The sequence below is a fragment of the Schistocerca americana genome, chromosome 3 (genome assembly GCF_021461395.2).
Source record: "Schistocerca americana isolate TAMUIC-IGC-003095 chromosome 3, iqSchAmer2.1, whole genome shotgun sequence".
NCBI classification, from domain to species: Eukaryota; Metazoa; Arthropoda; class Insecta; order Orthoptera; family Acrididae; genus Schistocerca; species Schistocerca americana.
Genome location: NC_060121.1, coordinates 671,130,706 through 671,202,794, shown reverse-complemented (window position 1 = coordinate 671,202,794; position 72,089 = coordinate 671,130,706). Strand labels below are relative to the sequence as shown.

The 72,089-nt window shown below is 42.2% G+C and overlaps 1 protein-coding gene across 1 annotated transcript; it reads right to left on the bottom strand.

Annotated features, from left to right (window-relative positions):
- Nucleotides 1-17,873: 17,873 nt before the first annotated feature.
- On the bottom strand, nucleotides 17,874-52,326 carry LOC124606306 (organic cation transporter 1-like). Its single transcript, XM_047138288.1, has 3 exons — nucleotides 52,062-52,326; nucleotides 35,024-35,211; nucleotides 17,874-18,086 (listed from the first exon to the last, which is right to left on the bottom strand). The coding sequence occupies exons 1-3, from the start codon at nucleotides 52,324-52,326 to the stop codon at nucleotides 17,874-17,876; spliced, it is 666 nt and encodes a 221-aa protein (XP_046994244.1).
- Nucleotides 52,327-72,089: the final 19,763 nt, after the last annotated feature.

Genomic DNA, 72,089 nt, shown 5'->3' with positions numbered 1-72,089 from the left:
AGTTGACCATGTGAAAAATACTGAATAACCAACGAGAAGACAAAGTTCTACAAGTCCTGGCGTAGGATGTAAAGAGTTTGAACGTGGTAGAGAAGCTAGGAATTCTGAAAAGGAAAATGGTAAGGCTCAATTTAGATATAGCTTGTGTCAGTGACGTGAAATGGAAGGAGGACAGGGATTTCTATTCAGATGAACGCAGAGTGACATCAACAGCAGTAGAAAATAATATAACAGGTGTACAATTTAGAATAGGCAGGTAGGACACAGTGAATCACTCGAACAGATCAGAGGTAGGGATGTTCTCATCAGAATCGACAGCAAAGCAACACCGATAACAATAGTTCAAGTATATATGCCGACGTCGCAAGAAGAAGATGAAGAAATAGAGAAAGTACGTGAGGATATTGAATGGGAGATTCAGTATGTAAAGGGAGAGGAAAATCTAATCGTCGTTGGGGATTGGGTTAGAAGAAAGAGTTAAATTTCAGATGATAATGGCGAATGTTCTGTTCAAGAATAACAAGACCAGGAGATCAGTTAGATTAAATCATGGTCCAGCTAGATTCCTAAATCAGATATTAGCTCTAAAAAGGACAATCACAGAAGTTGAAAAGAGAAACATAGGTATGAGGAAGGTAACTGCGAGGAAACCATGATTAAAAGAAGAAAGTTGGTCGACGAAAGAAGAAATTACAAAAAATGTTCAGGGAAATTCAGGAATACTGAAATGCAGGTCACTTAGGAATCAAATAAATAGGAAGTGCAGGGAAGCTAGACAAATGGTTACATGGGAAATTTGGAGAAATCGAAGAAGGAAGTGGTTGTCGGAAGGACTGACTCAGCGTACAGAAAAGTCCGAAAAGCTTTCGTTGAAATTAAAAGGAAGGGCAGTAACATTTAAAGTGAAATGGGAATTCGAATGTTAGCTGGAAAGGAGAGAGGAGATAGCTGGAAAGAGTAAACTCGGTGCCTCTATGTGTGGAAGGATTATCTGATAACTTGACAGAAGAAAAAACAGAAGTCGATAGGAAAGAGATAGGGGATCCAGCATTAGAATCAGAATTTGGAATACCTTAGAAAGATTTAAAATCAAATAAGGCAGAATTTCTAAAATCACTGGAAGAAGTGGCAACAAAATTTTCGGAGAAATATGATAGACAGAATTCCCAAGATTGCAATAGCCGGCAAGTGCAAGAATTACAACACAACAACTCACGCATTCAAGCTACTGACAAGAATATACAGAAGAATAGAAAACTAAATTGAAGATGGGTTAGATGACGATCAGTTTGGCTTTAGGAAAACTAAATTCACCAGAGAGGCAGTTCTGATGTTGCGGTCGATAATGGAAGCAAGACTCGTTCATGGGATTTGTCGGCTTATAAAAAGCGTTCCGGAATGTAAATGTACAAGATGTTCCAAATCCTAAGAATAACAAGGGTGAGCTGTAGGGGAAGACGACAGATATAAAATATGTACAAGAACTAAGAGAACAATAAGGGTGGAAGATCAAGCCCGAAGTGCACGGATTAAAAGTATGTAAGGCACTGGTGTAATCTTTCATGCTGCTGTTCAGTGCGTAGGTCGAAGTAGCAATGACGGAAGGTTCAAGAGTTGGATTAAAATTCAAGGTGTAAGGATATCAGTGCTTAGATCCGCTGATGATGGCTATCCTGAGAGAAAGTGAAGAAGAATTAAAGAATGTGTTGAATGATATCAACATTGTAATCAGTTCACAATATCGAGTAAGAGTAAACCGAAGAAAGATGAAAGTAACGAGAAGTAGCATAAATGAGAACAATGAGGAACTGAAAACCACAGTTGGTGATCACGAAGTAGTTGAAGTTAAGAAATTCTACTATCTAGCTCGCAAGAAGCCTGTGATGGACAGAGCAAGGAGGACATGTAAAGCAGACTAGCACTGGCAAAAAGGGCATTCTTGGCCAAGACAAGTCTAATAGTATTAAACAACGCTCTTAATTTAAAGATGAAATTTCTGAGAACGTACGTTTGGAGCACAGCAGTGTATGACAGTCAGACATAGACTGTGGGAAAACCGGAACAGAAGTACTGCTGATGTGGTGCTACAGGAAAATGTTGGAAACTAGGAGGACTGATAACGTAAGGAAAGAGGTTCTTCTCAGACTCAGCGAGAAAAGTAATACATCGAAAACACTGTCAAGGAGAAGGGACAGGATGATAGAACATCTGTTGAGACATCAGGGAATAGCAGCATTGGTACTTGAGGGAGCTGTAGAGGGTAGAAACTGTAGAGGAAGACAGAGATTTGAATACATTCAACAAATAATTGAGTAGTTGGTGTCATAGGCTGAAAGTGGTGCTCTGAGATGAAAAGGCGGGCACTGTGGCACAAGAGAAGAATTCGACGCGGGCCGCATGATGACTAAAAAAAAAAAAGAAAGGCTAGATACCTTCTCCACTACGTCAGATTCATTATACACCGTAATATACCTGCAAGTGAGTAACTGGAGCCAGCTTTACATGATTGTTTGTTGCTGACCTGCTAAGCAGTCACTTCAGTTTATATAATACGCTAGATGGCTATAAGACTACTGGGAACTTCTAATTAGGTTAGTTTTGTAGGCCAAAGAGAGAGAGAATTGTTGGACGTTAAAAATAAAATTACATTTCAAAATCCATAAGACGGCTCTTGGAGACGAAAATACTACATCACAGACTTTGGTTTCAATGGGGATTTGTTAAGGGCGAGAATATGAGAAAAAGCGATATCATCCGCGAAGAAGCGGCCAACAAAACACGTTCGTCAACAGATCACAGCATCTTACACTTGTAAAATGACGACAACAACAGGAAATTGTGGAGGTTTACGGCAGATATTCTTTCCATGTACCATTCATGAATAGTATGAGGACAGAACGTGCTAAAAGCTGAGGAAAACCACCTGACAGTTTTTTGGAGTGTCGCTGCGAGAGCTAAATTTAAAGGCAATGTGATCCATATGTCATAATTTATACGTTCGACGATGACCGTTCTGTCGAAATGAGGGAGAAATAGCAGAATTTGCAAACCGCAATCAGACGTGATTTTCGTAAACATTTTAGCTCACGTACCTCTGAAGACCTGTAAGGGTTTGTGTCACATAGAACTGATGTTGTATTTAATGTAAATGGTGCAACTTCACGCTATTAAGGAGCTAGCATGAATTGAGCCTATATTAACGTTTCTGTGGGTTCGCATGTAGATATTAAACAATTGATATCGAATATATGCTCCGCTAATATGAAACCATAGGATGGCGTGTGGTAGGTCCCTGTCGTATCTGTTTTTTAATATGAATTGGAAATTAAGTATGTTGAGGATTATATAAGGAAATGTCCAAACCCAACATTATTCATTTAGGCGACAGGCACACAATGATCTCTCTCAGCGTCGCTGCATCAACGGATAGTCAATTTGCCATCTCACTAGTCTCCTACTGGGCGACTGGCAGGAGATGGGTGGGGTGAGAAACTTTGCTTCTGGTCTAGGAAGTTCGAGGCCTATGCTCTTAATGCGTTTATCCATGCATGGTGAAAGCACCATACGTCTACATGCGCGGAGTGGCTAGCTGGCCCTCATTCGATTGTCGTAGCTGGTGGAGCTGGGTTAAGTACAGCACGCGATGTGAGCGGTAGACACTTCTCGCATTAATGTATCTGTATACATTTAATCAGACTGCACGTCACTGAAATGGAAGCGAATCCTCGAGTAAATTTTTACTCTGACTACACTGTGGTTTTACCTGCCCACTCTATCCAACCCACCGGCATGGACACATATGTGAATGTGGGAAGCATGGAGGATCAATGCTGCAGCCATCGCTTCCTTAGGTTCATACGCCGGTGGAGGGGAGGCTCTCAATTTGCTTATTTCACGTGTTGGTGTTGGCTGAAGCGTTGTGATATCCACATACATAAATCTGACTGTCCATACACATGACAGAGACCGTAAAGAGCACATCAGGCAGCATATTTTTGCATGTTAGATGGTGTTTCATCTAAGCGTAGATGATGCAATCAATAGTATGCTATCCCAGAAGTGGTGGAAGTTTCCATCCCCCAAGTGCTACGCAATAGCAGTTGCAAGCAGCGGCAGTGGCGGTTGGGGGCTGGAATGTGTGCGGGATGGCTACACAGAGGGCATGCAGGCATGGAAGCTGCCTGTTAATCAACACGACGCAATGCGGACGGTTGGAGAGATCTCATCCATAATTTAGCTCTTTTTAAATCAAGGGTTTCCGATTGTCCGTGGTGCTTTAAAATGGTTCAAACGGCTCTAAGCACTTTGGGACTTAACATCTGAGGTTATCCGTCCCCTAGACTTAGAACTAATTAAACCTAACTAATCTGCCGGCCGCAGTGGCCGAGCGGTTCTAGGCGCTTCAGTCTGGAACCGCGCGACTGCTACGGTTGCAGATTCGAATCCTGCCTCGGGCATGGATGTGTGTCATGTCCTTAGGTTAGTTAGGTTTAAGCAGCTCTAAGTTCTAGGGGACTGATGACCTCAGATAGTGCTCAGAGCCATTTGAACCATTTGAACCTAATAACCTAAGGACATCACACACATCCATGCCCGAGGCAGGATTCGAACCTGCGACCGTAGCAGCAGCGAGGTTCCGAAGTGAAGCGCCTAGAACCGATTGGCCACAGCGGCCGGCCGTTGAGCTTTCAGCAGTAGCTCAATTGCGGGTGCAATATTTATTTATTGTTGTCCTGTATGTGTATGCATCTTCTTGAAAAGTGTGAGAAAACCTGTAGAATAGCTACGAAACTGGAAAAAGTGTCATACGTTGGTGTGGTTGCAGGGCATGAACAGTGGTGGTATTTTTTGTTAAACATTTAAAGTCCCTTATTTGAATTTTTCTTGTGGCCAGTTCAAGTGGTAAAGACAGAGCTCACCGACTGCGATATCGTCGACAAAACCGTGAATGTTTCGTACAGAGCCGAATGGAGGGTCTCAATCAAAGACTCAGGCGGTTCTGCGACCGTATAGGCTGCGGTTTCCTCGATTTGCACCACAGAGTGGTGGATTTCCGTGTGCCGCTTAATAGGTCAGGGGTCCACTAGACACAGGAAGCGATTACACGGGTAGCGGAGTCTGTGTGGAGGAGACTGGGCGGTTTTTTAGGTTAGAAGGTTACGGGAAACCACAGAACGACCGTCAGTTTAAAATGGTGCAGGGCAAACACAGGAAGGTAGACCATGAGTAATCGGTTTTGTAGCTGTGAATTGTTGTAGCTGTGTTGGAAAAGAATCTGAGCTCCAGACGTGAATAGAGAACACTGACGCTCAAATCATTAAAGATACAGAAAGCTGTCTAAAGACAGAAATAATTTCAGCCGAAATTTTGCAAATGACCAAAACGTGTTGAGGAAGGATGGATTAAATATTGTTGGTGATGACGCGCTCATTGATGACAGAAGTATTTTACCTTCTAGTGAAATGGAAATGGATAGTTCCTGTGAGTTAGTACGGATAGAGGTTATACTTGATAGCTGAAATATTTGGTACGTTTTACCGACCCCCGACTCAGATGATTTATGATAATTCTCGTTTATTGTTCCAACTCAGTTGCACTGTGTTATGATATTACATGTTTCGAGCCTTCTGGATCATCTTCAGAGCTAACAGTTGCGCCAGCAACCAGCCTTGTGTACTCAGAACCAGAGTACTGTGTTTAGTGACGGTACTCTGGTGTGTGATTGTGGTTCTGAGTAGACAAGGTTTACTGATGCAACTACAACATCTGACGATGATCCAGAGCGATCGAAACAACTAATTAAATAAAAATGTGCAACTGTGACGGAAAAATAAATGAAAATTATCGTAAATATCTCAACAGTTGCTGAATCTCTCAAAATGATTTTGTCAACTGTAGTCACATGATTTAGTTAGTGAACGAGTTAGAAGAAAACTTGAATCTCATTTCAAATAGGTTCCCCACTCATACAGTTGAAGTTGGTGGTGACTTCAATCTACCCTCCATACATTGCCGAAAATACACGTTATAAGTCGGCGTTAGGCATAAAACGTCTTCGGGAATCATTCTGAAAGCATTCTCAGAAAATTATTTCGAACAATTAGCTCAGAAACCTATCATTGTGTAAGTGGTTGCGAAAATTGACCTCTTTGCAACAAATAATCCCGAGCAAATAGGCATATCATGATGGATACAGGGATTAGTGAAAACACGCTTCTTGTAGCTAAACTAAATAGCATAACATCAAAAACCACGAAATATGTACGAAAAATAAGCTGACAAAATTCACTTGACTGCACTCCTAAAAGATAGTCTCCACTCCTTTCATTCTTACTATATATGCATAGACCAACTGTGGTTTAAATTCAAGAAATTGTACCGACAGCAACTAAGAGGTGTTTATCAAATAAACTAATAAGAGATGATAGAGATTCCCCGTGATACACAGAACAGATTAGAACACTGTTGCGAAGAAACGAAAAAAGGGTGCCAAATTTCAAACAAAACGAAAACCCCAAAATTGACGAAGTTTTACAGAAGCTCGAAATTTAGCGTGAACTTCAATGTGAGAAGATTTTAATAAGTTCCATAACGGAAGTCTGTCACGAAATCTGGTCTTATGAAAAGTATACCAGCAATAAGAAACAATCAATACCTTCACTGCGGGATAACGATGGTGATGTCACCGATGACAGTGCTACTACAGCAGACTTACTAAACATAGCTTTGCCAAATTCCTTCACCGAAGAAGACGAAGTAAATTTTCCAGACCTGTAATTTAGAACGACTGCCAACATTACTTACAAGTAGGTACCCGCGGCGTCATGAAAGAGTTTAAATAACTTAATAATGGCAAGGCTTTTGGTTCATACTGTGTACCAGTCAGGTTCCTTTCAGAGTGTGCTGATACAATAGCTCCAGATCTAACAATGACATACAACCGCTTGCTCATCGAAATATCTGTATCCAAAGACTGGAAAGTTGCACAAATCACACCAATACTCAAGAATGGAAACAGGAGTAATCTGTTGAATTATAGATCCATATCGCTAACATCGATCTGTACTAGGATTTTGGAACGTACTCTGTGTTCCAAAATTATGAGTTGCGTCTAAGACAATGGTTAACTGACAAACAGCCATCACGGATTTCGAAACGTGATGCTTGTAAAATACTACTAGTTCTTTATTCCGACGAAGTAATGAGACCTATCGACAGGGTACGTCAAGCTGATTCATATGTTCAGATTTCCAGAAGGCTTTTGACACCATTCCTCGCAAGCGACTTACAATCAAATTGCGTGCCTATAGTGTATTGTTTCAGTTGTATGACTGGATTCATGATTTCCTATCAGAGAGACTACGATACGTAATAATGAAGGCAAAATCATCGAGTAAAACAGAAGTGATACCCGGCGTTTTCCCAAATGTAGGCCATCTGCTCTTCCTGATCTACATAAACGACGCAGGAGACTAACTGAACAGTCATTTTAGATTATTTAGACATGGTATTGTCATTTACCATGTTATAAAGTCATCAGATGATCAAAACAAATTACAGAACGATTTAGACAAGACATATGTATTGTGGGAAAAGTGGCAATTGACTCTAAACAATGAACAGTGTGTAGTCATCCACACTACTAAAAGAAATCCGCTAAATTTCGGTTACGGCATAAAAGCTGTAAATTTAAGTTAATACTTAGAGATTACAGTTACGAATAACTTTAACTGGAACGATCACATAGACGGTGTCACAGGGAAAGCAAACCAAATGCTCCGATTTATTGGGACAACACTTAGAAGATGCAACAGGTCTCCTAAAGAGACTACTTACACTAGGGTTTTCCGCCCTCATCTAGAGTATTGCTGTACGACGTAGGATCCGCATCACATGGGATTGACGGAGGCCATCGAAAAATATGAAAGAGGGGCAGCTCGTTTTGTATTATAGTGAAATAGGGGAGAGAGTACCACGGATATGATATGTGCATTGGGGTGGCAATCATTAAAACAATGTAGTTTTTAGTTGCGTCAGGATCTTGTAATGAAATGTCGATCACCAACTTTCTCCTCAGAGTGCGCAAATATTTTCTAGGCGCCCACTCTCGTAGGAAGGAATGATCATGATAATGAAATTAAAAAAAACCAGATCCTGCAAGGAAAGATTTGTGTTCGCTTTTCCTGCGCTCTCTTTGAGAGTGTAACGTCAAAAAATGGCTCTGAGCACTATGCGACTTAACTTCTGAGGTCATCAGTCGCCTAGAACTTAGAACTAATTACACCTAACTAACCTAAGGACATCACACACATCCACGCCCGAGGCAGGATTCGAACCTGCGACCGTAGCGGTCGCTCGGCTCCAGACCGTAGCGCCTAGAACCGCAAGGCCACTCCGGCCGACTGTAACGTCAGAGAACTAGTTTGAAGGGGTTCGATGAACCATCTGCCAGGCACTTAACTGTGAATTAAAGAGTAGTCATGTAGATACAGATGTAGATGTATCTTCTTGAAAAGTGTGAGAAAATCGATAAAACAATAATGAATTACCCCAAAACCGTAAACAGTGTCATACGTTGGTGTAGTTGCAGGGCATGCACGTTGATAGTTGTCATTAGTTGCAGAGAATATCCTTGGGCGCTCTATTGTGCTGGAACCCCAAAATCGTGAACAGCAATAGCAGGCAGCGTGCTTGCAGATAATACTGTTCTGTGCGAAGTCCCATCTCTGGTTTCTACTTACCCAGAGTGTCATTATGGTCGGGGTACTGGTTGCAGAGGAGTAGAAACAGAATACAACGGTGGGGTTGGAGAAGCCGCCATTGTTTGGATCACAAAGTGTGGTCTTCAGTATTAAACATTAACCATGAGCATTAAAATGACGGTTACCTCATTTGGCTGACAGCACATGACAGTTAACACTTGTACAAACATGAGAGCAAGGGTACCCCAGGGTGGATACCCTGTATCATGAATTATGCTAGTTAAAATGATTGTTATGGGCTATTAATTGTGTTCTAAGTAAACAACACAAGAACCCAAGTGAGCGATTTGTTTACTTGAGAGTCATTAAATTAGACTAGGGCAATCTGACGGGTTATCTACATAAGAGAACAGCCCCCCTCCCCAACCCCATTGAGATCAAACTCTTATATCCCCAATACCTATGTACTCCACTAAAAGTCCTATTTTCGAATATAAACTCAATAAGCTACACTGGTCTATCAATACTCTATGGAAGATCATATCACAGATACAGTATAGTATACATTTTGTTACAGTTAGAAATAAATATTGTTTGAATGGAGCTGACTTTAGAATAAGACTAAACCTTTTACTTTGAAAGTTCCATAACATTTCGTCTATAACTATTGTGCCTACACACCCAAGGCTTAGCAGCTATAAGTGAAACATATTTTACTACTCACCATCACCAATTTATTGCAGTTAAAGTAAACTAGTAAACCCGACAATTCTTTGCAGTTCATAAATATGATAGAAATAGTACTTACATCCCAAATTCCTACCTCCTCGCCCCTCTCTCCGCCCATCTCTTCTCCCCTGGCCTCCCCAATCTCTCTGTCCATCTCCTCCTCCTCCCTATGTCTGTTTCCTTCCAACCTCTCTGCCTTCCTACCCCTACCCCTAAAATTGAGCCTTGTTTATTGTTATTGCAAAGTAAACCTTGATTCGGTGTGTAAGTCGGTTAAAATGAATAGGTAAATTGGCTGGGATCGTAAATTGGCTGGGATCATTGGTATATAAGATTTGAGAGAAACTCCTACAGCTGCTGAGTCTGTGAGAATAATACCTTCATATACTACTTTGCACATTCTTAATCTGCTAGCGGGCAGAATTACAAAGATTTGGAGGATTCAGATAACTATTCTAATCGTTATCTGACTAGCCAAAATATACCTTCCATGTTTTCTGTAAAACCGACAGTAAGATAGAAAACAAAGAGTCTCTGTGTTGTGAATACAATTTTTGTTCGAAATTATATACAAGGAGAAAGAAAATATACTTGAGAAACGATTTGTCTAATGGTTTACATGTTCTACTATTATAGTTGAAATCGATTGCAAGAAAGAAAACGAATCCAAATATTTTCACAACATAGTACAGCTTTCTCTTTCTCGCAGTCATTTTGACAGAAAACCGGTGTAAATTTGTTTAAAATTTTGTTATTACTTTCATTTGAGATTTTTGGAACTATTCTCTTTGAGTATTGCAAGTATATCTCTTGTATAACACATATTAACCAAATATTTTATCTATGTCTGTGTGAATCTCCGTGAGAGTGTTGTGTAAAAATTCAAAGAAACTGGTCCAGAAATTTTCGAGATTTTTGGTAACAACGTTTTCCCTTTATACATCACATCTGTTTATGTATCATGTATGTAAAAATATGTATTTATATAGACTGTGTTTGTCTGAATGTTGAGTGGAGTACCACAGAAAAGTTTGAAGTAAATCAGTCAAGAATTTTTCGAGACTTTGGTAACAGCATTTCCACTTTATGTAGTATATAAATATTTATATATTACAAATATTAAAACACATATAGTCTATGTCGATCCAAATATTCGTTAGAACATTGTGAAAAGAATTGAAGTAGATTGGTCTAGAACTTTTAGTGATATTTGTTAATAGCTTAAAATGAGGACTTGTCATCCTATAGTACCACAGTGCATTTTAACTGTTCCCATTTTTTCAGATAGACTAACATTTTATAGTTCATGTCTACAAATACAGGCAAGAGAGAGATGTAAAGCTGGAAAGTTTTGAAATGGTACTCTCGGTATAGTATTACAAGAGAAAAGTAAAAAGTGAATTCATTTGTGTGTCTTGAAATCTCATGGAAAGAGAAGTGGGCAGAAAACTCCAGAGTAAGTTCATACACTGTCAGGTAAGCGGATTATGGGTTGAAGAAAAGTAAATAATTATTGGCAATAGCAAACAGTTTGATTATTGTTTGATTTTCATGTATGAGGAGTAATGGATGTTACTGATTAATTGTTTCACTTTATACTTTAATCACGCCACGTTAATTTATCATATATGAATCATCTACCATATGAGCTTTTGTTTCCAGTTTCCACTCACTCATATCCGCTGCTGGGGATATTTCAGCTATTTTCTTTTCTTCTGTTTTCTTCCTACACCCACCTTTCTTCTGACAATGTTAGTATCTTTCAAGCACTGCTGAAGACCGGCACTTCTGTTTCACAATGTTAGCTTTGCCATCTTGAGAATATGATGCCATAACATCTGTAGTTCAGTCTTTGTTATTATCTACCAGCCGAGAAATTCGGCGTTGCCCTGGTATTTATTTATAAGTGTGGCTGACACTTCGTATGGGTCGAATTTATTTTTCACTTATAAGGTTTCTTTGTATACAGTAAAGTAGTATGGTTGGGGAATGAATGAAGAGCTTGTTTGCGTCACTAAAATTGGAGAGAGCCACACAGAGTTCACCATGCGAAATGCAACTGACACTAAAGTCCACGACTGCAAATGCAGCTTTTAGCATTATGCTTTCTTTGTGGTCATGGCATAACATAAACTCACTGAGAACTGTAGACATTCAAGGTGAATTGGTAAACTGTTAGCAATATGCAAGAACTGGGGTATGCGCCAATTCCTGTCAGAACTTCTGCTTCTATGATGGTACGTTCAAGAGAAGTTACTTTAAGACTCTGAGTGAAGGGTTCTTAGTAGCGAGAAAATGCATGACGCAGTCGATCAGAGTTACGTCTCGCCTTGTATTCAGAAGGAGTTACAACCTGTTCTTCTGGAGCCACAGAAAGTCTCGCCTCACGATCTTTCCATAACAGATGGACAATTACGGAGTACCAGCTTTCTGGATATCGAACCACAATGGCGGAATAAAACTGCATACAGCGAAAGATGTTTGTCAGAATTACAAAGCATGACTGCTGAATGAACTAGGCCGTAAACACCATGTGGGATATATTATAAGATTCTGTAGACACCACCAGCACAAAGCCAATTAAGTAAAACCAACTGTACTGCGAGCCTCCACGGGGTGCTTACATCACATCGGGTTCTTAGAGATACGGCGGAGGTATGCATATTACACGGGTTTTTCAGTTACACTTCATTGTTTTTATGCAGCTGGTGTCTACCAGATATTATAATACTATCCTACGGAGTTTTATCCGGCCCGATTCATTCAGCAGTCATGCTTTTTGGTGTACTCAATTTTATTATGACAACCCACATTTGTGATTGGACTTTTAACGTGTAAACTTCCCGAAACCTGGTACTCCATAATTGTCCATCTACATTATGGAAAAATAACCATTATAAACCTGAAGATGCGTCTGTGCTGACGTGAAACCGGCAGTTGTAAATGAAGCACTTTCATACAGCTTTGAGGCTTTTGGCAACACACCATCATTCTTGACCAGTTAAGGGTTACAATTTTTATGACATTTTGAATGGTTATTGACTGTTGAGTGCTTTTATAATTATTTATAATCTCTCTGACCTGTGGTTGCCCCCTCAGAAAGTTATTTGCAACGTAGTGGAAGACGACAAAGACTCTTCCTAGTGTAATGGGAACATCCAGAGAATGTGGCGGAATATACTACCACACACTCGCTACAAAAGAGTGGCAGTGAAACTAACTGATAAAAGTTAATTGCAGTACATGCATATGTAAGGAGGGCCATACGTGTGTGAAGCCTACTACGAGGTGCATTCAAGTTCTAAGGCCTCCGATTTTTTTTCTAATTAACTACTCACCCGAAATCGCTGAAACTGGCGTTACTTCTCGACGTAATCGCCCTGCAGACGTACACATTTTTCACAACGCTGACGCCATGATTCCATGGCAGCGGCGAAGGCTTCTTTAGGAGTCTGTTTTGACCACTGGAAAGTCGCTGAGGCGCGGCTGGTGAATGTGCGGCCACGGAGAGTGTCTATCATTGTTGGAGAAAGCCAAAAGTCACTAGGAGCCAGGTCAGGTGAGTAGGGAGCATGAGAAATCACTTCAAAGTGGTTATCACGAAGAAACTGTTGCGTAACGTTAGCTCGATGTGTGGGTGCGTTGTCTTGGTGAAACAGCACACGCGCAGCCCTTCCCGGACGTTTTTGTTGCAGTGCAGGAAGGAATTTGTTCTTCAAAACATTTTCGTAGGATGCACTTTCCACCCATGGTCAAAGATTTGGAAACGAAAATTCGACGAAACAAGAAACCGTGCTTACGTAAGTAAATACACATGATAATAACATAAAAACACATAAAAACCTTGCTTTCCACCTGCTCATTACAAGCTTAGATGCAGTATGACACTAAAATGAATTACTGTTTGTTTACGTTGTATTAGATTTGATGGAATATGTCTACTTAAGAAGATTATTATGACGTTTTCGCTTGGATTAGTAAGTCAGGATCACGACTATTAAAATTGCCAGATAAACACGACATATTTCATAATATGTACTGTATAACTGCAGCTCATCCTTTCTCAAACAGTTAAAAATTTACTAGTAATACTATAATAGATACTACTAAATGGCTAGGTCGACTCTTGGTCCGTGGTTAATGATGAACCGTTCCAGTTGCATGGTGCCATCTAAGTGCTTCCAGGAGCAATGAGACAATGAAATTCGCCACCTAACATCACTCTCTTCCCTGTGCAAATCGACTGTTGCATGTATTATCTCAGTGTCATGCTCGTATATACTTCTAAGATGATATTCCCTTATCTTAGTGCTCATAATAATTCTGAGTGACTCGAAATGCGGAACACTACAAACATTTCACATCTGTGGCATGTATTCACATAAAAAACCATCAGTGTAGACAATGGGATATGTGAAAGTAAGAAATCTTTGAGGAATGGTAATGTGAATCAAATACTGTAAAACCGTGTCTGTGTGTGGGTGCGTGTGAGGAGAGGAAAGGGATGCTCGAAATTATTGCACGGGGCTGTAAGATCTTCTCGAACCAGCATTGCACGTCGGCTCCATTCGGAACGCTTCAAGTCGACTATCTTCTGTCTTCGACTGCGACCTCCTTCAACGATCGCTACTGGCCATTCTTCTTCTACTTATTGTTTTGTTCATCAACCTTAATTTACCTTCACATTCTTCGCTACAAACGAGAACCATACTTGAACGTGATTGGTTCTACAATGGACATTTTCAATCTGTGTTGTTGACTGAAATTTATAACATAGCTATTGATCTGTAATGCGAGCCTATTAGTTGTCAGAGCTCAGCAACTAGCACCTAGTCATTTGGGCTTCTACTTTCTCTCCCCCTCTCCCTCCCCCCCCCCGCCACCCTCCCCCTCCCCCCCCCCCCCCCGCCTCTAGCTGCTTGGAGTGCATGTTGGGGATAAATCTACTTCTTACGTCTGTTTACATTTGATAACTCCATGATTAAAACCTTATAACATTGTTTCCTTTGTGTACGAGGGGGTTTTAATTTCTAGAATTATTCAAATTCATAATGTCGTCTTCAAAAAAAGAAAAAGAATTTCTGTCTGAAAGCTTTAGGCCCAAGTGCTTTAACGTGAATTTAAGAAGTTAGTAAGACACTTTATCGCTTACAAATCAACGTATTCGCCATACTGCGTATTCTAATGTATAATGCAGGCGTTCATACTCTAGGTATTATAAGGCTTTGTGAAACAGAAACAGTACAATATTTTCAAATAATTGTACCATGAAAATCACATGCAAAGTTTCAGATAAATAACTTTTATAGTTTTTGAGAAAATGGTACCTAAAGAGAAATAGATTTGTATATTCAATATTTATTAACTAATTATTTTTTATATTTTGAATTTCAAACTCGGGAACCACAAAATTTACACCAGTGTTTCTTTAGATATATACCATGTATAGTAAAATATTCATTAAAATGCACTGAGATAATTAAGTGGTATAACGGTTTTTTGTTAGGAACTGCAAATGCAAGCTTTTGTATCCCACCCGGTTGCCTTAAGGGTACAGCGTCATTTTAAAGTGTAAAAAATGCTCTGTTTGATTCTGAGAGCTAATTTCTCGCATTTGACTTGTTAAAAACTGTAATGGAATATAAAAAGAACTATCCAGTGCACACATACCTAACGAAGGAAGGTAATAGGTTTTACGTCCGGTCGACAGTTAAGCTCATTAGAAACGAAGTTTTTTTTATTGGAGTAGAAGGGAATGCCCGTAGTCATTTCATTGAATCGTCACAACATTTGTTTATAGTTGTAGAGAAACCATGGAAAGCCCAAATTTGACGGCTGGCTGGGGGATTGGACCCAGGTCCCTCAAATGCGAGTCTTGCCCATTTGCCACTATATCAAGCTTGGTCGGTCACGCATTTGTGGAAGACTGCGGACATTTTCTTTGTCTTTCTTAAAACACTCTCTAGTAGTACATCTAACTCTTAAGATTGCTTAAGATTAGGAGAGAGTCCTTTGCACAAAGTGGTATTGGCCAGTCGTGTTAATTCACTTCAGAGCTATTATTATTAAAGTGGATTGCTAAGGAAGGTAGAGTTGTGTCTATTTTCAGTAAGAGAAAGACATATAACACATGGTTACATTGGCATTGTCAGCTCCTCGTCATGGTAAGGAAATTTAAAAACTCACTTCTATTAAACTATGTTAGTTACGCTTTCTTGCTGAACTTGGACAGTTCACATATGCAGCTTTTTGTGTTTTATCCTGTATAAGAAACTGTCAATGAATTCCTTCCTAGAGAAAAAAAATCTTCATCACTTATTGCCACTATATCAACCTTGGTCGGTCACGCATTTGTGGAAGACTGCGGACATTTTCTTTGTCTTTCTTAAAACACTCTCTAGTAGTACATCTGACTCTTAAGACAGCAATAAACAATGACTGATGAGACCCAACGTAACGTTGATGTTACAGCCACTGATCAGTGGTACTTGAGAAGGCTTAACTACCACATAGAAGAGAAATATACACCGAAATTACCGAAGAAATTGCGGAAAAAGCATTCTTGCACTGTTGAAGTCGATTAACTATGATTTAACAATGAAAAAGGTTTTTTAAATTATTATTTTATTTTTGCAACAGTATTCCATCTCGGTGCTTCTACAATAGTGTGCCAACTTATATTCTGTTAAATATATAATCTGTCTTGTTGTGTTTACATCACGTTCAGGAATGTGATAGGTAGAGTGCGTACAATATTACTTGGCCTATAGCTGTGCAGATGTCGCGGTAGGGCAAGGAACAAGGGTAGAGGTGGGGCTCCTTGCCGACAGGATACCGCAGTAAGGGAGGTGTAGCACTACAGCAGTGTCCTTCAAGCAAAGCTTCAGTGCTACAATTAGCTAGTCTGCAAACGACCGTATTAACCGGGTTATCTAGGCGCTCAGTCCGGAACTGCGCGACTGCTACGGTCGCAGGTTCGAATCCTGCCTCGGGCATGGATGTGTGTGATGTCCTTAGGTTAGTTAGGTTTAAGTAGTTCTAAGTTCTAGGGGACTGATGACCACAGATGTTAAGTCCCATAGTGCTCAGAGCCATTTTTTTTAACCGGGTTATGCGAGTAATTCGAGCAGTCAAACGTTTATTATTTAAAACACAATGTGTTACAGGATTACACTGAAATTACAACAGAAGAAGAGATTTATTCTCGACTGACTAGTAAACTTTTCTTTCTTTTTCTTCTTACATACAAAAATTATCTTCTTTTACATACTAAAATTATCTTCTTTTACATACTAAAATTATCTTCTTTTGCAAAAAGTATAGAGCGAGGCTTACACAATTTCACATGAGTAACAGGCAAACGCAGTTGCAGTTGCTACACATTCCGAAACACTCTATTATAAAAGAAAAAAATAGAGGACAATTCAGGTCAATAACATATGAAAAGCTCGTGCTGGGTATAAAAATTAACCTGTGGTTCCTAAATTTCTGTTATGAGAAACCCATACTAATACTTATTTTGCCAATTGTCGACAGGCCTTAAAATAATTACACTATTTCATTGGATAAATCTGTTGGTACTCATTTATCACAGTAGATAAAAAGTATTTGCTTGTTAACTATATGGAAGAATACTCTCCACTTTGCATGCTATTATTTTCTAAATGCTTATTTTGATATCTTAAACCATTTACGAGTTACGAGGAATGTTACGAATATTTCATTTAGCCTCTACCATTTGCACATGCGACCGAAAGTGTGTGCACTGTATACAATCCATTTTCTCGAGATTGGAGATAGATATAGATATCGTCTCATGATTAAGCAAAGATTCAATATGTATTCTACAAAGAAATGTATGACCAGCAAACGCAAAATCATAGCGAACTCTAGTTTTCAGTGCAAACCATTCGAATTTCACACAGTAACTTGCTTAAAATAGAAATATCACAACAATTACAACCATTAACGAAATGATAAGTAGTTCGCCATGCAGCTGACGAATGAGGATAAGAGATAAGGAGAATCAAATATTTTTAGCGAGTAGTTCCTTTAAAATCATTTGGAAAAGGTTGTAGTGTAGCCACTGTGCATGCATCTCCATTCCCTCAGTGTAGTGGCAGCGAGGAGATAATGTTTCCTACACAACAGACGAAGCGAACAGCTCAGTAGCGGACAGAAAACCGAGGTGGCCGCCCTTTCGAACACAGAGATGGACTCACTCAGCACTGAGAACGAGAAATCGTTTCTACGTGGGGCCAGGTTGCATTGCGCGAGCTCTACAAGATCCCTGTGGCGCATATTGTCATAAGATAAGGTAAAAATTGTAGCGAATGTGAGTCTTTGCTAGTGAGGGACCTATTGAGTTCATTTTTAGCAACATTTTCATTCGTTTTCTGATACAGATATTACAAGAGGTGTGGGCACTATACCATGAGAGAATCATGTGAGAACATGTTGCTCTGTTGTAGAAATCGGTGGTGGCTTAGGCTTCCAGCTCCAGTAACGACGACCTCGTCCAAATACTGCAGCATCCTTCAGGGTCTCCGGAAGCCTTTGCAGAGCTGATTCTGGCAAGAACGACACGGAAACAGCTGCCAGTACATTGAGTGCCGAGAGGATGGCAAATGGCAGCCGTTCATCTACAGATCCAGCCTGCAACAAATTAGTTACTACTGCTCATCTTGAATTTGTGATCGGCGGAACCAAAGTATTCTCATATATTTGAGCCAAATTACCATCAATAAAATTTCAAAGTTCATTAAATGCAGTCAGCTATGGTAGGGAATGACGACAGTGAAAATTTGTGCCCCACCGGCAATCTAACCCGGATTTCCCGCTTTACATGAGGGTCGCCTTAACCGCTTTGGCTAGCCGTCCCCGACACACGGCCAGAGCCAAATTTTCAAATGTCGTCGTCCCTGAGTCACAGCCTGTACACCTACACACATTATGTAATTCCCGCACAGGCTGGGACATTTTCATAGAAAATCGCTGCCTCGTGTCGGAGGATAAATACGATGTTGCAATGCCTGTATTGTTAAGAAGAACGATGCATGCATGTCCGAAGCAACAGACACTGCCGTGAGTATAGGCGTTATTATATGCATGGAATGCATTCGCAGATGCGAAACGAACAACCATAAGCTGTGTAAGGGAATGCCGACAGTGAACATTTATGCCGGACCGGCACTCGAAAATGGATTTCCCGCTGTTCAAAGTTAACTTGCTCATATGGCTAAAAGAATACTATTTTATTATACTCTATAATTCTCATCTATGTATGGGTAAAGCACAAGATTACTGCAACCTCTACAGACACAGGAAGTATTAGAATAAGAGGAAATAAAGTAGGCGAAGAAAAGATTATTCATCTAGCTCTTTTACTATGAGTGTATTGCACTGTACAGACACGAAAAAATATATGAACATGTGGAACGTGAGGCTGCTCAAGAGTACTGATGAATGGATGGACAGTTTGGACAGGTACACAAGAGGTTCTGATTGTAAACGAGTAGAAAACAATTTTAAGGCAACTAGACTAGAAGACACACCCTAACGATTCAAGGAATAGTTACTGAGGTAGCAGAGGGAAGACAGGGGAGGATCAAAGTAAAAATTGAAGAAACTTGCTCTAGTGTGGGTGCTCTCGCATGATTTCTCAGGCTACACCCACTCCAGCGACTTTTACACAATACTGGCCATTAAAATTGCTACACCAAGAAGAAATGCAGATGATAAACGGGTATTCATTGGACAAATATGTTATACTAGAACTGACAAGTGATTACATTTTCAGGCACTTTGGGTGCATAGATCCTGAGAAATCAGTACCCAGAACAACCACCTCTGGCCGTAATAACCGCCTTGATACGCCTGGGCATTGACTCAAACAGAGCTTGGATGGGGTGTACAGGTACAGCTGCCCATTTAACACGATACCTCAGTTCATCAAGAGTAGTGACTGGCGTATTGTGACGAGCCAGTTGCTCGGCCACCATTGACCAGACGTTTTCAGTTGGTGAGAGATCTGGAGAATGTGCTGGCAAGGGCAGCAGTCGAACATTTTCTGTATCCAGAAAGGCCTGTAAAGGACCTGCAACATGCGGTCGTGCATTATGCTGCTGAAATGTAGGGTTTCGCAGGGAATCAATGATGGGTAGAGCCACGGGTCGTAACACATCTAAAATGTAACGTCCACTGTTCAAAGTGCCGTTAATGCGTACAAGAGGTGACCGAGACGTGTAACCAATGGCACCCCATACCATCACGCCGGGTGATACACCAGTATGGCGATGACGAATACACGCCTCCAATGTGCTTTCACCGCGATGTCGCCAAACACGGATGCGACCATTATGATGCTGTAAACAGAACCTGGATTCATCACAATAAATGACGTTTTGCCATTCGTGCACCCAGGTTCGTCGTTGAGCACCCCATCGCAGGCGCTCCTGTCTGTGATGCAGCGTCAAGGGTAACCGCAGCCATGGTCTCCGAGCTGATAGTCCATGCTGCTGCAAACGTCGTCGAACAGTTCGTGCAGATGGTTGTTGTCTTGCAAACGTCCCCATCTGTTGACTCAGGGGTCTAGACGTGGCTGTACGATCCATTACAGCCATGCGGATAAGATGCCTGTCATCTCGACTGCTAGTCATACGAGGCCGTTGGGGTCAAGCACGGCGTTCCGTATTACCCTCCAGAACCCACTGATTCCATATTCTGCTAACGGTCATTGGATCTCGACCAACGCGAGAAGCAATGTCGCGATACGATAAACCGCAATCGCGATAGGCTACAATCCGACCTTTATCAAAGTCGGAAACGTGATGGTATTTATTTCTCCTCCTTACACGAGGCATTACAACAACGTTTCACCAGGCAACGCCGGTCAACTGCTGTTTGTGTATGAGAAATCGGTTGGAAACTTTCCTCATGCCAGCACGTTGTAGGGGTCGCCACCGGCGCCAACCTTGTGTGAATGCTCTGAAAAGCTAATCATTTGCATATCACAGCATCTTCCTCCTGCTGGTTAAATTTCGCGTCTGTAGCACGTTATCTTCATGGTGTAGGAATTTTAATGGCCAGTAGAGTAATTGTGACGTGGATACCAAAATAGTGTCTTTTATGGTAACAAGTTGTGTTGGTACCTCTATCAACGCTTTCCAGCTGTAGGTTCTTCATTTGTAGTTGAGAGATTGACCTTTTACCTGATCCCTCAACCATTGTAGTCTGTTTTCCTCTAGTCAACCATTTGCTCTGCTCCTTTTAAGTGTCCTCTATTTTGCGTTAATGCGGTGTTCATTTTAGCTCTGTACCCCTTGGTGTTCCCTCCCTCTGGGTGCAGAGGTTACGCTTTTACTGTATAGGCCTTTTACAAGTATGTCTGTTTGGAACTGGGGACTGATGACATCGATGTTTATCCCCCACCAAACCCCAATACCAACCAACCAACCAACCTAATGCAGACTTTGGTCCATAAGAAGAACGTAGCACAAAGGTGTTGCACATGTTGAAGCGATCTCACGTAGGAAGTGCGCTCTCGGTTCAGTGTGAATGTTTGTATGCCTGCGACTGCGTATGTAATCTTTTCCGAATCTGTACAATTTTTGCCTCTTTGTGAATTTTCTTTGTTTCATTACTATATGTCCGTTGGAAATCACTTACGTGAGATAATATTAGTTTGTTAGCCCTCTGCTCAAATGTGTCCTCTATAAAATGTTAATTGCTCGCAGCTGCGTGGTTTAATGTTGCTAAAATTTGGGCACAGTTTGTAGAAATTGTATTTCCGCGAACCACGTGGCCACACGATTTAACTGTGAGCCAAACTTTCCCGGTGCCCCCTGTCTCTGTCCTAGAGTTTACTTATTTCTCTGGTTTTGGAATATTAGATATATCCTGTTCGGATTATTCAATTATACTTGTGATTTGTGATTTCATGTTAAGCTCGTAAGCGTGTATGTGTGGCCCTCGTTGTGGCGGTTTCGCCAAACCGAGGTTCAACTTTAAATGCAACCGTGATATTCAGATTTACTCTTTTACTTAATCATTTCTCAGCACAGCGGAACAAACCTCCTAGCTTCGTTGCATGTTGGTGTTGGGGCCGTCCTTGCTGCTCTTTGAGTGAATGTGGGTCTGAATGCGGGTATTAAACCTTTCCCGCCCCCCTCTAATTACGACCGCGATTCTATATTAAGAGATTTTGTTGTCAATTTTATAACGTTTTACAAGCAATTGTGCGTAGTTACCAGTCAACAGCAGCTATACAGATGTCTTATATCACTGTCTTAAGAAATAAATAATTTTGTTTCAAGTCTTATCCAGTGTAGCAATGTTACGTCTCCTTTACCTACGCCATCCACCTTTTAGTTTCCTTGTTAGTCCATCCGTAGCGTTTCCATGCGCACAGGTCTAATAATTAGTGTTCCCTTTTATTTAAAACAAATTCTTTAGAACAGATCATAGTATCTTTGACACTCATATGCTTGTAAACAATTTGTATCTATCAAAACATGCGGTGCATGTTAGAAGTATGTTTTGTGACACATCTGAAGTGCTCAGTGGTACAAATTTACGTGTGCAACGGTAGGAACGCGGTGGAAATACATTCAGTGACAAATCTGAGACGCTCAATTATACACGTTTATGTATGCAATGAAGGTAATGTGTCGAAAACTACGAACGTCGCCTGCTGGACGAACACTACGAAAACAAGTACCCAAATCTGGAACACGCCTTACAACTTTCCCGTCTGGAGGAGCCGGCTGTACTGACCACAGCATTAACGCACATAGTGTGGGTAGGACACCAGTATGGACGTAGAGTCACCTTCTCGGCCATGGAGGCTGTCGATAGAATACAGTTAAAGACCATGAATCTCCCCACTGACTTTGGCGCCCTGCGTGACCTTGTCAAAAAGGTTTTTCAAAGAAGAAACGAAAAATTTGATCTAGACGAGATCTACAATCAGGCTGTCTTAGCCAATGGTAGGATTGCGTATGACTGGAGGAAGACCTTTCCAGAACAATATGTACACACATATTTTCCATGACCATTAAAATACAGCTAGGACAACTAAATGCACATAATAGCCGATTAGTAATGCAGGAGCTCCAAAGGGTGGTGGAGGAGATGAGTCTCGACGTACTCTGTCTACAGGAGCTATACTCTCTTGCAGGCAACATAGCTTTCGCTAGCGTTAATTGGCAAATAGTATCCTTTGGAGATGACCCTAAAGCCACCACTATAATCATAAATAAAGCTATAAGAGTCACCGTGCTCGCTCATGTCTCAAATGAACACTGTATTGTAACCGAACTCCAGACTCCAGTTGGAGTCATTCATTTAGTTAATATGTATTACCAATACAGTGATGACATCGAGACATATTTAGATCAACTAGTACGAGTCACAACAGCAGTAAGAGGCCGAAAGATCGTGGTGGTGACAGATGTCAATGTGAAGTCCCCCCTGTGGCACAGTGGCACCTGGGATGGCAGAGGGGAGAAGATGGAGGAAACAGTAATGTCACTACAGGACTTGGTTGCAAATAGAGCCGGGAACCTCCCCACCTACACAGGCGGAGGAGGAGAAGGAACTAATATTGATGTAACACTAATTTCACCAAATTTTGCTGGTCACTTGATCAACTGGATGGCAAGAGACCAAGTAACAACAAGTGACCATAATTTAATCACATTTGAGCTCACCGACAAGGAATGCCACTGGGACATAGGGTGGGAGTTTCAACTAAACTACAACAAAACTGATTGGGAGCGCCTTTCAAGAGAGTTTGTTCCCCCAACATGGCCAGAGGGTGATGAAGACGTCGACAGGCATGCTGAAGAGCTGGTTAGTGCCATCACAAAAGCGGTTAAGGCTGCGGTACCAACTAGGAGAAGGGCTGTCGCGGCCTCTCCGTCTCCATGGTCTGCTGAACTAGGGCAGATTCGTCAGTCGGTCAGGAGGGCGAGGAGGTACTACCAGCGAAGTGTCATCTGGGAAGAAAAACAGAGATGCCTAGAAATCTACAGGAGTGCTAAGGAGGAGTTCCAGAGAGAGCTCAAAAGGGTCAGACTGGTAAGCTGGGAGAAGTATGTCCAGAGCCAATTGGCTGCAGATCCCTGGGGCATCCCATATAAAATAGTTAGGGAAAAAATCAGGTCTCCTATGGTACTATCAACCATCCGGGATGGGAATCGGATGACAGGGACATGGTAGGAAACTGCTACAGTCCTTCTCTGGTCCCTGCTTCCGGATGACACGGAAAATGAGGATACAGAAGAACAAGGCCTAATTAGGCAAGCTCAGCAAGAAGAGTACCAAAACAATACCGTGGTGTACCCTTTCTCGGAGAACGAGGTGGCGGTGCACATTAAGGCACTTAAAAGAGGGAAAGCCCCGGGACCAGACGGCATCATAGTGGAGGTGGTGCAATATCTCGATCCTCAACTAGTAGCACCTCTAGCTAGAATCTACAACGAGGCCTTAAGCCTCAGAAAGTTTCCCATCATCTGGAAACAAGCAAATGTAGTGATAATAAAAAAGGGATTGGATAAAGATCCTAAAGAGGTCAAGTCCTACAAACCCATACGTCTGTTGGATCTGCTAGGAAAATTGCTGGAGAGGCTGCTGGCTGACAGGCTGATGGCACACCGAGTGCTTTGTGGAATGAGCGGCAGGCAGTTCGGCTTTAGGCCTGGGCGCTCTGCGTCTGACGCAATCGCCATGGCGGCTGAGGTCTGTGGGTCGTCTACACACAAGTACATAGTTGGCATCATGGTGGACATCGGTGGCGCCTGTGGCAACCTGTGGTGGCCTTCGCTCTTCTCTCGCTTGCGAGAGAAGGAGTGTCCAGAGCCGCTATATCGGTGTCTTAGGAGCTATTGCATGGATAGGAAGGTCTGGCAATCATCCCCTAGCGGAAGAGTGGGCAAGAAGATAACAAAGGGGTGTCCACAGGGCTCTGTCCTGGGGCCACTCTTTTGGGATATCAATATGGAGCCTCTCCTTAAGACCCTGGAGAGCTATGCAGATGTGCTACAGGTGATAGCTTACGCTGATGACCTCCTCCTGTTGGTTGGCGGTCGGAACCGAGAGGAATTAGAATTAAAAATCGAGAGGACCATGATATTACTTTCACAGTGGTGCCATAGAACCAAGCAAAAAGTAGCACCAAACAAATCCACCTACCTACTCCTAAAGGGCCAATTGGTCAGAAACCCTACAGTTAGGATGGATAGCACACCAGTTATACGTCGTCGAGAGGCTAGATATCTAGGAGTAACGCCAGACGAAAAATGGAGCTTTGCCAGACACATTGAGGTAGTAACACATAGGTCGATAGAAGTGTTAAACAATCTCATCACCATAGGTCATAGACGATTTCATCTCCCGCCGAACCTCATCAAGCTCTATCATAACATCATTCTTGTCTCCATCGTGGGCTATGGGTCCGGGGTCTGGGCCCACAGGCCCACGAGGGTCGTTCCTGCTATGGCAGTGAGGAGAGTGCAGCGAAATATGATACTACGATCAGTGGCGGCATATAGGACATCACCAGGGGGAGCATTACTGATACTCATAGGCCTGTGCCCCCTTGATGTAAAAATCAGGGGGCAGGCTGCATGGTATTGGGTCAAAAAGGGGAAAATTGGAAAAACCAGGGATATTATGGGGGTCAGAGTGGGGGACAAAATAACAATTAAGAGAAGGGAAATAGAACTTTGGCAGGAAATCTGGGATGGGGATGAAACAGGAAGAAGGACTCACCGATTATTACCAAACGTTCAGGAAAGATTAAGGCTGAAACATTTCCCGCCAAGTAAGGGACTGCTGCACTTCCTCACTGGACATGGCCCGTACCCGGCATATCTATGCCGGTTTGGGAAAAGAGCGACACCATCGTGTGACTGTGGTTCCGAAATCGGCACACCGGATCATGTAGTCTACGAGTGTCCGCTTTTCGACGACGTTGCAGCTAATTTACGGAACTCATTGCCTAACACAGACACCTTTCAACTTATTCGAGACCCTACCACTTTCACCATCATCGATAAACTGGCTAGCGAGGTATCCGCCAAGGTCCTAAGGGAATATAGAAGGGAGATCGCGTAAATATGAAACCAAAATATGACATTACGCACCATCCCATACCGCCAGGGTGAGTACTGGCCGACCGTCAATGACGGTCGGGATCCGACGCAACCAGGACCAGGGGGAGGGGGAGAGTGCGACCACACCGACTAGAGGCTACAGCACACCAACTATGACTGATAAAAAACTATTATTATTTTTGTAGAAGTAGATCGTAGGAAATTCTTTTTCTTTAAACCTGCAGCGATTGCGGTAAGGCCAGTCCAGTGCCAGGGGCACGCCCACTGGGATTTGCTCGGTGGACATGGCCATGAAATAGTAGGTTTATATTATATACTGGCACACCTGTAACGCTGCAGGATGTAGTTGTTAGTAGTAAAGTAGGTTAGAGTTGATAGCATGACTGACTAACCGTAAATTATAAAACCCATAGACCATATAGATAGATAGAACTAACTTCCTGTGGCTAATATAACAGTAGAATATAGAATATTTAGTAAATGCTGCTAATGTAATATTGTGTCTAATTTCGACCCACTAATGATTTTAGGTGGTGGGTTAGATTGTATAACATTGGTTTTGATGAATAATAGACAATGAAAATTTTGTGTTCCAAGTCATATCTCATCGCTTGTCGTCTTCTTTTACTTCTTCTTCTTCTTAACCTGTGGCATTTTCAGAGACATCATCTTTTCTGGTCCACAGCCCTACTTAGTCCGTTTTTCCGCAGCAGCCTCTTTTTTTGTCTCGATACAGGACATAATAATTAGAAAGGTGGTCCCTCGGCTTCCTACCGATTTCAGTGGAAGGCAGTTCGTAACTATCTGTGCCACTGGGTGTCTGGGAAAATACATTAACTTAGGAAAGTGAGCAGGCGCTCGAAGATGCTTCATTTCCCAAAAGGCATGTCCTTGGAGGCAACCACCAGCAGCAGCCTACCAGACGAAGACTTTTAGAGCAGCATTCTTATGCCTATCCCTTCTTTTCTTACCACTTTATATTTTCATTAGTTCTAGTACTGAGATATAATCTGCATACTTGTGCCTAGATTTAGCTCATTTAGTTAATAGTTGTGCCTGGTTTGCGATGTATACTTCGTAGCCTATATAAGACCGCTCTTCCTGCTTACTGGTCAAATAGTGCTTGGTACGTTCTACTGACCATGTCTAGGTGTTTTCCTTGCTGGCGGGGTAGTAGTTTTAGTCTGGTTGTAGCACTAATATTAGTGCCATGTGCTGTCTTGTTGTTCTGAAAATCAAAGCCAGACCGTTTCTACACTGCTCCCAAGTGACAGTGTATCTCTGTGACATGACGCCGATAAGAAATGGTTCAAATGGCTCTGAGCACTATGGGACTTAACTTCTGAGGTCATCAGTCCCCTAGAACTTAGAACTACTTAAACTTAACTAACGTAACGACATCACACACAGCCATGCGGTTCCAGACTGTAGAGCCTAGAACCGCTCGGCCACCCCTGCCGGCTGCCGATAAGATTATACTGTCAACATCTGTCAGACTCCGACAAATGTATTCTGTGAAGTTTTTCTTTCGCCGGTATTGCTTCAATAAATATTTTGTACCAGGCGGATCTTATGTCAGTTCCTAGCACTTAGTTGCGGACGTTTTTCCAGACCATGTTCCAGTTATTAAAGGGATGCATTACTTCCATACGATTAACTCTTCCATTATCTTCCATTTGGCGATGTAATTGAGTGGTGGTTCGACCTCGTAGTGTGCTAGCTTTCGCCGCTGGTGGTTAATTTCCAGCATACGTAGTCTGATGTGACTCGGTTGTGGTGTTTTTCCGCCAAATTTGTTAATGACTTCATCCTTCCATGTATAACACGCTACTACAGCTGTTATTTTTCTATCTACGCTTTCTACCTCAAAGATTAATTGTCCGACGTATCATATTTTCGACAATATTTTCGTGTTGATAAAATATACCATCGGTGTCAAATTCCGTTCTCCTCCATTCTTGTGTTGTAGATAGCTTCTCGTCGTGGCCAAAAGTTTCTTCCAGTTGCCCTCCATCGATTTTACAGCGCAGTTACTAACTGTTATTCCTAGCAGTTTAATGTCCTCATATACTGTGAATTGAGTGTTTTCGTCTGGTTTGAATCCTCTCTCGATTGGTATTAGGCTATTTTTCCTGAGATTTGGCTTAGAGCCAGACGCTTTTCCATATTTTTGTTTACTGTTACGGATTTCCTGAAGATCCTGCTCCGATCGTATGATGACAGCCAAGTCTGCTGGATACGGTGTACATTTTATTATGCTTCACTACATATTAAATCCTTGAAGTTTGCCATTCATCACTCTGGTTAGTGGCTCAGTGGCAGTTGACATGGAGGAGTCCTGTCGAACAGACCTCTCAGTAGATATTTCAGGGTTAGTCGCCCCCCTAGCGATGATAATCACACAGTCCAGTCACATTAATGCGACCACCGGCTATGTTGGACGTCTTCGTGCAGTAGCTTTCCGCCTCCATAGGTGAGTGGTCAGCGCCGCAGGATACCATGCAAGGGGCCCGGTTCGATTCAGTTCCCTACCGGGTCGGAGATTTTCTCCACTCGAGGGCTGGGTGTATGTGTCCTCTTCATCATCATTTCACCGTCATCAACATGTAAGTCGCGGAAGTGGCGTCAAGTAAAAAACTTGCACCTGGGGGCCGTTCTACCCGATGGGAGGCCCTAGCCACATAACATTGCATTTCAAGTTCCGGCAGCACTAGCAGTGGTGGTCACATTAAGAGTGTCGGGGGACATGGGTAACAGAATTGTAGTCGTCGTAAAGAAGAAACGAAGCGACGTATATGACATCCAAAAGGGCATGATCATTGGATTTCTAGCCAAGGTTGGAAGCATTTCCGAAACGGTGAAGTTTCGAAACAGTTCGCCTGCTGCAGTGGTTAAAGTATAATGTGCATGCCAAAGTTGCGCTACCCAAAACCGACTCCGAGGCAACTCAGGTGCACAAAGGCCATAAACGACAAGGGCAGACGACTTCTCCAGAGAAGTGAATGGGCGAGTTGACATGCAGCTGTTGATCAACGAACGCCCAGATGAACCAGTGTCTCCTCAATGACCGTCCAGTGAATATCGCTGCGTATGGGCCTCTGCAACAGGTGCCTGTTTCAAGCTCCCACGCTGCCTGCAATTCTTCAGCGACGAAGACTGGAGTATACACCCTAAAACCGCAACTGGATGTCCATTGGGCGTCTACAGGTGGTCTTTTCACGTGAATCACGTTTTATGTCCCATTGGACATACTGCCATTGGCATGCGCGTCGTGAAGCGTCTGAAAGCAAATACCCTGCAACAATCCTCGGATGGGCCTAGGCCGGAGGAAGGAGCGTTGTTGTCTGGAGAAAGCCTTCGTAGCGTACCGTTGGTGAACTCGTCATTCTGGAAGCCACAATGGATCAACAAAAGTATGCATCTGTCCTGGGAGACAATGTCCACCCCTACATGCATTTTGTTTTTCATCTGTACGATGGCATCTACCAGATGGACAATACAACATGTCACAGAGATTGCAGTGTACGTGCGTAGTTCGAAAAGCAAACACAAAACTACTGCGAATGAGCGCTTTGTGAGTCTAAACATGAAATCTAAAGAGAATATCAAAGGAACAAACATGTGTTTCTACGCCGGGTAGTCCGGAAATTCAAATTCCGTCGTGAACAGAAGGCTTTAAAGTCGCAAAATGTAAATAATAAATAGACATTAAAAATAAGGACAAGTTTCTGAAACAACTATTTGTGTCACCTGTAACCTGCTCATGTAAGGTATTATGATTTTCCGCGATATTACAGTAATCTCTAATTGCTGCACAGATCCAGTTCCTTTCCTTTACCTTATACACGTATGCAAAATAGCGAGATACTCATCAATTCGCAATATAGGGTGGCAAGGTACATAAATAAGCACATTTCAGTGAGGACGTTGAATGCTAAAATATAAAAGACTACCGCAGCAAGAAACTGTCGAATTTATTGAACTTTTAGAATTCGTTCTCAAATACAATTACTTTACGCTTAAGAATAAATTATATGTACAAATAGACGGACTGGCTACGGGTTCCAGTACTTTACAAAATCATAGCAAATAGCTTCACTAATCATCTTGACAAGAGAATTCTCAATAACCAGCAGTAGCCTGTGGATGATACAGGTAGGCATACCTTCAAAGTAGTTAGAAAACCGACAACAACAGATATACTGATGCACAGTAAATCCTGTCATCCAAATAGCCAAAAACATCTTGCCTTTCGCTAATGGATAGAGCTTTTAAAGTGCTGATGAATGACCAAGAGAGAATGAATCAGGTAAAGATTATAAAAGAGCTAACCATAGCAAATGGTTACTATGAAAACACCTTGAATAAATCAATACTCAAGAAATAGTGGATGAGTCGCTGCAGTCATGGACTGTGCGGCTGGTCCCGGTGGAGGTTCGAGTCCTCCCTCGGGCATGGGTGTGTGTGTGTTTGTCCTTAGAATAATTTAGGTTAAGTAGTGTGTAAGCTTAGGGACTGATGACCTTAGCAGTTAAGTCCCATAAGATTTCACACACATTTGGACACAAATAGCAGATGAATGTAAAGGAGAATGGCGATCGGAATGCTAAGAGAGTCACAATTCCATACTTAGGTAACCTTTTCTCAGAATTTCAAATGTTTTAAAGTCGATGCCGCATTTAAAACCAACAGTACTCTACGATTTAAGCTACAAAATAGTTTATGAGTTGAAGTCGACAAACATAAGGTGATGTTAACTACAAAATTCAGCTTAGCACCTGAAATGCGAGCTGCGTAGGCCAAAGTGGTAGTAGGTGCTTTAAGTTAGAATACAAGGAACGTAAGGACGCATTTCCAAGAAGAATAAGCCATGGCCAGCCCAGGTCACGAATTGATGAGCAGCTCTCAATTTACAACAATTGTTACAACAATTAGAGATTACTATTCACAGAGTTCGAAAACACAATGCGTTAAATGAACAGCCTACAGATGACACAAATAACTATTTCATAAACTCTTCACATCTTTTTTAATATCTGTTCATTATTCAGAGGCTTTACAGCTTTCTGTTCATGACAGGACTTGAATTTCCGGACTACCCGGCATAGTTGCACAACTTTATTACTTAGGTATTCTCTTTGGATTTCATGTTTACTTTTGCGAATGCTCACTCGTGGCAATTCCATGTTTTTCAACGGGATGTGACTTGAAGAAGGCATACGGGACACGTACCTATATAGCTGTTATTGTGACCCTGCCAATACCAAGGACAACATCGGGAATTCCATTTTCATCTATCAGTTGACGATTATATGCAAGTACTTGCTAAGAGGACACGACTGCAAAGGAAGTTGCCACGTTATTTTGTTATTGTGTTTCTTCCTATTTATGTTTTACATTGGTCAGTTTTAGAAATTCTTCTACGAGTATTTCGTGTTTGTGTTTAGGATGCTGTATTGCTCTCTATGCCACTAACGTACTGCAAAATTTGCTCTAAACTGTAGTACCGTTTCGTATGTCTCAATTAGCAAAGGTGTGGTTGGGTAAAACTGTAGCCGAAAATTAGTAGATTTCCTGACAGGGTTATTCGATGAATTTATTAATCTATTCGTTCAATGAATAGAGGAATTCGTGTTTTCATATCCTTGTAATCGCACATTTTAGTTAAAAAATGCCTTCTTGTACGTCGGGGAGAAATGTTAGGAGCCCTACTCACTATTCATTACACGATAATTGTTCTGCTTCTCATTTATTCCCTTGATCTGCGCGAAATTCACCTGAACCGGCGAATAACATGTTCAGTACTTCACATCTACCAAGCCATTTACTCTCACGAACGTGACTCGTCAAGTACTACTTTCACGTCTTGCAAAAAGCATATTAACTGACTAGCGCTGTGAAAAATTGGCACAATGCATCTTGATCTTCACTTGCCTGACCGGCTGCCCTCAACCATACATGTATATGGCGAAAGTCGAATGCTCGCATGTACCCATCTGCAGGTCACTTTAGATTTCATAGGAATCCGTAGATGTTTACTAAACTTATACTGCACCGTGCCAACCACTGGCGTCCGTAAATGGACAGGATGGGTGGTGGAGGCGGGTTGCAACAAGAACCACTTTCCCCCAGCTGACATCAGGGTACAGACCTTTTATTTATAACAATTTTCACAAATTTCTATAAGCGGCTCAACTGAACTGGAGGATTGACACCGCTGAGCCTGACTGGGAACACTGTAACTTTAACAATCACTATAATTATACCTTAAGTTTACCTGTTTCTCACGCCGTTCACGGGAAATTATGCACATTTCTTTTTGACGAAATAGTGTCCTCAGCCTTTTCTCTGTCACTCCCTCTTACAGCTCTTATCGAACTACACATTGCACGAAGGATCAACAACAACAGTTTTCTGTAGGCGAAGAAAATCCGACATAACTTGCTGTCTCAATATTCAGTTTTACAAGGCTAAGCTACTGCTGTGCACTGTGAACTACTCAGTTGTTCATTAAACTTAAGGAGTAAATACATTAGTTAGAATGAAAGATTTTACCGTTTTCTGCATAGAAGAAAGGGAAAAAGTTTGAAATTTTCAGGTGGGAAAGATGTCGCCTCCAGGAACTGCGACTTTCTCAAACTCCATGGGGCGCAACACAGTCCCAGATGCAGTCAAAAAAGTACTAGTCAAGTTGGCCTGGCTGCCTAATAACTCGAAAAACTGGTGAGATGAAGACCAGTTTGGTTCAATAATGGGATGTTAAAAATCATTTCTACCGGCTAATTTGAGGGCACTTTGGGAGATTTCCCACATTCATTCAGTCGAATGCTGCATCTGAGTTTCTCTTTTTCCAAGCAGTTCAAAAGTATAGCTCTGAAAACACATCTCATTCATCTTTACTTATACCAGTCAACACTGAAAGTAGAAAACTTGGAAGTAATACAATAAATCTATTAACGTCGCCACATGTGAGGATTAGTAAGTATACAATGTGTTTCAGATGTCATCAAAGTTGAGTAAGATTTTTCTAACTTTTATGCCCTGTTTCTCCACCTCGTGAAACATTAAGGTGCCACTTTTTGAGTATTATTATTGTTAGTATCAAACAGGGTTTTCTCAACCGTTCTCACTTTTAATTTCAAATCTTTATTAGACTGGTGCATAAGTTCGTAGCGTTTTCGTTTTCGTGTTGGTTTTCCTGTTGCTGTAGGGTAATTTACCGACTGTCATTTTTTATTGGAAGTTCACTATTGCTATTTGAGTTTACATATTATCATTTTGTCATTTGGAGATAGTGAGATGAGGTATGGACGCTAGAAAATGGAATACCAAGTGGAGAAATCGGAACATTTCCGACATGTTCTATTGTTGGAGTTCAATATAAGTGTGACAGCAGCGGAGGCAGCCGGAAACATTTGCACCGTGTATGGGAATAATGCCTTTGCACAGTGTGCGGGACTAAACCGGTTTTCTCGTTTTAAGGACTATCGTTTTGATGATGTTGCTAACTCCCAAGGTTCAAGACGACCTTCGGAGTTGATGAAGATCGTTTAAACGCATTAATCCACAATGATCCAGGTCAGTGTACTCGCGAACTGGCAGATGTGATGAACAGTGATAATTGCACGATCCCGCGACATTTCCTTGCATTGGGGAAGGTTAAAATATCAGTCTGTATGTGGGTACCTCATGCTCTAAGCCAAAACCAAGAATTTTTTAAAAAAATAAAAGAATCAGCTGGTGGCCATATGAGCATCTCTGCTTCCACGCCGTCAATTGGCTTATGAACAACACCGACCATTTCTGTCCCGTACCGTTAATGGTGACAAGAAATGGTGTCTTTATGTTAACAGAAGGAAAAAAAAAGGTGGGGCTGACACCAAACAAAGCAGTAACTCCCCGTTCAAAGAGTTGAGAGCATCCATGAAAGATTATGTTACGCGTCTGGTGAAACAGCTACTGTGTGGTGTACTACTAACTGCTTCCCAGAGATGTAACCATCATTGCTGACATTTACTGTCAACAACTGAGACGTCTTTCCGACGCAGTCCAAGAACTACGACCAGGAAGACTGCGTGAACTGATGCTACTGCACGGTAACGCCCGCCCACATTTTGCTGTTGTTGTTGTGGTCTTCAGTCCAGAGGCCGGTTTGATGCAGCTCTCCGTTCTACTCTATCCTGTGCAAGCTTCTTCATCTCCCAGTACCTACGGCAACCTACATCCTTCTGAATCTGTTTAGTGTATTCATCTCTTGGTCTCCCTTTACGATTCTTACCCTCCACGCTGCCCTCCAGTACTAAATTGGTGATCCCTTGATGCATCAGAATATGCCCTACCAACCGATCTCTTCTTCTAGTCAAGTTGTGCCACAAATTTCTCTTCTCTCCAGTTCTATTCAATACCTCCTCATTAGTTATGTGATCTACCAATCTAATCTTCAGCATTCTTCTCTACTTATTCATACAGTAAAGCTGCATGCCCTCGGGAAGAATTACGGCCGTAGTTTCCCCTTGCTTTCAGTCGTTCGCAGTACCAGCACAGTAAGGCCGTTTTGGTTAGTGTTACAAGGTCAGATCAGTCAGTCATACAGACTGTTTCCCCTGCGACTACTGGAAAGGCTGCTGCCCCCCTTCAAGAGCCACACGTTTGTCTAGACTGACAAAAAACACTATACAGGAGTTGGGATGGGAAGTCATTCCGCACCCACCTTATTCACCTGGCATCGCTCCCTCAAATTTCCTCCTTTACCGCTCTCTATCGTACAATGTTCAATGAATTTGCTTTCCGAATGAAAATGCGCTACGAAGATGGCTCGAAGAGTCTTTCACCTCAAAACCTCATGGTTTCTGCATTCCCGGAATCGATAAGTTACCCCAGCGTTGGCAGACTTTTGTAAATTGTAAATAAGAATATGTTTTTTTATGACTGAAGTCTCTATTTTGCTTATCTGTTGTGTTTATTAAACTATGGGAAAAACACTGTGAACTTATGCACCAACCTAGTAATTTCAGTGTCAGCCTAGTATTACTGGAATTTAATAAATTGTTTGTGAATACTTTCTACTTCTGATTCATAACTCCTTGATTACCACCCTGTATACAATTATATGATGATACAATTTTAGAACGTTGAACAAAAATAACAGAATCCATATTGATATTAACAGTATAAAAATTGCACACGCTAATGAGATATGCATACCGTTTAGGTATTCAGGTAACCTACCTTAAAATTGCTAAGCAGACAATTATCAGTCCATTGAGATATATCTTCCTTTGTATACCTCTTGCCAAAAATAGTCTTCATAACATGACATAACTGAATCAGCTATATCAAAAATGGTAAGACTACAATTTTTCACCACCCCCTCCTTGCATAAATTGCTGTGAATGCCACGGTACCAACGTTTGAGAGCGTCAGGATAACTTTGCTTGTTTCAGCCGCAGCGCAAAAGCTGCACAGCTCATAACGTACCTTGAATACTATGTACGGAAGGAGGGAGAGAAAGATGGCAGCGATCGACCATTCGAGGCTGGCAGTAATCTGCCGGAGGCACGTGGGGTGCACTTCCGCGCTCTGCAAGTGTGATATGCCACCACTCGCAGTTGTGAAGAACTGCATCGCAAAGGCCACCGCGGTCAGGGCGATGCCGGAAGTACCCGCTAAAACAGAAAAGCTCCTATGATACACCTTTCCTCTACTATAACGATGACAAAAGATAGTTGATTACTGTGAAGTATCGGAACGTCATCCTTAGCAGCCTAAACATTCAACAGTGAACAGAGATTTTAAATATTTCCTATACGTATTGCAAGACTGTTGTAACATACAGAAAGAAAAGTTTATTACAGTAGGACTTTTATTTAATTGCTTATCATAGTCCACGTTCTTGATGAAAACAATGGATCGTTAGATACAGAATTCTAAGTCGCAGGTTCGAATCCTGCCTCGGGCATGGATGTGCGTGATGTCCTTAGGTTAGTTAGGTTCAAGTACTTCTAAGTCTAGTGGACTGATGACCTCCGATGTTAAGTCCCATAGCACTTGGAGTCTTTAAGGGGGTTGTTCCTTTTCTTCCTAGGTCCACTTTCTTCTTTTTGCACACTGCACTCGCATTCGGGAGGACGACGGTTCAATCCCACGTCCGGCCGTCCTGATTTAGGTTTTCCGTGATTTCCCTAAATCACTCCAGGCAAATGCCGGGATGGCTCCTTTGAAAGGGCACGGCCGACTTCCTTCGTCGTCCTTCCCTAATCCGATGAGACAGTTGACCTCGTTGTCTGGTCTCCTTCCCCAAAATAACCAACCAACCTTATTTTTGCAGACCTCTTTCTTTCCTTGAATCCATTCTTTTGTGTTGCTTCTCTGAAAATTATCGTGTTATCTGTTATGTCCATTCTAATTCGTGTGTTTTCATATCTTTGTCAGTTTCGGTGAACCATGTAGGTCTGGATTTGTAGCGGTTTCATAAGTTGAATATTTGCTTGCTTAGTCTGTTACTATCCATTAGGTATATGTGGCCTTAAAACTGTAGTCTTCTTTCCCTCGTTATGTCAGTTAGCTTTTACCTTTACAAATAGAGCGCTCTGATTGATCTTAAATTGTATTCAACATTACTATTACTTCTACATCCCAGTATTTAGCTTAGAGTTTCTTTCGACTTTTTCTATTTTACAAGATTCCCATATCTTCTTAATTTAAGTGTGCCGTATAAAATGTTTCAGACGTTACCACCCTTTGATAGTGTCTTAGTTTTGTGTTCTAGTAAATGTTCTTTGTCATCTGGAATGCCGATTCCATTTTAAAAACTCTATTTTCTACGGCTATCTTTTCTTTTTTGTTGCTTGTGATTCCCTCTCCTAGACATTTAAAATGTTTTTTTTTTTAGAAATAGGATTGTTATGAATTTGAAGATTTGGAAGGGCTCCACTGATATTAGTCATAAAATGAATATTTTCAAATGATATTTGTGGCCCTATTTTGTCTTCTTGTTTCTGTAATTCTGTGAGCTGTTCTTTGACACTACATAGTGACTCAGTAAATAATGTCATGTCGTCTGCAAACGCTAGACAAGCTAAGGTAATTTTCTTTGGGTTTCTTCCTATATGAACACCCTTAGTATTGATGGATTTTCTCCATTGTCTCACTACCTTTCCTAATGCGCATTTAAAAGTAGATGTCTTACTAATGATTTTATTTCAAAAGGTTTTGACAGTTCCGCCACAAATTTTGCATTTGATATTGTGTTTGTTAAAGTTTATTTAACTCTTTCTCTTGTTTTATTGTGAAATCCTAACTCCTTTAAATGTTGATTACTGCATTTCTACCAGTTGAGTCATATGCTTGTTTAAAATGTACAGAATCATCACGTACTTCAAGTTTCTGAATTTCCTGTTTTCTATTATGTTTTTAGAGTTAGTATATGCTCTGCACAAGACCTTTTCTTTCTGAATCCTGCCTGATACTATCCTGGTTGTTGGTTGAACATTCCTTCTGTTCTCCTTAGAAGTGCCATGAGAAAGACCTTTTACGTCACTAGTAATAGGAAAGTCCCTATAATTGTTAGGATCAGTTTTATATCCTTTTTTATATAGTTAATGTATTAATGTCCATTGTGATTGTAAGTTGTTTGTTGTCTTTATTTCTTTAATTATTTCTGTTGGACACAGACTAATGTTGTCACCAGAGTGTTTCCACAATTCAGCAACTTCATTGTCTTCTCCTGATGCTTTGTTATTTTTAAGTAGTTTCATGATTTCTCTGATTTCCTGTACAGTCGTTGGCTTTCAGTCCGGTTGTAGTTGAATTGCATTATTAAAATGCAATTCTTGGTGGAGCGCAGTTATACGTTCTATGAAGGAATCTGCAAGTATTCTGCAGTTCTCTGTGTCATTATAGGCAGTCTTTTGTGTTCTTGGATTTATGAAGCGTAAACCTGGTGGTGTGTGCTTCTTTAAACTATTTTTTAATGCTTTATAAAAGTTCCTCGTGTAGTTTTGCATAAAATGTTACGTTCGTTGAACTTTTATGTGTTGTACTCCGATCTTTTTGAAACATTTTGATGCATGTTTCCTTGCTTCTATAAATTTTATCCTGTTCTTATAATTTTTACTTGTGTTCTGGATATTCCAAGCTAGTTGCTTCTTTATAATTAACTCATCACAGTCACCATTTCACCAAGCATGCTCCCATTTCTTTTTAAAGAGATAGTTCCTTCTGTAGTCCCAGTAAAATCTTTTTGAACTTTTTCCCAACATCTAGGTAGTATTTTTTCTAGGTGCATTGTATAATAGTTTTCTCTAGCTAACCTCTGCATGTCAAAATTTCTGGGTTCTTATCGGTTCCTTTTTCAAATTATGGTCCAGCCTTGAATTTAATGACAGATACGTAGATAGTGATCTGAATTAATGGGCGCTCTTGACAACTTTTATTTTGAGTACTTCAGTTGCAGAATATCCAGTTACAGCAACATGATCGAGTTGTTTTTCACCAGAAATTGGAAATGGTTATATCGACGTGGTTTGTTTACCAGGAAATTTTTTGAAAAATGTAGATTTCACTAGTATGTTGTGGTTGGTTCAAATGGCTCTGAGCACTATGGGACTCAACTGCTGAGGTCATTAGTCCCCTAGAACTTAGAACTAGTTAAACCTAACTAACCTAAGGACATCACAAACATCCATGCCCGAGGCAGGATTCGAACCTGCGACCGTAGCGGTCTTGCGGTTCCAGACTGCAGCGCCTTTAACCGCACGGCCACTTCGGCCGGCACTAGTATGTTATGCTGCTTGCATAGGTTTAAGTGATTTACTCCGTTTACGTTTGACCGTTTAGGTGCACAGAATTTTCTCTCTGCAGACGTTCTTTGCGAACCTGTGCATTAATGTCCCCACGTAGTAATACTGTGTTTTTGGATGGAATGTCATCTAGAGCGTTTGATACATTTTGCCAAAAATTTTCGGTGTTCTGTTTTTTTTCATTTGTTGGCGCTTGTGTATTTAAAATAGTGTAAACTTTGTTTGATGATCTAAATGTTAGTCTTTCATTGACTGATTTTAATTGTGTTATTCAGTTTAATAAGTTTTTGTTGACAATTAAACCTGTTCCAAATAAGGGTATTTTTTTCATAATTCTTTTCCCTGGTTTTTCCTGAAGCATCTTGAATCCTTGTGAATCGAATCATCTGTAAGTCTTGTTTCTTGCTATACTGTTATCATCATATTTTTTCGTTTAGAAAGTTTATTGAAGTTTTGAGTTTTCCTGTTTTTATCTGTGAATTTACATTAAAAGAGACTAGGAAATTTCTGTTTCATTGTTTGATTTGGCGGGTTTGATGTCTAAAGCAGATTTCAGAATGCTCTGAATCATTCTTTGCCCAATGTCGTAGGCCCCCGGAATGCGAACGCCTATATCTCGTTTCCTTGGAAACGGGAGACTGGGTGCTCCCTGGGGTAAAATCTCTTACAAATAGAGTCTCCACTGTTGATTGGTTGTCGAGTTAGGGTAACAAGTCCCCTAAAGATGCAACTAATGGTAGTTAACTCTGAAGATTATGTTTTCAACAGCACCTCTGGTGAACAGATGCTTACCACTTCGCCGTTTGTTTCAAGTCACAGGTATTACGGATTTTTTTCCATGTGTTGATTCTCCTACTAGTTTCGTCATTCCAAGATCCGTTCCTTCCGCCTTCACTACCATTGGAGTCTTCACTGTAATCCTAGCATGGAGCCCTCAGAGGGTGCTACCATCCGGCCCAGGTCAGCCCCGGTATTTTTACGAGGCTGTTATTTCTTCTTATTTATTTATTTATTTATTTTCAGCAAATGCTAACAGTAATAAAAATTGTTACTATTAGTAATACTGCTACTAATACTATTATTTCGACATTTCTACTCTGATAACAAACGATCACTATTTCTCTTTGTTGTAGTCTGAGATGGACACACATACACACATTCAATTTAGGGCTATTGAAATGTGTGTAGTTTCTCTCTACGTTTCGTTCCAGATCGGCCACCCAGTCGTGTCCAACAATATTTCGCTGGCTTAAGATAGCTTAGCGACGCATGAGAGCGTATCAGTTATATTTCACTGATTACTCTCGGTCTTCTTACGTACATTTGCTACCACCTCCCTCATAGTAGGACTGTGGTTATTGCTCCAGTCAGTAGCTATCGTCCTCAGTGTCAGCGCCTTTAGTGGCTTCCGTGATATGAATGCGGAGTCTAAATCCTCACTTTTCAAATAATTGTAAAACGAAACAAAACCACATTTGGAAGCAAGATTATGAAAGCGGTAGATTACTTATAGAAATGAAGTCATTTGTCTCTGAATCACAGGTTGAGAATCCCCCCCCATACCCCATCTGCAGCCTGTACCAATAATGAAAGTAGAGACTCACAACAAGAGGTTCTTTCATGAAATGCAGTATTCGTTGCTCAGTACCCTTATCCCATTCAGATGAAGTGTATTTCTTGTATTGTAGTGGTAAACAGGACGAACACCAATTCTGAGTAACTGATACGTCAATTTTCGTGATATAAGGGCTCATTACTGCCGCTATTAGGACACTAGTTGATTTTCCTAGGCAACATTTGACGCTCAGCATTTCATTGTTTAGTGACACACGGGGTGAAGCGAAATTCGCGCACTCGGGCTTCGCAGCGCGACTCCTCAAATGCCAGCGATAAAAGAAAATGTCTCTCCCAAAATTTCGTCTGGCGAGTACATCCGACAGAAAAAGGACGTTAAAGAATGGCAATCTAGCAACAATATAACCATAGGTACGGTAACTACATCTGTCAGCAAATGCTCATCGTGTTTTACAGTTGGGGCTGTGGATAGAGCTTCGAGTTAGCGTGCAGGAGGCCGAGGGTTCCTTCCTGGGTAGGGGTGCACTATTTTTATTTGCTAATTTCATTCTGGCGTTTCATACTGTAATATACAGCGTTTATTAGGTTACATATATCCCAAATTTACAACTTTTGTAACCCTGAACATAACAAATACGTGGTTAGACAAATAAGAAATCGATAGTTGAAACAAATGTCCTGTCATAGGACAAAATAACTACAAAAACAATATAAATTTCGGGATGCTTAAGATGATAGCACAGTACAATAACACAACATCTACTTGTCATTTATACTAGATGTAATATGAGCGCTCAAATCTCGCAAATTAGCAACCAGTGACACTAAAATGTCCATATTAATGACCAAATGACCTTCAAAACAGAATACGTTGTCCCCAGAACAACAGATGATCTAAGCGACCTCCCTCCACGTCCAAACATTGCGCAACCCGCTGGATCATACAGCTCTGGACCCTTCTCAGCATAGCTGCATCCACAGTAACAAGAGCAGCATGAACACGCACTACCAATTCGTCCATATTCGTCGGCAGGGTAGAGTACACGTACTCCTTCGGGTGTCCCCACAAGAAGAAATCCAGGGCATTTAGGTCATGTGAACACGGTGGCCATACAACTGGACCTCCACGTCCAAGCCATATCCCTGTCCCAGTACTTTCGCACATTAGTTCCAGAGTGTGGAGGTGCACCATCATGCTGCAACCATATCCTCTGCCGAACATGGTTCAAAATGGCTCTGAGCACTATGGGACTTAACATCTATGGTCATCAGTCCCCTAGAACTTAGAACTACTTAAACCTAACTAACCTAAGGACATCACACAACACCCAGTCATCACGAGGCAGAGAAAATCCCTGTCCCCGCCGGGAAGCCGAACATGTAGTGGAACATCTTCCCCTCTCGAGTGAATGCTGCTTCATCCAACCATATTACGGTGTTCACGAAGCCATCGTTGGCTTCCTGTTGTTCTTGGAACCATTCACAGAATTACATCCACTGATGACGATCTGCAGAATGCAGGTGTTGCGTGAAAGCATAACGATAGGGGTGCAGCCCATGCTCGTGCAGCACGCTAACTACTGTGCGTTGCGAGACACGCAGCTTCCTTGCTACGCACCGAGCGAGGTGGTGCAGTGGTTAGCACGCAGGACTCGCATTCGAGAGGAGGGCGGTTCAATCCCGCGCCCGGCCATCCTGATTTAGGTTTTCCGTGATTTCCCTAAATCGCCCCAGACAAATGCCAGGAAGGTTCCTTTGAATGGGCACGGCCGACTTCCTTCCCTAATTTGGTGAGACCGATGACCTCGCTGTTTGGTCTCTTCCCCCAAACAACTCAACACAACCCTTGTTACGCTACGTATACTTCGTTGAGATTCTCGATGTATGACCTCCAGAATAGCTTCCTCAATAGCTGGAGTATGGCTAGCTCGTGGACGACCTCTGTCACGTGATGGTGGAAAGAGATAACCTGACTCCCGAAGGCGCAGCTCCAGACAACAAAACAAATTTTCAAGGCCCAGAAACATAGCCACATATTCATTGTTTGTGTATGCCATACGTCTGCAACAATGTTTAGAGGTTTACAATAAGAAAATTCAAAACGTGTACACATGTACATTGGAGTCTGTCACGGGTGCATTACGCCGCTCGCTACTACTCCCTGTCCGCTGGACAGCGCATAAAGTGTAAATACGCTGTCAGTCCTGCACGCTGTTCGACCTAACGCGTATTACCCATCTGACCGACAATGTTCTGTATGATTCACCCCGACACCGCTAATTGTGAGATGTTCGGTTTCGAATTACACTTTTTCCCTAACGGTAACAGACAAGATGTTTCCACAATCCCATCGATATAATAAAAATAATAATAATAATGCATTGAGATACGTACTGAACAGCATGCGGTTACCGGAATCAATGTTGGAAGGCATAATTAGTGGGACCATGGTGATAACACATACAAATAGTAACCGTGCCTGGACGTTATTAGCAAAGCGCATTGCTAATGGTACTGGTAACGTAAGGCCCTAACGAAGTGTAATGGACCTGAACGAGGCAAGAATAATAGTTGCTACCAATCTATGGGGCCATTGGAGGAGCGTACAAAGAAAACAGGTTTCACATCTAGTAGATGAAGCTGATAAATTCACGCCCATGAAGTAGAAATGGCTTCTTTCAAAGCTGACCAGTCTTCCATCTCTACGATTGTAGTGTGTAAGTGCAAATGTTTTCTAGAGGATCCACTGAAATCTCTGTTGACGATTAAGATGCCTGATACCGTACCATCCTGTTATTTACCAAATAAAAAGCAAATGCATCGGCCCAGGATCGAACCATTGACCTCCTGCATGCTAACCCAAAAACTCTGTCCACTGCACCAGCTGTACAGCAAAGCCAGTATGTGCTGACAGATGTAGTTACCATACATGTGGTAAGAGTGTTGCTAGATTGCCACTATTTAACGTCCTTTTTCTGCCGGATGTACTCGCCGTACGTAATTTTGTGACAGCCATTTTTTTATCACTGACATGTGAGGAGTCGAGCTGCGAAGCCCGAGTGCGTGAGTTTCGCTGCACCCTGTATAATTTCATCACGGATCACAGACATAGCATACAATAGGATGTCTCACAGAAACAAGATACCTCTTACATTTGTGAGCTGTTGTACTGGCTACCTTGCTACTCATGCACCATGTTACACACTGGGCGACATGTAACAGAGCTCATAACCTGAGCACGCATTCGGGAGGATAGGGGTCAACTCCTCGTTCGAACATCCAGATTAGGGTTTTCCGTTGGTCCCTAAAATTCCTAAAATCACTCGAGTGAGTGCAGTGTAATGCCACTTCCTCGGACGAGAAATGAAAATCAAAAATTAGCTCCAAAATTCCCAAAGATTTTTTCTCAAAACAAGTTCCAAATTCCATGAAAAATGAACAAGCAAACAAATTTCCAGTTAACACTATCATTTGGATATTAAGCTGTAATTGAATCAGGAATCATTAGTATTGGAATCATTGGAATCATTAGTAATCATTAGTAATTTATTAACATACGAAAGAAAGATAGGATTCCAGTAAAATCAAACTCAAAATTCAAAATCATAGTAAATCGCAAAATAATTATAATTAAAAATCACAAAGTAGAATCAACGTTCCCAAAGAATACTCATACTCTTTGAGATTCGTGAGTAATGGCTAAGGATAATTCAATCCATTATCACTACGTTACTAGAGTTAGCCGAATCAGGTCATATTTTTGAATGCTTGTATATGTAGGCGCAATTAGATTGTTTTTTCAGAATTGATTATTGCGATCTACTATGACGCAGTGAAACAATACTTTGACTTCAAATATTACGTTATTTAGAATTCAGACAGAGGACTTGCATATATTAGACAGAAGTGACTTTTAAATAGATAACCTGAAGTGAACACTATTTAGAAAGTGAACACTATTTAGGTAGTGAACACAGACAGACAATTTCATCCGCAATAACTAATGGACTATGGGACTTGGCTACAGTTACGAAGCATATAATTTATAATTCCCTTCAACACCTGGGAAAGCTTCTTCCTCACGGCTTTGTTAGGAAGTGACTAATATTCTGTAATAAACCAGCATATCGCGTCAATTCACGCATTTATCATTCAAGTTTTACAATATTATTTATAGAGATAACGTGCTGCGATATTATTTGACTGAAGCGCTCGGCGCTTATATAGAAACTCCTTGACGTTAGGAATTAATAACACTGTTACGACTGATTATAGATTTGAGATTACAAACAGTCTATAGGGAATCTGGTGTCGCTAGAACTAATTTGAACTTAACATTAATATTTAAATAGCAACTAATAAACCATCGATTATAAATGATTTAATTACGACATTTGGAGAAGTAAATATCTCGCACAAGTCGCGAGTTCAGATCATCAATGTTCTTTTTGTAACGTCGGTACCGATACATAAGAAATAACAATCTCATGCTCTATCGCTGAGTGTTAGCCAAGACCGAAGATCCGAAGGACGTTACAGCCGGAATCGTTCATTTGAAACGTGCACGGCAGGCATCCTTCCTAGTACCTCCACAGTCCGAGTTCGTGCCCTACCTATAATGGCTCGGTCGTCAACGGGAAACTAAACATTAAAGTTCCTTCCTTCGTCACGCTACAGTACTAAGAAGACTGTCCTCAATGGAGAACGTACCGCTGCCGAAATATGGAATAATTTTCTAAATTTCTTTATATCTGCGAAATACGTAGTCAAAGAAAGAATAATAAAGATTAACGTCTCACCGACGACGAGTTCTGTCTACAAATTCGGGATATAAATGGATTGGGGAGAGAACTGTCATTCCATTTTCAAAGGATCCAGCCTGGTATTCGCCTTAAGTGGCAGTGCAATAAAGAGAAATCCAAGCCTTGTTGGTCAGAATTCTCATCAGGGTAATCGGCGCAGCTGTTACATGACCATTGGTGTTCTTCTGTAACATTACAGAGAGCTGTGACTTTGGGAGACGGTACCGATATGAGATTAAATTCTAGCCATTGTATTTGTCTTACAACGAAAGAATAAGCTTCTAGAAACAGTAGCACGATCCGCCCCATCTCACACATCACGAAAGTCCACAGCTCTGTACTATTTGTTCAGAAGGAAGAGTCACTTTCACCCACACTTATTTATAATCAAGTTCATAAAAGCCGAAATCCAGCTCGTGGAAGAATGACTGACAATTAGAAGCTGAGATTAGCTCATTATACCTCATAACTTTGCTATCACCATTGAGTAATAACATGGTGTATTTTTCAACGTTTTTGCTGCTGAGATAATGTAACTTCCTATCACGTAATATTATCGGATTTCAGTGAGCTTAATATGAAACCAGGATTTATAAAGTTGATGAATAAGGTGAAGTTAGCCATTGCAACATAGTAGACTTTAGCCTCCAGTTTGTCTCATAAAAGACAGCACTCTTAGATCTCCACTGACTTTACGGCATCCAACAGAATATTCTGGAATTTCTGTGTCAAGACATTGTTTCAGTCTCAATGCGTAATACAAAGGGACATCATCTAGATAAAGGCTATTAAGGCAGACCTGAAAATGTCTGAGTAGATGTAAGCCGAACAGTCGTGACAATGTGTTAACGTCAGCGCTGTGCGAGCCCGAAACCTTATGGAATACCCACTATGCAGCAAACTTCAAGAATAACGCATATCGAAATCTTGCATATCAGGACGAACCGGGGCATGGCCGAAGAATAACGCTTCCGAATTTATGTGAAAACACTGAAGGTTTTTAAATAAACCAAACTTCACTAACATTATACATCTACGTTCTACATCTTTATCCTTTATTTCTACATACTTGTTTTTCAACATAGCCACCCTGGCGAAGAATACATTCTTCCCAACGAGAGACTTAATTTTTAACTCTGTCAGCGTAGAATGTTTCACTTTGTTGACAGAGACACAACCTCACCTCTGCTTGCGCGCTTCATCACTATCAAAGTGAAGTCCTCGAATGCGTTTTTTTTTTTTTTAAGTTTTGGGAATAGGATGGGCCAAGTCAGGAACGTATAGAGGATGATGAATGACTGCGAACCCAAGAAGTCGGATTGTTGCAGCGCTTGTGCGTGGTCTGGCATTCTCGTATTGTAGGATATGGTGCTCAGGGTGAGGACGAATACTTTCTACCGTTAAAAACTCAATTACAGCACGCTGTTCGTCACGCATCGAAGTAGTTAGGTTACACACTGCAATATTACACATTACAAACTGAGAACAAATGCAGCTGAACTGAAGGGACGCACTGCGCAATGCATTCTGAACACGATCTCTCTGAAACTCTGATGTGTTATGGAACATGCTGTTTCTAGATTTAAATTTATAGCGGAAAACGGTGTACAGCTTATTGAGCAAGTATCATGACAGTTACAAAACAATGTTATTGTAGGTTTTACGAGGCTCTTGGCCTTAGGACAACTACAAACCCATGTCATTGCTAATTTTTATGCAGTTTTGGCCTCAGGAAGTTTAAAACAGATTTTATTGTTTCAGTGGTTGGTTGAGAAGGGTGTCACAAACCAGTGTATTCCCTTCTGAGGTAAGCCGGCCTCACCAACAGACACTGCATGTAATATTCAAAAATATGAATCTCTTTTTATTAAAACAAAATCCAACCTATTAACAATTTTTCTGGTAACACTCAGTGTACCACAATCTTCTGCCATGGAGGTGGGAGTGGAATATACGACGCCAAGAAAGTATTTACTCCAAAGAAAGAGTACCGGGTGATTCGAAAAGAAAGAACAGATTGCAATTGTTTGTTATAGACAGATATAGAAACGCATTGCGCATGTCACTGCATAGACGGGGTTTCAAAGTTGTAACACAGCTGCTTCGTTGTTTTTGCGCAGAAAAACTGCGACTACACCACAAAAGAGATCATTTTGTGTGTTGAAACCCGCGCGAAGCCAGTCCATTGTTAAAAGTAAAACGTGCATCGCGCTGTCGATTCAGCAAGAAGTCACTTCTGCACAGGCAGATTTATGATTGGCATACAATATTTTTGGAAGTTGGCTTCATATGCAAGAGGAAGACATTAGTCGTCCGCGCACGTCAGATAATAAAGTCGAGCGTGTCCGAGATGAGTCACACAGAGCCCGCGGGAGAACACAAAACGTTCTGCCCACCAACTTCAACTTCATCAAACAACAGCATGCGTGTTCTGAAACGACGACTGCGTATGAAGCCTTATAAGTTGTAGTTAGTGTAGCAATTACGTCCCGGCGACTGTAACAGAGTTCTCCAGTTTATGGCAGTGCACTCTTTTTTCCTAATGAGTCATCTTTTCAGACAAATCTCTAACCATAATATAGGAATTTGTGCGCGAAAAAATCCTGGCATCGTCGTCGAAAGTGAAAGAGTCTCGCCGGAACCGAATGTGTTTTGTGCCTTACATGTTGTCAAAGTTTGTCGACCTTTCTTTATTACGTAGGGAACTGAGCAATGCCTGCATAATTGGTTGTTTCATCAACTTCACGAAGATAACTATTATTTCATTTTTTATGCATGACGGCGCCCCGCCTCGCTTTCACCTTGAAGAACGAACACCACCCCACAGCGCTAAACTGGAAGAGGTGGACGACGAGATCTTGTTTATTGCTTTTGGCCTCCCATGTCACCGCACCTCACACTTTACAATTTTTTTTTCTGTGGGAGTACGTAACAGACAGTCTTTGTCCCACCTGCGTCAGCTACTCTCCAAGAGCTGACAAGTCGAATTGATGAATCTGTCGATGCAATAAAAAGGGACCTTGAAAGAAATGGTTATAGCTCTGTCAGTAGTTGAGAAATAACTTTTTTATGTCTTGATTGTGACTACCATCCGACGCATGAGTCCATTTTCAAACCATCCGTACCGTAAGTGTGACAACACAGGCGATAGACTGGGTGCAAAAACTGCCCTAGCAGTGATGATCAAAGCGCCTCAGCAATTGTAAATAGACAAAATAGGACGGACATTAGATCAGTACTGTCTGTCCTATGTAGTCTTTTTGCTGTTATTGAGCCGGACATGGTGCCGTTTTGATCTCCACTGCACGAGCAGGTTTTGTACATAGGCTATGGCCTGTGTTATCACACTTACGATTCGGATTATTTGGAAGTGGACAGAGATGTCCGAAACTAGTCAACATCAAGAAATAAGAAAAGAAACTTTTCAGTACAACATATGACAGGGCTACAACAATTTATTTCAATTATGAAACAAGTTGCAGACCTATTTTTGATCTGCAGCATGCTGCAAGTTCGTAAAGAGGGACCTGTCGATTCGTATGCAGAAAGATATGGACTACCGTTTCGATGTTTCTCGAGAAACACATGGTGTTCATATTGAGTGTACAACATATTGCCTGTAAGGACATAAAATTTTGAACCTCCCTCTATCCAATGACATGCACGATGTGTTGTTTCTATCTTCCATAGTTTGACCGTAACAAAAAACTGAAAGCTGTTCTATCTGTTTGAGTGACCATGTAGTACTTTTTTTTCAAGCCTGTACTGAACCAAAAGAATAAAAACCCCACAATTTATTTCCGTAAGGCTCAACAAGAACTACACGGGCCAGATTGGCAAATAATTTATAAGAACGTCTGTTAGCACAGGAAAATGGCAATCGGGAACCGACCTCTCCAACCAGGACTGGATACATACCCTGCCTGGTAAACTTGACGGTTTCACCCAATAAACTAGCCATAAGCGGTAATTATATTAATTCAATGCAGTTTCATTAAACATAGACATGAAAGAAGGATATACAATAATAAAAATTTGAAAATAAAGAACTTCAGGTTACATATAGAACATAAAAAGTACAAGAAATTGCAGAGATCTGTATAATTACATGTAAAAAATTGACAATAAATAAAATAAATTCTAACGTTTGAGCCCATAATACAGACAATACTGAATTAAAGTACGAAATACGAGAGTTGTCCAGAAAGTAAGTTCCGATCGGTCGCGAAATGGAAACCACAGAGGAAACCAGAAACTTTTATTTGCGACAGTTCGGTACCCCTTCCACCTACTTCTCTACATAGTCGCCGCTCCAACTTCGAGTTTTGTCTTAGTGTCGTATCAAGTTTCCAATATCCTCCTCATAGGAAGCAGGTGCCTGTGCTTTCGGCCAGTTATGTGCACTGGTCTGCAGCTCGTTGTCTGTGGAGAAACTTTGTCTTCATAGCCAGTGGTTCTTGTGAGCAGAGATGAGACTCAGGGGAGCCAATTACGGACCGTATTGTAACACTTCTCATCGGAAACGCTGCAGGAGCGTCCTCGTTGCCCCTGTAGTGTGCGGCCGAGAATCGGCATGAAGAAATAACTGCTCGACCGTTGTGTTATGTGGGCTACATGACACAGGCGAAATCTCTAACCAGGCCCTCATACTTGGCGGGAGACGCTATTCCCTACGCATCTTTACGTGCTCACTGTTCACTGAAAACTGCAAAGAGCGACGCGACACCATCGACGGGCATACTAGAGACACTTTCCAACACATGTGTGCAAAGCTTTACCGGATTTTCTCAGTGGTTTCCATTTCGCAACCGATCGGAACTTACTTTCTGGACAACCCTCATAATAATTAGGATAACACGTATTATAGGGCGGATTTATGTATATCGTACTCAGTGGCAGTGATTTGCAGCCTTACAATTTATAATGGAAACACAGCTAGAGCTAGACCACACTGCCATGACATTGAAGATGCCAAATAAGCTTGCCAAATTAAATAAATTTTGTTTCAGTTCGTCTTATTCAAGCACACCATTCACTAGCTGTGGAACATCGAACAGCCGAAAGCGAGGGTTTTGATAGTCTTGTATCGAAATTAATTGTCTTCGGTGGCCCTATGGCGGTACAGAGGACTAAATTCGAACAGATAAATCCTTAGGCGCAGCTGTTTTGGGTCTGACACTAGTTTAAGACTTCGGACTACAGTGTGTCTTTTCAAATGTAGAACACCGAGTGGCTCTCCTCCAATGGGTTAGTGTCAACATTATGGCACACCGTAATGTCTTGGTGTGTGCCCGTCTACACTGGTGAGCTGTGGCATGAAGACTCACAGGCACTCGATGAGTAATATAGTGAGAGTGGACTCCCACTGATAGCGCTCTAAAAGCAGGCCGTTGGGACAAGCAGCGCGCTCTGTTGCGACCCCGTGGCATCCGTTGGTAGGTCACAAAAATAGATAGAGTGAAGACTTAAATCACTTTGACTGGCCTGTTAAATCACCAGTCGAAATCCGTCAGAAGTTGCTTGCAAGTATAGGAAACAGCGGCTGTAACGTAGGAAACAACATTCCCGTAATCTTATAGCTCTACAGCAGGGCCGATCAGGGCGTGCCAAGGGGCAGGTGTGCGGGCAAAGGCTCGCCCTCTGATGCCATTGCTCGTTCCTTCCTGAAGTACTCGATACAGCACTACATTGCGTTTAGTATTGAGTTGTGGCATTTTTCGGGCGGCACAGGTCACTTCAGTTCAGTATAGTCGATCTGTCAGCACTGTTTACTCTTCGCTATTTCTTCGTGGTCTGAAGGACATTCGAAGTTCCAGCCGCTGTTTGCACAAAAAGAGGTAGTCTAGTGATCTGTTGTCACAATCCTTTAAAAATGAATGAAAATGACAAAACAGATCGACGATAATCCTTAACTTATCTCATGCAACGTATAAGCGACGGGTATTGCAAAATTGCTATAACGATATTACAGTAGCATGCAGAAATAATTTAAAATTTACTCGGCGGTGAAAATTCAAAAACTTACAACAATCGACAAACGGGATTCATTGTTCCGTATGTCAATAAGCACTTTGTGTTAAATTTTCAGGTATGCAACACGTGAAGAAATTAGTGATAGGAATAGTAAATTTTCTGAATTTGCACGCGTTATTCCACTACCAGTTGCAGCAGCTCTCGAAGAAATTGAACGAAGTGTAGGCAGATTATACATATCAATGGGAGGGACACTGGTTACGTCAAGAGGCATACCAGGAGTGATTTTTCGATTTCAAACTTGCTACAGTTGAATATACTGAGGTAAAAAGAATGTATGAACAAAAATTAATTATGTTTTGATGGGAATGCATTTAAAAAGAAAATCGCGTTATAGAAAGGATAGATTCTGAGAAACACAGCCCAGTTCCATAAATCCACTGCCTTTGGAAAATTGCGAGGTTGTAGACTTGAAAGAATTACGAGGATAGTTTCCTAAATGTTTTGAGGACACTGCCAGTTTTACATCCGTTTTTGAGCGGTTATCGAAACCGTTTTCCGTTTCAGCTGAAATCGCCCCCGTGCATGTGCAGATGTAACAGACTGACCCGTAAGTCAGATTTAATGACAAATCCTTTTACGTTCGAACTTTCCAGGGCTTCTACATTGCATTCCTCAAGCAGATTTTCTGTATCTGTGTAATGACGTTACAAAAGTATATACAATATTTCGATTGACATATCTGTGTGAAAGACATTTTTTCGAATGTGAAACTAAGTAAGTCACACTTATGTGAATGATAGAGTGTGTAAATCTATGAAATTTTCTGCATCTGTCCGTATGCCGACTCTCTGGGCCAGACAAAAATTATACTACGTCTTCACTGCGCCAAAAATAATTAAATAATACTGAAATTTTGTTTTGTTTATGTTCTGTGCTGTTGAGGAATTTGAAATACGAAACCAAATCGTATACCGTGCGACATTACTGCCAGGTGAATGTGTCACGTTCGCTGTTTCTCCTCTTTGCTCTCCTTGCGTTCAGACAACCTGGCGTGGAGGTTGGAGAAGTGTTCATTGACGCTGAAAGCTGTGGCACTGTTCAAGAGCTGAATTCTTGTCCAGTCCTGCTCTACAGTATCTAATCACCATGAGGGGCTTCTGCTAGGTGTGGTATACCTGATGAAACTTGAGAACCCTTTTTTCCCTCCAAATTGTGGCCTGTGTCAATGCCAGAGATATACTAGCGTGATGTGTGACTGCAGAGAGGGGAGGGGGTAGGTGAATATTTCTTTATTTTGTATTTTGCTCAAGTGGTTATTATTCACGAATGGTAACAGCTAGCAGAGTCAGGGCCAGCACTTACTGGTCACCATCAGCACGAGGACAGCCCCTGCGACTGCGGCCAGCAGTGGATAGGCGGCAGCGGACCAGCGCCGGCCGAACCTGGAGGCGCAGCAGTGGACCGCGATGAAGGCCGGCAGCTGCGCCACGCCCTGCGCGGACACCGTCAGGAAAGGGTTGACGCTCAGCAAGCCCACGCTGAGCACCAGCGCCAGAGACGTCAGCAGGTACACCGCCCTGCTGACACCATACCATCGCACATAGAAGAGTGTAGGTCCAGGGTACATTGATGTTCGTGATGGTATATCGACATTCCTGTGGGAACGCACAAAGTTCTAAGAGTGGGAAAATCATTACACGTAACGATGAAAACGGAAATCCCGCAGAAATATGGTTTGATTCTGCCATTACTGAATTTCGATGTCAATGGAATACCACTTACAGGGTAAGACGGATTTTCACTTGTCGCAGGGAACTGACTGTGATGGTTGAGTTAGAAAAAGTTTTGACTGAGTAATCAGGAAAGCGGGCAGAACTCACAGAACTACTTTGTATGATGCAGGCTTCAGGGACGTTCGAGCGCCTAAGATGGAGCAACTGGGTAAGCTGACTGGGAAGACGAGAGTATATGAATCGTGTAGTAGGTTGATTTTTGGAAGTCTGCAAGCGGAAGATTAAATTTTCTTGATGTGCTAGTTTTCAAGAAGGAGGATGGTAGCTTAGGTCACACTGTTTATCGAAAACTCACTCATAGACCACTACCTACACTGGGATTCGAGCCACCACCCATAACGAAAGCGAGCCATCTTGAAAACGTTGGCGGATAGAGCAAGGGACATCAGCGAACCAGAGCCTCTTGACGCATTATTCAAACATCTCAGATACTCCTTGAGCATTGCTCAAGAATGGTTATTCGTCCGTTGAAGTGAAGAGAGCGCTATGACCATCACGCAGGACTCATAGTGGTGCACAAGCGCGTATGAAAGCGAAATCATTCATTAATGGCGTTTCTGACTGCATAGGAAAAATCTAGGAAAAACATGGCGGTAACCACTTGGAAGACATAAGATCACCTAAAACTGAGCAAGGATTTTCTATATCCGCTGGAAAAAGTCGGATAGGATTCCGTGTAGTTGTGGGGAGGTATAAGTGGGGACTACAGAAAGAAAGGTCTAAAATTGACTAAAGGAACACAAGGGCAGTTGCAGAATGTGGACGACTGACAAATCAGCTGTTGCGGAACATGCTTTGCTGCCAGGAGACAACAACCATCCATTTCGATATAATGCAAGTACTGGCAGCCACAAGTGGATACCGTAAAAGGTAATACAGGGATGTTTAACTGTCCCCAGGAATTTCAATAAGATGTAGTATAGCGAGAAATTGAATCACATCTGAATTTCACTGCTGAATATGATTTGTACCGGTCTTCCACCATGGGGTGATAGCAACAGAGGACGACGTCAGTCGACAACAGCCAATAGCGCTTTGGTGTTCAATGCATATGACTTCACTCCACTGCGTGGAAGTAAGCGTAAACGGAACTTTGCTGCAGGGAGTAGAGGGCCAAGGTGTGAAAAGGAGACTCAAAGAACCTACGATCCCCCTTGAAAATGTCCTCCGCAGACAGGGACGAAACGTTGGGTTTAAATGAGAAACCCATTCAACCACAGCATAATAGCCCGGAATATTTTATTAACTGTTACATTTCCGGCAGTGAAAGTTTCCATTTTACAGCGCGAATTCTTGCCAGGAGATCCTCTATACTCTTGACAGGCGTCTCCAACACAAGACTTTTCACATGGCCCCACAAGAAGAAATGAAGCGGGATGAGTTCAGGAGTACGTCCTGGCCACGAAAAAGAACTCTGCCTATCCAGTGTTCAGGGAGTGTCTGATACAGGGTTTCACTAACTTTCAATTCAAAGTGATGTGTGGTTCCATTATGGTGGAACCACATCCACTGACAAATAACAAGTGAGAAATGTTCCACGAACCTTAGTAATATGTCTCCGATAGACACTGTGTACACTGGTGCATTTAAGTGGGAAGGATGAAGAGACTGCCCCAGTATATAATTACTGACTACATCTGCCAAAACACTGACTTAAAACCTATGTTGACGGCTCCTCACAACTGTAGCATAACCTGGTACATAATCATTGACTACGCCTACCCAAGCGCTGACTTAAAATCAGTTTTGATGGCTCTTCACAATTGTAGCGTGGGGATTCTGATCAGCCCAAACACGAATAGCTCAAGTATTCAGCATTTCGTTTCTGATGAAACAGGTTTGTGATCAGAACAGCTGTGTTTCACTTAATCGATGAAACATAGAAAAATGTCGTGAGTCGAATATCTTCTGCGTGGATATATGGTCCTGTACAAACTTTCCCTTCTCTGCTGCTTTCATTTGCTTGCCCACAGATGAAAATAATGTCTGCAAGTTCCGTCACCGGGTGCAACTACATTTGGTCGGGCTGAATGACGTAAACACAGATTGCAGTCTACTACAGTACAGACATTGTACACAAGGACTGCTCTTGTCAGTATACAGTACATCATCTGCATTCGATTAGTTGAGTAACCATCCCAACATCTCTAAGTGCTCGTCGGGATTGTCTACTTTATATCCTTAGCGACGACAGTACTGGTACACGTTTCATTGACAGATTATCAGAACGACTTTCCCTTAAACTTCCGACTCGGTCGTATACGGACCAGGGTACTTTACCTGAAATTGATACATTTATCCTTCTCCAGTATCCCTGACAGTTTGAAACATCATAACTTAGTCATCCTCTATATTGATCGAGGGATGATTCATAGGGGATTAACAGCTTTGTTGGAGTAAACGAAACTATTGGAAAGACAAATCGACTAATCTATTGTGGGAAAAGTCAAAGAAGAACTAATTTCATTGAAGCAAGCAGTGTCGAGTGCGATATTGTCGATATTTGACTTACGGCAATAAGGCCGTGGTCCAAGGCATAATTCTCTGCCTAACGTTTCGTTTTCCACTGCTGGAGCCTTCGTCAGAAGCTTTAACGAATCAGAAAGCTATAGCAAACTCAAACAAGCTCAGCAAGCCAACCTGTTTATATGTAACCATGCAATGGTCAGTTCGTGATCTTAACAGACCACTGCCCGAGGACCATAAGAAAGATAGGCCGTATCATGTACGTCACAGCGAAGTAACACTACACTATTTGCAGCAGGAAGTGAGTTTGCATTTGAGACCACTTTAATACTTCGTATCTGTGCATTTAAATAAATTCAAGCTCCTGATAACATATGACAGAGTTAAGGACTTTGATGATTGCCATTTCATTGACATATTGATTTCCCACATGATCCTGGGCATATCTGAGCGTTCGTGAGGTATGTCGCAAAGCCGACTAGTGTGACGTCACGAATTCGTTACGAGGCCCGTATTTCCCGTGGGCCCCATCACTGCCTAAGATCGCGGAGTCTCTCAGATGTATGCCATGGAGCGTGCCACATGGAACAGCTGGCAATGTTAGTTTTATTTAGCACTATGGCCCACAACGTGTCTGTTTTGAATCGTTCTTCTGTTCTGTTTAAATTATTTGTGGTTTTAGATTTCTATCTAGTTCAAATGGTTCAAATGGCTCTGAGCACTATGGGACTCAACTGCTGAGGTCATTAGTCCCCTAGAACTTAGAACTAGTTAAACCTAACTAACATAAGGACATCACAAACATCCATGCCCGAGGCAGGATTCGAACCTGCGACCGTAGCGGTCTTGCGGTTCCAGACTGCAGCCCCTTTAACCGCGCGGCCACTTCGGCCGGCTTTTTTATCTAGTGATTGCTATGCTAGGATGCACAGAAATTTTCTATTGAAACTGTTTTTGTGCTTTTGAGTTTCTATATTATTATTACTACGCCAGGATATACAAAGATGCCATAGAAGTTCAGAAGCACAAGAACAATGTCAACACAAAAGAAGAAGGATTAGAATTGTACAGGTTGTGTGTCCCAGCGCTGTATAAAACATATATAAAATAGCGCCAACTCTTCCACACTAAAAGCTCCATAACATACGTCTCGGCAATTCGGCGATCTTAGGCAGCAGTATGATGACGTCACGGACCTACCATTCAGTGGATACGTATGAACAAACCGCTCGGCTTGCTGAGCTTGCTTGAGTTTGTAACTTCTTCCGACTCGTTAAAGCCATTGACAATGATAGTTCTGGTATGCATGCTGACGTTACGATGAAGAGATAGAGAAAGTGTTTGAGGATATTGAAAAGGTAATACAGTACATAAAGGGAGATGAAAATCTAATAGTCACGGGGGACTGGAATGCAGTTGTAGGGGAAGGAGTAGAGGAGATGGTTACAGGAAACTATAGGCTTCGGACAAGAAATGAGAGACGAGAAACACTAATTCTGTGTTGTAGCAATAGTGCACATCGAAACATCCTGAAGAAGGTCCCAGCAGAAGGGACGAAACGTCGATTATTTTAGATGGAAATATGATGCACCCTAATAACCCAGAAGATTTGAACTATTAGACTAATTGAGTTCTATAGTAAACTTCAGCTAGTAAAAGCTAATACTTTCTCTCTCTCTCAAGCAGAATCACAAGAGGAGGAGGTATACTTGGAAAAGGCCGGGTGATACGGGAAGATTTTAGCTAGATTACATCGTTAGCAGACAGTGGTTCCGCAATCAGATACTGGATACTAAGGCGTACCCAGGGGCAGATATACATCCAGATTGCAATGCAGTAGTGACGAAGAGTAGGGTGAAGTTTAAGAGACTAGTCATACAGAATCAATATGCACAGAAGTGGAATACGGAAGTACTTACGAATGAAAAGATACGCTTGAAGTTTTCTGAGGCCGTAGGTGCTTCGATAATGAATAGCTCAGTAGCAGATAAGTTGAAGAGGAATGAACATCTCTGAAAAGAGAAATCGCAGAAGACGGAAAGAAAAATATGCCACAAGGACGATAATTGCACCGACACTGTGGATAGGAGGAGAAAAACTTTAGCTGATCGATGAAAAAAGTAGTAATAAAATGTTCATGGAAATTTAGGAATAGAGAGACGCATATAACGTGGGAATGAAATAAATAATTCTGCAGTGAAGCTAAGACAAAATGGCAACATGAGCAACGTGGAGAAATCGAAAAAAGAAAAAAACGATTGTCGGTAGGACTATCTCACAAATAGAAAAATCGATGAAATCTTCGGTGAAATTAAAAGCAAGAGCGGTAACGCTACAAGTGCAATGGGAATTACATTGTTAAACGGAGAGGAGAGAGCGGATTGGTGGAAAGGATATACTGATGATCTTTATGAGAGGAAAGATTTGTCTGATGCGATACAAGAAGAAACAGGAATCAATTTAGAAGAGATAGAGGATCCAGTATTGGAACCAAAATTTAAATGAGGCTTGGGGGACGTAAGATCAAATAAGGCAGAGGCGATAGATAAAATTCCATCAGAATTTCTAAAATCATTAAGGGAACTGGCAAAAGAACAACTATTCACATTGGTGTGTAGAATGTATCAGTCTGGCGACATACCATCTGACTTTCGAAAAGGATCATCCACACTATTCCGAAGATTGCAGGAGCTGACAAGTGCGAGAATTATCGCACAATCAGCTTAACGGCTCACCACCAAGTGGCTGATAAGACTAATGTACAGAAATATGCAAAAGAACATGAGGATGTCTTAGATGACGATAGGTTTTACTTTGGGGAAGGTAAAGGCGCCAGAGAGGTAATTCCGACGTTGCGGTTGATAATGGAAGCAAGACCAAGGAAAACTCTAGGCACTTTTATAGGATCTGTCGACCTGAAAAAAGGGTTCGACTATACTAGATGTTCGGAATTTTGAAGCTGTATGGAGAGACAGGTAACAGCATTATGAACAAGAGCCAAGAGGGAATTATAACAGTGGACGACCAAGAATGAAGTTTCTCAAAACTAGACATGTTTGTCTATATGATCTGGAGATGGCAGCTAGCCTGAAACCGGTCATTGAAAATAAGAAATAGCGATCAAAGACTGAAATACCATATTTTTAGTTCATCTTGTCTCTGTCAGGCTGGTTCTCTTTACGGGCAGGAAGATTAGAATGGATGTAAAACTACGATTTCCTAGGCACCGTATTAATTGCCAAGCACAGTAACCACAGAGAGCACCTACAATAGAGAGGTGTCTCTTTGTTACCAGAGTAAATGGATTGCAACAATCCAAGAGATTACCCGTCAGTGGAACCTTGGACGACGTTTTCTTTGCTCACATAGGATACATAATTTTCATTATACAGTAATACTACAACGAAAATTGGAAAACTATTCACTTCATGGCTGAGTTACGCACCATGTGTGTTTAAATTATTAATTATTCGATTCCCGGCGGGTCAGGGATTTTCTCTGCCTCGTGATGACTGGGTGTTCTGTGATGTCCTTATGTTAGTTAGGTTTAAGTAGTTCTAAGTTCTAGGGGACTGATGACTATAGATGTTAAGTCCCATAGTGCTCAGAATCATTTGAACCATTTTTGAAATTAATAAGAGGTGCGTCCACCTTTCGCCTTTATGACAGTTCGAACGCTGCTGGAGACACTTTCACTGACGTGTCTGACTGGCAGTCCATTCTTATTCAAGAGCCGAAACCAGAGAAGGTAGTGATGTTGAACGCTGTGGTCTGGATATAAGTCGACGTTCTAACTCATCACATAGGTGTTCCACTTGGTTCAGGTCGGGACTAGGGGCATCCCAGTCAATTTCACGAATGTTATTGACCATTGCCTCACAAATACTGCTTTATGGGAGGTTCCATTGTCATGCAGACTCAATTAAGCATCGTCTTGGAAAACTGCTGTTCTAGTGTACGCATTATACAAGTAAAATGTGATTATATCCTTTCGCAATAAGCGTTTCTTAAGCCGACATGGGCGATCACACTCTAACCACGAAAAAGACCTCTTTCTAAGCTCTCGGTTGGCAGTACACATGATGACAGCTAACGTTCTCCTGCCATTCGCTAAACTCAAGGGCATCGGGTTGCGACACAGTACAGAGCGGTTCAACACACCAAATCACTCATTTGTAGCCCCCTCTGTCTAAGGCATCGTCCTTTTCATCTCCTCAAGATATGCTTAGTATTGAGGATAGAGATGTGCGGGTTAAGAGGAGCTCCTCGACATTTATACCCCATTCTTTTAATTTCCTGCCACTGTTCTTGCTGTACTGCTGATAGCATTCTGGAAGTTAGAAGTGATTCCCTCCTTTGATTTCATGCTAACTTTTACAATCACCTTTTTCAAATTTTGAGGGTCCCTGTCCGACAGTACTTGAAGTCTGCCTTGTCTTAGATTTAGGTGTGCTTTTTCCTTAGCGTTTTCGCTCGACAGTCACATCGCCAACAGTACAACGGCTGAAATTTCCCTTATGGATTTGTTACTCAGGTAGCATCGAACGACTAATCGGCGTTTGAGGTCACCGCTATCTCCTGGTGGACTCATTCTGCTGTTACTGATCTCCACTAACAGCACAATACTGCTCACCTCCTTTTATGCCGGCGTGTCCTCCCCTCGTGACATGTGGTGGTCATTTCCGCATTCCATAGGGATATTTTTGATCAGATGGTGTAGATGGTGTTTCATGGTGTAAGACTTCCTACTAACCGGCAGTGTATAATACTACATTACGTAAAGATGGAGAAGACAGGTTTGTCCTAACGATCACTCTGAGTACTAGTGAAGACACAACACACACGAGGACACCTCTTCTGCACCTGGCAATAATGAGCACCACTGTGTTTCGGAGAAGGTTCCAGCTGGAGAAGATGCTGAGGAAGCCCTTCCGGTCCCGTTTGCTCTTCGCCACGTCGTGGAGCACCCGTGAGGTGAACGGGGCGACCGCAGAGCCGTTGGTGGCGGCGATGCGCCGCAGCACGGTCAGCGCCTCCTGCTCGCGGCCCCTGCAGGCCAACCAGCGAGGCGACTCGGGGAACCACCTGCAGGCAGCGACAGAGGCCGTGCGTCGCTCCACTCAGGCAGGGGTAGTACACAGATCTGTGCGACTTAAGACAAACTAGCATTCCGGTAGTTGAGGAGAACATGTAGGTGTCAAAAATGTTTGATCCGGCAAATCAAAATTACGACCAGAGTAAATATTCATAAAATCTTATATACTATACTATGACGTTAAAATTTGTGTGTGTGTGTGTGTGTGTGTGTGTGTTTACTCTTTAACGCTAAAGCGGCTAGATTGATTTGGATGAAATCTGTAACAGAGCTAGCTTATACCCTGAATTAACATATAGGCTACCTTACATATTCCTACATATCAAAGGGGTGGAGGTGAAAAACAGCTGTAACCCATCATGTGCAAATACCCTTACTTTATTCATCCAGTATTCGAGAATGAGAACACTTAGTGACTGGCAACAAACTTTATAAATTATATTAAATCTTTACAAAACTTTTGCCCGCTTACAACCTACACTAATAATAAAAAGTTTACCGCTTACTCCATTTTCGCTGTACATGCATTAAGCCCGGATGAAACATGACGTTTTATTACTTCTTTACTACTAACTGTATTCGTGACACATTTTGCAGACGGTATTTGCATGTACCACTGAATATACTGCAAAATTATAGCATTGTATGACCCATAATTCAGGAGGTACAACGTCATAAAAAGTGAGATATGTGAAATACTGCCACATCAAGAATGACGTTTAAATTAATTACTTACTTCCCACAAAATATATTCTCAACACATTTCGCAGACAATGTCCACACACGTCGTTAAATGCGACTACGAAAATATATCATTGTGCGACACATAGTTCAGAAGAAATTATGACAAATGTGTGAAAAACTGCCGCATCATGTATTACGTTTTAATTTCTTACTTTTTTACTACTAACTCTATTCACAACACATACTGCAGACAGTAGCCACATACACACTGGAGGTACCTGCAACATAATATCATTGTAGGATGATATTGATGTCATAAATATTAAAACAAAACTGCAGGACATAATTTGCTAGAGATACAGGTGAAATGTGTGTACATATACGCGGGAAATACTTTGGATACATGTCAAATACATTTTACAAGTGTGTACGGGGGCAAAATCGCGAGTAAAGACTACATGCTAAGCTCATGGTACAATTTCAGCCAAAGAACTATCAGCGTCCTATTGCTGTGAGGATGATAACGTGGGGAGAGAAGGGGGAGGAGGAGATTGGCAGACACAGAGAGGGATAAGGACACAGACTGTGGATATGAGCAGAGAGATGGGGGGAGGTGAAGATGTACACAGAGGAGGAGGGGGAGGAGGAGGAAATAGGCAGGGAAACTGAGGGGAACGAGAAAATGGACAAACAGAGGGGAAGAAATGGACAGGGAGAGAAGGAGACAGGCAGAGAAAGAGAGGAGGAGATAGAGACAGGAGAGAGAGAGAGAGAGAGAGAGAGAGAGAGAGAGAGAGAGAGAGGAGAAGATGAAAAGCGAGATGGAGAGGAGGAGACGGGCAGCGAGAGGGAGAGGAGAGAAGGTTCAAAAATGGTTCAAATGGCTCTGAGCACTATGGGACATAACATCTGTGGAGAACTTAGAACTACTTAAACCTAACTAACCTAAGGACATCACACACGTCCATGCCTGAGGCAGGATTCGACCCTGCGACCGTAGCAGTCGCGCGGTTCCGGACTGAGCACCTAGAACCGCTCGGCCACCGCGGCTGGCGGAGAGAAGGTGGAGGAGAATATCTACAGAGAGAGCGAGAAGGAGGAGATCGACAGAGAATGTGAGGAAGGAGGATATGGAGAGAGAGGAAGGGATGGATGGGATGGATAGAGGGAGTGTAAAGAGGAGACGGGCAGAGAGAGGGGGAGGAGGAGACCGACAGAGAGAGGGAGACAGAGAAAATCAGCAGTTGGGGGGGGGGGGGCAGGGGAGGGAAAAGAGGAGATGGGTTAATAGAAAACTGCAATAGATACATAGCCACGCATTTTTTTTACAAACAGTCTGTCATTTGCAAGCCTCTTCACCTCTACATAACTACTGCAACCCACATTCATTTGAAACTGATTACTGTATTCAATCTTTGGTCTCCCTCCACATATTTTACCCTACATGTTTCCCCATCTTTACCGGAATGCCGATTTCTTGATGCCTAATATATGTTTATCAATCAAACCCTTTCCTTAATCAAGTTATGCCCTTAATTTCTATTTCCCCAATTCGGTTTGGTACCTCCTCATTAATTATTCGACCTACTCATTTCATCTTTAGCGTTTTCCTGTAGGGACACATTTCAGAAAACTTTGTTCTCATCTTGTCAGAACTGTGTATCATCCGTGTTACACCTCCACACACTCCAGACCAGTTCCTTCAGAAAAAACTACTGCTAATTTGCATTTTGTATCCTCTCTACTTCAGCCATCGTCAGTTATTTTGCTGCCCAACTAGCGAACCTCATTTACTTCTCTTTGTGCCTCCATTCCTAATCCAATGGCCTCAGCATCGTCTCACTTAATTCTGCAAGTAATCCTTTTGAATAAACATCCGAAACTGTATATCTTATCAAGTATGGAGACTACCTACTTTGGTTTTAACAGTCTGATTTCTCCAATATCGCCACCAGTTTCCGACTAACAAATGCCCATCATCAGGTGTAACGTTACTGAAAACAAGCAAGAGATAATGCTAAGGAATTTTTTCTTTACATTTGCTTGTAAGCATAACGCAGTGGATACTAATAAGAAATACCTTAGAATTCTACGTGCAGTCAGGCTAGTTGTAGTCAAAAACATCAGCAACGTCACAGAACATTGGCAATTGGGGACAGAAGAAAGGAAATAGAACTTATATAGATGGAGAGGCATAACTGTGTGTATTGTGTGTTAAACCAGGGACCTAGAAAGGATGGAGAGGCTTTGTCCCGCCGTAACCCTCAGTGGTTCACAACCCCACAATGGGCCACAGCAGTCCTCCCACCCCACCGCCGGCCCACACCAAACCCAGGGCTATTGTGCGGACGGCCTCCAATGGACATTCCCCCTCCCCCTACCCCCACACCCCACCCTGAAAAGTGTCACACCAGATGGGTGTAATCCCAAATGTACGCGTGGTAGAGTAATTATAGTATACACGTATGTGGAGACAATGTTTGCCGACATAGTGTAACTGAGGCAGAATAAGGGGAACCAGTCCGCATTAGCCGAGGTAGAAGGAAAACCGCCTTAAAAAACCATCCACAGGCTGGCTGGCACGCCGGACCTCGACACTAATCCGCCGAGTGGGCGAGAGACATAGTACAGAACAACAGGTGAAAAATTATGTCTCATGTTGCGTCCCCGAATGCCGCGGGACTGGACAGGGCAGAAGCGACCGCCACAAGCAAGAGCATGGCATGGAGTGGTTCACCAGGGAAGCAAGAGTACATAGATAAGCTACTACACTGGTGGGGCAATGCTTCAGCCATCTGTTGGGATGACTAGGAACTGTCGCGACACCAACTAGCCAGAGCGTTGGGTCATGTGTGTAAGTGAGCTTTGTCATCTAACTGAGTAATTTTTCTTTTCTGGAGACAGTGTCCAGCCTCATCTTTTCTCCTTTCTGGCTTCGGATAGTTATTTTATTATGTCTGGTAGCAGTGTTGCTGTATCTCAACTAAATGTTTGTTCACAAAATTACATATTCTTAATACTTAAGATTTTTATGATTAACATTGAGTTTTTGTTTATAGACGTGATAAAGTCCCTCCCCAGGGCCCCCCTTCTCCTCTCCCCTCCTTCCCCCAGAGCAGATTTTCCTCCTTTCACCCCCTGAGTCCCTGCATCCCATCATCTATTGTGTCCCTCCCACGTCCTATCTTCCGCAACCCTCTTCTTCGACGAGCCCCCACCCGTCTTCCCCCCTCTCCACCCCTCCCTCCCTCCCGCCCTCCCTTCTTCCCTTCTCCCTCACCTCCATGCCCCTGGCAGATCCAGTGTTTACTCATCGTCATCGGTGTGCTACATCAGTGTTGTGTTTGGTGCTGTTCTCCTGTGCGTCCAGAGCTGTGATTTTAATTGTGTGCTGGACTTGGACACAGTGTTACAGTCGGTGATCGTTATGTGCTACACCGTCTATCACTACTTTTATGCTCCAGCCATACTTCGCATTGTGATCTGTTAACTGTCCCAGTGTAAGGTTTTTTGTGCGCAATACTTTTTTAATGTTTTTATCTCCATTTTACAGTCGCCCCCTTTTTGTCTGTTATCTCCCATTATGTTCCCCCTATTTTTATATTTCTGTTCGCCATATTTTCTCCTTTGTAATTTTATATTTCTAGTATTGTATAATTAATGTCTTTCGGCTGAAGAGTAACGCATATGCTGCTGCCAGCCCGCCCCAGATGGGGCTTTGAAATACAATAAAGGAAAAAAATTGTTTTCTTACTACAATGTATTTCATTTAATCCACTAGTCTACGAGGTAGTTGAGCAAATGTAGCAGTAAGAAGAATGCTGACAACTTGTAAAGGCCAGGATAGATTCATAAGCCAGAGCCTTTCATCAGTGCCATAAATACCCCTCCTCACTAGGTTAGAGCGAGTCGATCACTAGGATCAGTCGCGTTCATATCGTTTGCACTGCAGTCTCTGATTAGTGTAACTATATTGAGTGTGAGACTGTTCCAGTACCGATCAAACTCCTGCCACCATACGAGATGACCGATCTGTAGCCACAGATGACAGAAACCAGCCTACAATACTAGCCACCACTACTAGATAGTCTGGGGGCATACCAACCTCATTTCAGCATAGGTCAGGCAGCCTGCCAAATTGACGGGCCGTGATCAGCATTCAGCACGACCTTAAGGCAGAGACAAGTTGTCCATCTGCTAGGACAAAACGGGCAGCGACCAGACAAGGAAAGAATACTCGCAGAACGGCAGTGAGGTACAACACACACGCGCCATGGTCACCGCCCCTCCGAGCAGAGCTTCCGACGAGGCGCGCCTTCAACGATAAGCTACCAGCACTGCAGAAAATACAGCGACTAGACGTATTCAGAGAAACAAATGAAGTTAAAAACCATTCAACAGCCAAGATCGCATAAAATATTTTTGTTTTTATTTTAGACAACCGGTTTCAACATACAATGCTATCATCTCCAGATCTTAAAATCTTTTGTTGTAAAACACGTACATTTTACGCTGACCTCGTGCACGAGATGTCAAGTGCGTGAGGTCAATGTAAAACGAACATGTCTTACAACAAAAGAATTTAACACCTGAAGATGACAGCATAGTCTGTTGAAACCGGTTGTCTTAAATAAAAACATTATTTAATGCGATCTTGGCTATTGAATGGTTTTTAACAATTAAACAGATAGCCCTTCAGTTCTCGCCAAATGAGAAAATTCAAATAAATGAATTAATATCTAGACCCGTTTTATAGTGTCTGCTGATGCCACACAGGATCTTTGGTCTTAACCCTTTAAACAATAGATATTTACTGCCAAGGACGGGGCGACCCCTACAGAGTTGAGATTGTATCATCTCTAAAAATATTATGGATGAGTTAAAAAACATAGAAAGGTTTTCAAAGTCTCTTCGGGTTCGCTGCCAATTCCTAAAATTAGCTCGATTGAATATTTCGGCGACCAACTGTTCGCCATCTTCAGGTGAACGCTCCTTCTTCCGATGAGTCCCGCTGAGAAATGAGAAGCAGCGTTCTCCTGAAGATGGTGAAGAGTTCGATCACCGAAATATTGGACTGAGTTAATTTTAGAACCTGACACCAAAAACGAGGAGACTTTCGAGACTTATTACGCAGGGAAATCCTACGAAGTCACAAAGAAAGGTTGTGTTTACTATGTTTATTAGTTTCTACAAAATTACTGTATGAATTAAAAGCTGTATATAATGTAATTATTTTACGTTAAATGAATCGCCAAATTTATACAGTGAAGCGCCAAAGAAACTGGTACAGGCATGCGTGTTCAAATACAGAGATATGTAAACAGGCACGATACGGCGCTGCCGTCAGCAACGCCTATATAAGACAAGTGTCTGGCGCAGTTGTTAGATCGGTTATTACTGCTACAATGGTAGGTTATGAATATTTAAGTGAGTTGAAACGTGGTGTTACAGTCGGCGCACGAGCGATGGGACACCGCATCCCCGAGGTAGCGATGAAGTGGGGATTTTAGCTGTACGACCGTTTCACGATTGTACCGTGAATATCAGGAATCCGGTAAAACATCAGATCTCCGACATCGCTGCGGCCGAAAAAAGACGCTGCAAGAATGGGACAAACGACGACTGAAGAGAATCGTTCAACGTGACAGAAGTGCAACCCTTCTTCAAATTGCTGCAGATTTCAATCCTGGGCCATCAACAAGCGTCAGCGTACGAACCATTCAACGAAACATCATCGAGATGGGCTTTCGGAGACGAAGGCCCACTCTTGTATCCTTGATGACAGCACAACACAACGCTTTACGCCTCGCCATGTCCCGTCGACACTGACAATGGACTGTTGATAAACGGAAAGATGTTGCCTGGTCGGACGAGTCTCGTTTCAAATTGTATCGAGTGGATGGATATGTACGGTTATGAAGACAACCTCATGAACCCATGAACCCTGCATGTCCAAAAATGGTTCAAATGGCTCTAAGCCCTATGGCACTTAACATCTGAGGTCATAAGTCCCCTAGACTTAGAACTTCTTAAACCTAACTACCCTAAGGACATCACACACATCCATGCCCGATTCAGGATTCGAACCTGCGACCATATCAGCCGCGTGGTTCCGGGCGAGAACCGCTCTGCCACAGCGGCCGGTCCCTGCACGTAAGCAGGGGACTGTTCAAGCTGATGGAGGCTCAGTAATAATGTGGGGCGTGAGTGGTTGGAGTGATATGGGACCCCTGATACGCCTAGCCACGACTTTGACAGGTTGCACGTACGTAAACATCCTGTTTGATCCCCTGCATCCATTCATGTCCATTGTGCATTCCGACGGACTTGGGTAATTCCAACAAGACAGTGTGACACTCCACACGTCCATAATTGCTACAGAGTGGCTCCAGGATCACTCTTCTGAGTTTAAACACTTCCACTCGCCACAAAATTCCCCAGTCAGGCAGCAGTAGCCGACCGAGACAGACGCAGCAACAGGGAAGTAAAGGCTTTTGTGCCATCTACGAGTTCCTAACCAGGAGCGAATTTTATTATATCATCTGTGTGCTTTAATAGTTCAGTTTCGTTAGTTTCTGCGTGTAAAATTTAATATCTAATAGCCACAGTTGTCGCGTTCTCGTTTGCGTCGGAAAGTAAACCGATTTTGTGACATATTACAAGTTCCTAATCAGGGGCAAATTATTTAGTTTCACCTGAGTGCTTCGGTAGTTAGGTTTTTGAATATCTGAGTATTACTAGACATAGTTCGTGCGTTTTCGTCAGGGTCTACAGTAGAATTGCGCAGCACATGCCGATAGTCCGTTTATCTGCATAGTTTAGTTTTCCACTGTCTTTAGGATGTGCAGGGACTGCGATTGTTGTGTACGGATGCGAGCTGAGTTTGTGACACTTCGCTCTCAGATTCAGGCTGTCACACACCTTGAGGCTGTAGTGGATGGGCACCACTGTTGGGGGCCGGCCGTGGGGATCCAGCGGACGTAAAGTACGTCCGAGTCTTCCGAACGGTCCTCACCGGTGGCCAACCCAGTTACTGCTCGCACTGAGGCTCACCCCTCACCTCTGATCGAATGGGAAGTCGCCCCGGGGCGAAGTAGGCGGCGAAAGACTTCCCAGGCGGTCGCACGTAAGGCCTCCCCGGTTTGTCTGACAAACAGCTTCCAGTTGCTGTCTGTGGCTGACACTGTCGCTGAGTCAGATGCTATCGCCTGTCCTGTTTCAGATGAAACCACTCAGCCTGCAAGATCCGGGGTAGCAGGGGCTGTGTGGCATGGACTGGGCGGTTTTTTAGGTTAGAGGGTCTCGGGAAAACACAAGAAGGGCTTCAGTCACAAAGGGTGTAGGCTGAAAGCAGGAAGAGTGTAGATACGGGAACCACTGGACTAACAGTTGTAAATTGTCGTAGCTGAGTTGGGAAAGTACCAGAGCTCCAAGCGCTAATAGAAAGCACTGATGCTCAAATCGTTATAGGCACTGGCTAAAGCCGGATATAAGCTCAGCCGAAATTTTTGCGAAGAACCCAACGGTGTTCCGAAAGGATAGGCTAAACATGGTTGGCGGTGGCGTGTTTGTTGGTGTCAGAAGTAGTTTAACTTGTAGTGAAATTGAAATAGATACTTCCTGTGAGTTAGTATGGGCAGAGGTCATTGTTGGCAACCAGAATAAAATAAGAATTGGATCCTTTTACCGACCTCCCAATTCAGACGATACAGTTGGTGATAGGTTCAAAGAAAACTTGAGGTGGCGATCGGAAGTTTTCCCGGCGTATTTACAGTTTGAACAGTTCTCGGGTATCCGACCAGGTAGCGTCGTAATTTCTCCACAATATTTCGGCAGATGTACACATTGCCATCTTCAGGTGGTTCCTGACGAATGCTGTGCTGTTCCTCTCGGCGCCTTATATATACTAGCCGTTACCCCCTCCACCGTTCCTCTCCTGGTGTCTTCGGTGCTGCTGGCGCGGCGGCTACTAGAGGTTGTGGGGGAAGCGGCGCCTGGGTCTGAACTGGGGTCTGCAATCTCCCTGCTGCCGCCGTCGGGGGCGGTCCTCGATCTCTGGGACCGCATCTTTCTCTCCAGGCTGAGTGCAAGGTTCCAAGCCTGACTAAGTTGAAGGCCGCTGTCTTTATTAATTAGATCGTCCTGTAGTCGGATTTCGATGGCCTCTTTAGTAGCGCAGTTCCAGAAATAAGAGGACTGACAGAGTATTTTTGTTTTTTCATAGTCTATAGTACGGCCAGTGTTTATACAATGGTCAGCCAAGGCACAGCATTCGTCAGGAACCACCTGAAGATGGCAGCGTGTACGTCTGCCGAAATATTGTGGAGAAATTACGACGCTACCCGGTCGGATACCCTAGAACTGTTCAAAAACTTGGGTTTGATTCAAAACACGTACTCGACTCATACGATAATAGTTGGTGGTGACTTTAACTTACCCTCGATATGTTGGCGAGAATACATGTTTAATTCCGGACGTACGCATAAAACGTGAACCGAAATTGTGCTAAACGCATTCTCTGGAAATTATTTCGAGCAGTTAGTTCATGAGCCCACGCGAATAGTAAACGGTTGCGAAAACACACTTGACCACTTAGCAACAAATAATTCTGAGTTAATAACCAGCATTAAACCGATTCAGGGATTAGTGAACACAGGGTTGTCGTAGCGAGATTGAATACTGTAATCCCCAAATCCTACAAAAATAAGCGAAAAATATACCTATTCAAAAAAGCACATAAAATTCACTTGACGCCTTCCTGAGAGACAATCTCCACTCATTCCAAATTAATAATATAAGTGTAGACCAGATGTGCCTTAAATTCAAAGAAACGGTATCGACAGCAATTGAGAGATTTATACCAAATAAATTAACGAACGATGGAGCTGATCCTCCTTCGTACACAAAACTGGTTAGAACACTGTTGCAGAAACAACGAAAGAAACATACCAAATCTAAACAGACGCAAAATCCCCAAGATTGGCGATCTTTTACAGACGGCCTAAATTTAGCCGGACTTGAATGCGAGATTCCTATAATAGTTTCCACAACGAAACTTTGTCTCGAAACCTGGCAGAAAATCCAAAGAGATTCTGGTCGCATGTGAAGTATGTTAGCGGCAAGAAACAATCAATGCCTTCTTTGCGCGACAGCAATGGAGATACTATCGAAGGCAGTGCTGCCAAAGCAGAGTTACTAAACAAAGGCTTCCGAAATGCCTTCAAAAACGAAGGCGAAGTAAATATTCCAGAATTCGAATCGAGAACAACTGCTAACACGAGTAGCGTAGAAGTAAATATTCTCAAAGTAGTGAAGCAACTTTATAAAAGCAAGTCTTCTGGACCAGACTGTATACCAATTAGGTTCCTTTCGGAGTTTGCTGACGCATTAACAATCATATACAACCGTTCGCTCGACGAAAGACCCGTACCCAAAGACTGGAAAGTTGCACAGGTCACACCAATATTCAAGAAAGGTAGGAGGAGTAATCCACTAAATTACAGATCCATGACGTTAACGTCGATATGCAGCAGGATTTTAGAACATATATTGTGTTCTAACATAATGAATTACCACGAAGGAAAAGGTCTATTGACACACAGTCAACATGGGTTTAGAAAACATCGTTCTTGTGAAACACAACTAGCTCTTTATTCACATGAAGTGCTGAGTGCTATTGACAAGGGACTTCAGATGGATTCCGTATTTCTGGATTTCAGGAAGCCTTTTGACACTGTACTACACAAGCGGCTCGTAGTGAAATTACGTGCTTATGGAATATCGTCTCAGTTATGTGACTGGATTTGTGATTTCCTGTCAGAGAGGTCACAGTTCGTAGTAATTGACGGAAAGTCATCAAGTAAAACAGAAGTGATTTCTGGCGTTCCCCAAGGTAGTGTTATAGGCCCTTTGCTGTTCTTTATCTATATAAACGATTTGGGAGACAGTCTGAGCAGCCGTCTTCGGTTGTTTGCAGATGACGCTGTCGTTTATCGACTAATAAAGTCATCAGAAGATCAAAACAAACTGCAAAACGATTTAGAAGATATATCGGAATGGTGAGAAAAGTGGCAGTTGACCCTAAGTAACGAAAAGTTTGAGGTCATCCACATGAGTGCTAAAAGGAACTCGTTAAACTTCGGTTACACGATAAATCAGTCTAATCTAAAAGCCGTAAATTCGACTAAATGCCTAGGTATTGCAATTATGAACAACTTAAACTGGAAGGAACACACAGAAAATGTTGTGGGGAAGGCTAACCAGAGACTGTGTTTTACTGGCAGGACACTTAGAAAATGTAACAGACCTACTAAGGAGACTGCTTACACTACGCTTGTCCGTCGTCTTTTAGAATACTGCTGCGCGGTGTGGGATACTTACCAGATAGGACTGACGGGGTACATCGAAAAAGTTCAAAGAAAGGCAGCACGTTTTGTATTATCGCGAAATATGGGAGAGAGTGTCACAGAAATGATACAGGATTTGAGGTGGAAATCATTAAAAGAAAGGCGTTTTTCGTTGCGACGGAATCTTCTCACGAAATTCCAATCACTAACTTTCTCCTCCGAATGCGAAAATATTTTGTTGACACCGACCTACATAAGAAGGAACGATCACCACGATAAAATAAGTGAAATCAGGGCTGGTACGGAAAGATATAGATGTTCGTTCTTTCCGCACACTATACGAGATTGTAATAATAGAGAATTGTGAATGTGGTTCGATGAACCCCCTGACAGTCACTTAAACGTGACTTGCAGAGTATCCATGTGGATGTAGATGTAGATTACTGGGCATATCTGGAATGCCTTGCAACGTGCTGTTCGAAAATGATCTCCACCGCGTCGTTCTCTTACCGATTTTTAGACATCCCTGAAGGATTCATGGTGTCAGTTCCCTCCAGCGCTACTTCAGACAACAGTCGAGTCCATGCCATGTCGTGTTGCGGCACTTCTGCGGGCTCGCATGGACTCTGCACGATGTTAGGCAGTTGAACCAGTTTCAAAAAATGTTCAAATGTGTGTTAAATCTTATAGGACTTAACCGCTATATTCATCAGTCCCTAAGCTTACACACTACTTAACCTAAATTATCGTAAGGACAAACACACACACACACCCACGCCCGAGGGAGGACTCGAACCGCCGCCGGGACCAGCCGCACAGTCCATGACTGCAGCGCCTTCGACCGCTCGGCTAATCCCGCGCTGAACCAGTTTCTTTGACTCTTTGATGTAATTAAGAAATATCTTTAAATACTTTATTCTCACTTACCATTCCACGACTAGCTTTGAATCATGGAATGTTTTAGGAAAATTCATCCAATTTTGCAAAGACACCATCTTCTACGTGA

Excerpts from the sequence above, each read along its gene's own strand:
- LOC124606306 (XM_047138288.1), bottom strand. The coding sequence starts at position 52,326 with ATGTACCCTGGACCTACACTCTTCTATGTGCGATGGTATGGTGTCAGC. Across the intron at positions 35,212-52,061 it reads CCTCGTGCTGATGGTGACCA|CGGGTACTTCCGGCATCGCC; the intron begins GTAAGTGCTGGC and ends TTTCTGTTTTAG. Across the intron at positions 18,087-35,023 it reads TTCCGTACATAGTATTCAAG|GCTGGATCTGTAGATGAACG; the intron begins GTACGTTATGAG and ends AATTTGTTGCAG.